Below are 62,321 nucleotides of genomic sequence, written 5' to 3' on the forward strand. Positions count from 1 at the left end.
GAAAGCTCTGGGATGTCCCGGTCATTGTATGGACTGCACTTTTGAAGACAGAGCAGTCCCTTGTCATCTAGCGTGTAAACAGTAAAGCCATAGGGGACATAGTCCTCAATTTCTTTGAAAAAGTCAACCATAGCATCCTGACTCACTGTTTTCAGTTTACTGAGAATTTCATGGTTTTCACTCTTGTAGATATCTTCTGAAAATCCTTTTGGCACAATGTTGGATTCTTCAGCAATAGTTAAAATGTCCATTGGATCACTAATTTCAGTGTCTTCTGTGTTCATTGAGTCATAGATAGCCTTGAAGAATGAAGCAGGAGGACCTCTTACAAATGTCTGATGTCCTGTAGATAGGAAGCCATACTGACTGACGTGGCTCCAGATCATGGTGAGAATAATGTTCAGGTGCTGCATGGAGACCATGGGGCTGGACAGGTATGTCAGCTGCACTCCTTGATCTAGCAGCAGTGAGTCCACTTCATCGATAATGATGCACTGAAAGTTACGATCAGCCCTCACATCCTTCATCTCAAATATTTGGCGAAGGTGATCAGCAGCAAAGGCTTCAATGGTTCCATAGACCACGTCCTTCTGATAGCATTCTTTCTGATCTTTATCCTCATTTTTATTTGTGTTTGTGTCGACTGTAATGCCAAAGTATTTGTAAAATTTGGCCCATTCTTTAGCATCTCTTTGGCATAACACAGAGGAGTTGGACACCACATCCACCTTTTCACCTCTAAGCACACGCAGCACGGCAAACATCGCTATGACACAAGACTTCCCTTCTCCAGTTCCCATCTCCAGGAGCTTCCCAGTGTCAGACAGGGCCAACAGGCACCAGCTTATCATCTGAGTTGCCCTGGGAAACCACTTCCTTTCAGCTTTGTGGAGGTGTACAGCATTGCATAAGACTGCAAGGACTTCCTGAAGGTCCTCAGTTTCTTTGCTTTGACACAGAGACCTAACATGTTCCACATCACATGTGTGCCTTTTAATTTCACCAGTTTTGATTAGGTTTGTTACATGAGTTACTATGTTGTCTGATGTACTCAGTGTTTGTTTATCAATGACTTTCATCTGCTGTATTTCACAGAAAAGGTTTTCAATGTTTCTTTTTTTCTCACCTCTAAGGCTCTTTTCTAGATGCTGGATCAGATTCTTAGTTGTGCATGAATCTATGAGCTCAGTGAGAGATTTGTTGTTTTCATCTTTCCACTTAGAGGAAACCTGATATGTTTCCATCAAATGTAAAATCTTCATGATGGAAATACAGCCGTCATCATGGTGGTTATCAGTTAATGCTCCAAGAAGGTTTAAGACCTCTACTGGTGACCAAAGTCTTTGTTCCCCAAGATTTGAAACCATCTTGAAGACTTCTTTGGTTTCTTTGTCTAAGTCTTGGAATTGTTCCACACAGGCAAATAAATTCTCCAAACACCATTTGCCTGCAGGATCTGTCATGTTTTTAACAGCTTCTGTTTCTCTAGCAAACACTTGCAAGAGATTTTCCAGAAAGGTCAAAATAAAGATCTCATTAGAAAGCAATTCCTTCCCTGTGATTTTCTTTGAGACGGTGATGATTTTTGTGTCAGTGATTGTGTCTTCATTTAGGTTACAATGGAGGACCTGAAAAAGGGCCTTAATAAAGATATGTCTCAGTTCCACATCTTCACTGTGAAATTTACTCATGAGGTTCTGCAGGACCTCCGCAGCAAACACCAGGGAGTCATCGTCTTTGAGTCTTGAAAGTTCCAGAGCATGCAGAACACTGAGACTTTGTTTTTCAATAATAAATCCACGACTAAACGGTGTATGCCCCGTTTCCATTGCCTCTATGCCACGTTGAACATAATCTGACACAAAATCATCCATTGTACCATAAACAATGTCTGCTTCATAGACATCCTGGAATGATGGGTCAGTCTTCTTCACGTTTGTGTTAAGTGAAATGTTAAGGTGCTTGTAGAAGTCAGACCACTCCTTTGTTTGCTCCTCTGAGTGAACATCAGAGCTCAGCACAATGTCCAATTTGTTTCCCATGCAGACTTGCATGGCTGCAAACATGGCTGTAACACATGGGTCTTCTTCCACACCAACCAGTTGTACCACTCCACTTTTCAGAGTCAGCACCAGTCCACACCACCGCACCATCTGCCTCACTGTGGGCCACCAGCCTTTTATATTAAACACTGCTTTGCAGAGCTGACACAGACATTTCTGTATGTTGTCTGCATTCAAAGATTCACATTTAAATGAATCTTTCATAAAAGTTTCTTCTTTTGGTACATTTTCTGTATATTTCAGGACACCAGTGTTAATGTTTTTTATCATATCAATGACAGAGTCATCCAAATTCCACAACATCTTTACTTCTGCTAGAACTGCAGTTACACTGTTCTCATCATTTCCTCTTAGAGTCTTTTGGAAATCCTGACAAAATCGCTCAGGAGCAGCAGATTCAAGGAGCTGGATTAGAGAGTGTCCACAGTCATCTATCCAGTCTGGTGGTATGTCATACACTCGTACCAAGGTAAGGATTTGAGTTATGGAATCATCATCCGCATATTTCTGTGACAGTGCATTAAGCAGAGTGACTGCTTCCATTGGAGTCCATTGGTTTCTTTGCACAAGTTTGAGGAGCATTTCAGTGGATTTTGAGTGGGCTTCTTTTCCATTTAGATCTGTGAGTGTGGATAAGAGAAGCTTTAAACACTGGATTTCCATCTTTAAAGTGAACACAGAGGCTCTTCCAACTGCACTCTGCAGTGATGATGTAAGGGTGCTCAGGAATTCAATTACAAAGAGGTTTTCAGTGGAAATCTCATATTCTGCCCATTGTTTGGCTATGAGGACAGCATCATTATCAGATCTGTCACGGTCATTGAAAACATGCATCAGGTTCAGATACAGGGCTTGAGTCAAGAGGAAACTCTCAAAAACACCACTTGCTGATTGGCTGATGGATCCCAAATGGGACTGCATATGATTGGAGATGGTTTGTAGGGAAACTTCTTCAGATATTTCCAGAGACAGAGCACAGAGCTCTGTGATGAACACCTGAGTGTGCTGCAGAGTGCTGATGGATGGAGGAGCACTGATCCACTCATCAAACAGAAGTTTGTCCAGGACTGAAAGGATCTCACTGAGCTGATCACCTGTGAGCTGAGTCAGACTGAGATTTATAACTGGGAGACTGCATTTCACCGAGAGGAGTTCAAGAAGCTCGTCACTGTCACTGATTGATTCATAGTTGGCTTCAGACTTATGCAGATGCTTTATTAGAACATCTCGCTTGGACTCACATTCCTGTGAAATGTGCCCTCTCACCTGTTTCTCAAACTGCTCTTTAGCTCGTTGGTAGGAACTTTCCAGAGTTTCATTGAATTTTTTTCTTCTTTTGTCCTCTTCTCTCCTTTGCCTCTCCTGTTCTCTTCTCTGTTCTTCCTCTCTCCTTTGCCTCTCCTGTTCTCTTCTCTGTTCTTCCTCTCTCCTCTGTCTCTCCTGCCTCTCCGCTTCGCTTCTCCCCCATTGGTCAAAGCAACTTCTACACTCGTACGCATTATCCTGACCAACTGGTCTGTAATATTGACCTCCGTTGAACACATATACATATCGTCCATAAATAGTATTTTGAGAAAGGTTGTTGAAGCTCATGCACGGAGGCAGGCCATTATAACATTTACAGCATCTCAGGTTGCTGCCCATGTTACTTTCTGATGGTGCATTCCCCATTTTTGATGATTTAGTCAGCAATTAGTCAGTGGCTGTCAAACGTGCCCAGCATTCTTCTGAAAAGCCAATAAATAAATAAAAATTCAATGACTTAATTATATAACAACTTATCCATAATCCATAAAGTTGTGCTGACTATTATTATAGCTCACAAAATAAATAAATAAAGTAGATAATTATAAATATTAAAGTACATAATAATTAATTTTAAAAATTCAGATTTCTTTACCACTAATGTACAACAAGCCATGATGGCACTGAAGAAACAGTTAAACATATAATAAATTAAAAATACAAAAATGTATTCATTTATAATACATAGAACGTAAGTAAACATACATATACATTCCACTTACATGCCTGTTAAGCAAAAAATGCCCAGCAGTTTATATACATATATGTATATGAGGTGCGATGAAGAAGGTGCCTAATAAGTACAGCAAGCTGTCCATACCGGAGGACTTGAAAACTGCCTTGGAAACTCACAGCCTTGTCCAGGTGCTTGAAGAGGTACACCAAAGAGATAAAGGGCAGGAGAATAAACCATCTGTTCTTCACAGAAACATCCAAGATGTACTCTCAGTGGCAGGGGAACAATATGAGAACAACACCACCAAGGCTGGAGGAGGAGCATATAGGAGAAGGATGCAACCCATAACAGCAGTTGGTGGAGCTAAGAGAAGACCACAGCAACCTCCCTGAACAGGACCCAGTAACAATCACAGTGGGAGATATCAAAGAAAGGTTCATATGGTTCACGCCTACTGGCTGAAGAAGCTGACTGCACTCCACAAGTGTCTGGCAGCACTGATGAACCAGCTGCTGGTCAATGAGAGACACCTGGAATGGCTAACCGAAGGCCGGACAGTCCTGATCCTCGAGGACTGCCAGAAGGGACCGGTCCCTTCCAACTACAAGCCAATAACCTGCCTCAGTACCACATGGAAGCTCCTATCAGGCATCATAGCCATTACAAGAAGGCCTATGACCCGATGTCCCACACCTGGATCCTGGAATGCCTATAACTATACAAGAGGATACAGGAACTCAATGGGGATGTGGCGTACAACACTGGAGGCTAACTTCAAGCCAATAGCACAAGTCACCATCAAGTGAGGGACCAAGGAGAGGCTCTGTTCCCACTGCCGTTCTGCATAGACCTGAACCAGTGAGATCATAGACATAGATCATAGTCTCGATAAATGCACGGCGTTTCGGCGGGTACACTGGCTTCCGCGAGTGTGATGCTTATTTGGAGCAATGAAAAAATAATAAAATATAATTTTATTTTTATATTTCAATATCACAATAAACTTCCAATTTAGAAGTACAAGTTTTTTTTTCTTTTTTTCTTTTTTTTTAAAGAACTAACATAAATAAAATACACTTCAGCTAAATACTTCTAATTTATTTTCCCAAACCACGAGGAGCCGCACTATAACGACTAAAGAGCCGCATGCGGCTCCGGAGCCGCAGGTTGCCGACCCCTGGTCTATACCTTACCCTAACACTATACTGTTTATACCGTCTTTATACGCAGGGGTGTCAAACTCCAGGCCTCGAGGGCCGGTGTCCTGCAGGTTTTAGATCTCACCCAGGGTCAACACACCTGAATCAAATGATTAGTTCATTACCAGGCTTCTGGAGAACTTCAAGACATGTTGAGGAGGTCATTTAGCCATTTAAATCAGCTGTCTTGGATCAAGGACACATCTAAAACCTGCAGGACACCAGCCCTCGAGGCCTGGAGTTCGACACCTGTGCCATACAGTATAAGGTGTCTATAAAGTTGGAATGTCAGAAAATTAATCTCTGCTATACTAACACAAAAATTAATTCTCAAACTCCTAACTACATTCACAAAACACACAGTAGTTTCAGATCATGCACACAACCAGTCACAATAACATATCATACTATAAGGACTGTAGTGTATTTTTGTTTCTATCACTGAGGGAACATTGACTGCACACTAAAAAGCACAGTAGCTCAACTATTTTCAGCATCATGTGTCTCTTAAATTCCTCAAAAATATGATAGGAAAAAAGAAATGGACCTCATTCTGTTTGTACTTAAACATTCGTATAATACACATTGTCCTTCTTCTGTTATTGACATAATAAAATAAAATAAAATGTTAATGTTTATGATTGAAAAATGATTATTTACACTGTTAGTGTAATATATTAGTGTCTTAGCAATTCAGAAAAATGTATACAAAATGTAAAACTTTTACATTACCTTGATCTTCAGAGAGGAAGAAACAATCAGCCCCACAACATCTAGAGAAGTGAAACTGACCTTAAGGCTCACAGCTGAAGCTGCCAGTGATATAAGAGTGAAGGACAGGGGCGTGTCTAAAGGGTTGTCTCTGAGTTTACTTGTAATAGAGTATTTTTACACGGTAATATTGCAACGACTGCTTAAGTAAACGGTCCAAATGTTTTACAAGAGTTGATCAATACAAATACAAAACACATGAAAACCATGGCCTCTTTTTTTACTTAGCTAGTTTTTAATGCTCCATTTATTTCTGAATGAATTTTCAGAAATTTTGAAATTTCTGAATTTTCTTGGCATCTCAGTCCTTCTCTCCTGACTGGTTGCTAGTCTTTCAATGCCATCATATTTGAAAAATTCTATAGTTGCCGCTGCATATCCGCATGTCACGAGCATAAATAATGACATTCAAAGGTATTAGAAGTAGGAAGTTTTGCTTCTGAGGCTATATTGCACAAATAATTCATTATAAGAATCAGCACTGCAATGAGCACATTGTCTTCTTGTGGTGTAAAGGTTTCATCCAATATTTCACGATTAGTACCCTGATGTACATGTGGCATAAAAAAACTGAGATAATAACATTTTCCCTAAAGATGGTCTTTCTGCAGTCCAGGGGTCGGCAACCTTTCTGATGATGAGTGCCAAGTCAATGTGCCATTTGATTGCATTAGCAATAAATTTAATAGCACTCTATATTAGCAGTTACACGCTATATAGAACAACTTTATAGAATTATATTTGTTCACAGATGCTGGCAGCTATCAGCGAATAGTTATCAGCTATTTTTTTTTTAAAAAAAGAGGCACTTTTTATCCATAACAAGAACCCTATAACAGCAAACAACAGAAAATCCAAATGGTCTCCAAATGGTCTCCTCACAACAATGATAAGAAAAAATAAACTGAACCAATACGGCATGTTTGTTAATACAGAGATACACATGTTAATGTGATCTCTGGTCTCCCACTCAGAGACACACGTCTCCCAGCATTCAGACGGCTACCTGAGGACACTCTCCGTATGAGAAAAAAATCTGTAGAGCCAAATACTGTAAATAATATCCCTGCAATATTCTGAAGACAGTTAACCTTGTCAGGTAATGATGTCCAGCAGGTGAAAATGCAAGCTCCATGAACACGTACAGCTGTGGATTCCAGCTGCGTTCGTAGTTCTGCAAACTTCGACTGCCAGCTAACAATGTCCGTCTCACCGGTAGGTTAAGTGATTTTTAGCCAATTACAAGATGAATCTGGTAGTTGGGGTTGTTAGCTAAGATACTGTCATTAAGAAGCCAATATGGGACAAATAATGTGTCAACTAATGTGTCTATGGGAGGAAATTTGCGATTTGCACCGCTGGCCCGGCCATCTATTTTTTTAAGATAAGATAAGATAACCTTTATTAGTCCCACAAGTGGGAAATTTGTTTTGTATTGCACCTTCTCAGATTAATTCACTGTGTGTTGTGCCCGGGGCTGGACTGGGACAAAAAATCGGCCCAGGCATTTTGACTAGAGACCGGCCTACCAGGTATTATAGGAAAAGCCATAAAGCCTTTGAATGAAAACAAACGCTGTTGTGACAGTGATGTACACTGTCTTGTTGGTATATGTATGATTTCTATACATTTCACATCAAATAAAAACTTTGGTTATAAGATTCAGATAATTATTTATTAAAAACGAGACATTTTAAATGAGAATAAGAAAGAAAAGTATTTCTTTGTGCCCCCCTTTCCCTGTTAATGCCCTACCTGGCCCCCCTGGCAAAACTTTGCTAGACCTGCAGCATCTGTAGAGAAAAGAGTAGGAAACAAGTATAAAATCTAACAATAAATTGGCTCATATTACTCTTTCAGAGTTTTAGACATTATTTAGACAGAGATATAGACATTACCTATTACCTATGTTATAGCCTTAACACAGAACGAAAAAAACTTCCATCAATTTTTAAGTTACAAACCTTTCTTTGCCTAATTAGCTATGAGTGTGTGATGTCTCCAGTTCCAGTTACACTCCATCTTGTCTTTTTTTTTGGTGCATGTTTGTGCAATCTAAATTCATACGATATAGCCAGGTATTTCACGACATAGAAAGTTGTATGCATCCATGCAGCTGGCCCCCAGGGAGGGGTTACCTGCCCCTCCCTTCCTTCCCTCCCCATCTCCAGCTGCCTCCCTCTTCCCGCTCCTCCACAACCACCCACACATGCAGGGCCTTGGAGTGGGGGTATGTCACCAGGGTGCAGAGGAGGCTACCCCCCCCCCCCGTCCCCTTCTGGCTGCCTCTGCCTCAATTTTATCCCACAACTTAGACATTCACATTATTCACACTCTCATTACACATACATATAGGATCTTGGGGGTGGGCACAATCACGGAGTCCAAATCACCATCAGGGTGTATACCTCACCCCTGACGTCGTTGCCCACCTCTCAATTTTAAATACACTTAGTCATTGAGGGTTAGCAGGAGGGACTATGCGCTTACCTGCTGCTCCTTGGCAGGTAGCTCCATGCCCTCCTGGGTTTTAATTGCACCTTAGAACACATATGCATCAACACTACAATGAGCGGGTGGAGGGAGGTTTGGAGTCTTCTCCCACCCCCATTCTCTGCGGCCTGCTGGAGCGGGAGGGCTAGTAGGAGGAGTTGGCCGTCCGACTGCGGTCTGGGGTGTGGGGCCTCCCTGCTGCTGCGGAGTCGGGGTGGTCTGCCTCTCCCCACCGCAGGGAAAAGGGTAACACCACCTGGGTCTGGGTGCAATTCCCCCCTCCAGGGGCAAGGGTACCTAGACCCGGTTTGTAGAGTACGCTTGGGGAGTGTGATTGTGTGTACAGCGTCTCTTTATGTCTGTCTCCACGTTGGTTGAGTGTGGAGTGAGTGCATATGAGAGCATGAGGGTGGGAATGGATGTTTGTGTCTGTGTGTGCCTGTATGTCTGTGTCTATATGTCAGGTTGGGTGTCAGGCGCCACCTCTCTGGGGACACCTCAGGCCCTCCAAGGTTTGGAGGCCTATCTCCACCCACCACCACTTCCCCTGCCGGTGGCGGACTCCCTCAGGTGTCGGTGTGTTGGTGGTTCTTTGTGTCTGGCTCACTCCTTGGCGGCTGCTTGTCGGGGCCTGGGGCCTGGGGCTCGCTCGGGCCCCTTTGGAGGTGGGGTGCCCCCGGCCTCTCGGCCTAGGGCTCGGTCACTCAGGCGCAGCTGGGGGCCGGCGGAGCTCACGGGCGCGTCACTGCAACTCCCCCTGACTTCTGCTCCGCGGCTGCTGGGCGAGCCCTCATCTGGGACTCTCCTCAGCTCTTACTGGGACAGTGGCGCGGCTGCCCCTCTGTTGGTCTTCCATGGTCTCTTGTGTTCTGGGGGCCTCTGGATGTCTGGAGTTTTGATCTCCTCCATACCCGCTTCACACCCTGGAGGACGGGGCTATGGCCCCCCCACACTCCCTAGCAGATCATTACATGGAGAAACCTTTGGAATGCAAGCATGCTGATCCACACAGGTATGCACACATGGGTATTCACAGACACGGACTAAAGCTTTCTTGGCTGCTGCCTCAAAGCACACTGTGCGCTGTCTATCTTGCGTGCTGCACAATATCGTTTATTATTTAGTAAATATTGATATCTATGACTAGCTAGTTTATTGTGATGGTGCTTTGTTTTCTCTATTATTATGTTGCTCTTTGTTGTTTGCTGTCTCCTCTGTTTGTTTTTTTTGTTTGTTTGTTTTTTTTTTTTTTCTCCATACAGGTGACCCAGGAGTTCTTTTTTTTTTTCTCTCTCTTCCCCCCCCTTCTCACCGTCTCTTCTCCTCTTTGGTTTTCTTTCTTTCTCTCCCCCTCTCTCTCTCATTCATTCCCCCTGTCCTATTTATTAAAAAAAAAAAAAAAAAAAATGACAAAGGATGAACTGAAGCTCTGCCATCACGTAATGTCGCATACTGCTGTTTCTGATGTCATTTAAAAAAAAAAAAAAAAAAAAAAAAAGAAAGTTGTATGCATCCTTCAATTCATTTATTGAATTGACCAGATATACCAGATAAAGTTAGAAATCTACTATGGAGGTTTATTTGGCTTCTTCAAACTTGTAGCCCGAGACTTCCAGTAAGAAACAAAATGATCAAATGGCTTATTCACAACTAGACAGTTTCTAGTGGGTTGATAAAAGAAATTATAAGTGAAGGCAAACATCTAAAGAGAAATAACTCAAATTGCTGAAAAATTAAATCAAGTCACCCATACATACATACATATTCTAATTTTAATTCTGACATGCAGGCATATAGAAACAGAGAAAACAGGGGAAACAACTGTGACGATAGGCCTGAGTATAAGGTTGTCCACAAGGACTAAAACCTGAAGAATTCTTGTAAAAGCCGAGTAGAAGGTGGACAAGGCACCTCAGAAATTATCTCAGTTGATCTTTACAGTGAAGCTGAAGGGAAAACATAGATAGGCTAAGGCCTGAGAGCAAGACCAGCTGGAAACCAGTTAGATCCAAGTGAAGCTGGCAGACATAAGGTCCTTGGTCTGCGAGTCTATGGCAATGACTGTCTAGATTGATGGAGGTTGACTGTAGATGTCAAACAACTCTAGGGGATAGACTTCATTGGCTGACTCAGGATCAGGATGCACATGGCAGAACAGACTCAGGACAGAATGCCTTAGACTCAGACTTGGTATCAGGAAAGACATCTGATAAAATAATGACAGTCTGTTGCTGCTTCAAAGAAACGCCAGATTACCCAGATTCACTAACAGTTTCAGGATACATGGGGGAACAGAAAGATTGTATGATCATTCAGAAAGAGGAAATTGGTTAGCTGATCCATAGATATTTTCAGGAACTGAAAGGTCATCCACATATTTTGACTCAGAAACAGGAAATCAGTTACCTGACCAAGGGATGGTCTCAGGAACAGAAAGATATTCAGACATAGAAACAGGAAACCAGCTAGCTGACTCAGGAACAAACTCAGGAACAGGAGGTATGACAAACTCAAGGTCAGGGGAACTTGCAACCTATTCAGGTGCATTCCTTCAAGAAGGGAGAAGAGTCAACTGACCAAAGACAGTATTTATGCTGACCATCCATAAAAGGAGCTCTATGGGTTTAATGTGCAGAGTCAGGCAATCGTTTTGGTGATCATTATTAGTAAAGCTGTTATGAAATGTACACTGTTTGTGTTTTTTTATTTATTGATTTATTTTACAAATGTTATATTTTAAACCTTATGCACTGAAATCATGTTTAAATAATGTCAATGCCACTGAGGTTATCTTGCCATCAGTAAAATAAAGCAGACACATCAGTAGTAAATGTCAGGCGTAACAACTATTTGAAATTTGCAGCTTTTTCTTAACTTTTTCTTTGACTGAAAATGTCAGTTTAGTCAAATTTATTTGACTTTACCATCATCTTTCCACAATACGTAAAAAATACTACATATTGATCTACTGCTGTATTTAGTATAACATGTGCCGATGCTCTGAGACTGACTTCAAATTCAGTGTGAACTAAATATTGATGTTTGGATACAGCTTTTGTAACACAGAAATACCAGAAATTTACAGTCATGTGAAAAATAATGTTTTTTTACATGACTTTGTGCAGTACTGCGAAAAACTAAGTACACCATTGGTGTCTTCATAGGAATTAAGAGGGTAAATAGCTAGGTGCTGCTGATTAATTAACCATCACCAAGTGTGAGCACTTCCATAATCACAGAAGGTTTTGAGGTTTGTTAAATCACGCCTGAATGCATCACACAAACAAATACTTTCAACACCAAACTGCTGCTTCAGGTTCAGCTGTTTGATCAGTGGTTTTTAAATAAAGTTGCCTTAGCTTGGCTTAATATTATCTTACAGTCTTCCCAAGATTAGATGTCCCAGCAAATTCACAGCCCCATGTTTGACGAAAACAGAACACAGGGTTTCAGAACATGTCAAGCAAAGTGGTAGAGGATTGATGATTTTGGTTTCTGTTTGAAGCCACAGAACTTAGGCATCTTGCAGTCACCGAGTCAACCATCAACTCCTCTGTATATCAAAGTATCTTAAAGTCAAATGTCAGGCCATCTATCCAACAGCTAAAGGCTGGCCAAAATAAAATCATGCAAGAGGATGAAGATCCCAAGCACAACAGTAAAAGAACAAAATGGCTGAATGTGGCAGGGTGTGGTTTGTGGCTCAGCTGTAGGGGAGGGGTGGAGCAGTGGGTTCAGGGTGTGGTTTCAGGCGAGGCAGTTGTTCTCCATCACCTGATCACATCTGCCCTATTTCAGGAGGATACGGGACCTGACGACAGAGCTGAGTGCTGCACAGGAACAAGGCAGCTGGAAAGCTGCACAAGCAAAAGAAAACAACTTTATAAAGTAAATAAAAACATTGACATGATGTAACACTTTGTGCTTCATTTGTACTATGCTGGAAAAAAAAAGAATCAGTGGGTTTTAATGACCCAGTCAAAGTCCAGACTTCAACCTGACTGAAATGCCATGGTGGGACCTGTAGAGAGCTGTGCATAAGTGATAGACTATAAACCTCGATGAACTGAAGCAACATTTGTAAAGGAGAAACGGAAAAGTTTCCTCCACAACAACGTGGGAGACTGTAATATTTCTGGAGAAAACAAAAACCTTTTAAGGAAAAAAGGAAAAAAAAACCCAACAACTTTATTTTTCACAATTCAGCAGATTCACAAAGAGAGAAAGGGCACAATTACAAAGCACAGCCGAACAGAAGCCCCAAGTTACAAAAACTTCAATTAGTAGGTGTGTATTTTATGTATATCTTGATTTTTCTTCCCTGTCATCTTCTTCTTCTTTTTAAGAAATACTGAAGAATAATTTTGCTTCCCTTTCAGTTTGTACACACAGCAGTGAACGTGTTTTTCTGTTTTTGTGTACCTGCAGTTTGTGTGCTGATTTGACCACATGTTTGACTCCTGTTGCTGCATCAGCAACTTTTATAGAAAAATAAGGAAGAAGCAACTTCAAAATGAACCATCACTTTGAGATAACAATGGATTACTGCACACTACTCTCTTATGTTTAATTGCCTCACAGTGGCTTTAAACAATTTCTGAGAAATTAAACCTTTGTAAAAAAAACAAAACAAAGTGTGCAAGTGATTTTCTCCAATGAGTACAGTAAATAGTACATCTTAGTTTAAAATGCAATAATTAAGCATGCCATTTTGAGCCGGTGCCCCATACACCATAAGGTTAGTAAAGATGGCTCTGGCTGTTTATTATCTTCCCTTGGTTATTCTTCATGGTCCTATAACATTAAATGCTAAAAAGCCCCCAAAATGATAGTACAAAGAAATGAGTGGTTCACTTGGACCACTCTAATAGATTCTCCTACTGAATTAATAATCAGAAATGACCCTGAGGTAACATGGAAAAATGATCTATTATACAAACTTTAGTCAGGAATGTCAGGCATTTCTAAACAGGAATCTGTGTTCATTTGACTGGTGCGTTGGGTCTCTTAATGATATTAAAAATTGTATAGGCCTGAATTAAGTTTATTTATCTACTATCATTTTCTTTAACAAATTCTGAGTTATTTAAGTATCTCTGCTGTATTGGCACATCCACAAATATAATATGTATGTATGTTTGACTTCTTTTATCATGTAGCCTGATGATTTTGGTAATAAAAATATCGCCTGTGAGCTCTTCCATTCATTCAGAAATGCAGTGTTATGAAGTGTTTAGAGAAAATGTGAGAGAAAAAGTTCTTGTCCTATCTTGCAAAACTGTACAGCGGACTGGAGCAAAGTAAAACAAAGAGCCGTGGGTCATTGTACAATTCAAACCATCATTGTTTTGTCAGACCACTGCTGATTCCACGGACAGCTGTTCCTACTTACATCTAGAACCTAAAAGGAGAGCCGCTGTTAAAAATACTCAAACATGTGCGACACGTGTGTCTCATAATTCAGAAGGTCTGCCGTGGTTCATGGATGGATGTTTGACATCCTCACAACGGCGACTATAATCTGCAGTTCTCCCGCTGTCCACTAGATGCCCTCAGTTCCCTGCTCTTTATCCATCCATTCCCTTTCCCTCCCAACCCACCAGTTTTAGTTTCTACTTTTAGCTGTTTGTGACTTTATCTTTACAACATGTATCCTAAACTTCTGACTGTTTCTGACCCTCATCACCTGCTTTTTACATTTTTTGTTTGCTGATTCTGCCGCAAGTCCCGTGGAATTTAGACTCATTAAACACTGTTAACAGCACGTGTTACTGAAGCGATTTAAGAATAATATCGTGACAGAGTGTTTGCAAAGCATCAAGATATGACTCCAAGACTATTGTTCATTTACGATTGAACACAGTCAGAACCTAAGGGTTTTATTATAATCCATGTCCTCTTAATAAGTGATATAAACAAGCTTTCATCACTTCCACGTCACCTTGGCAAGTGGAGAAACGCTCGGATAGACCCTAATCAGGATTTATCCTGCTTTTCTCTCAGAAACCAGGCCTTGCTGCGCAGATCAGGCTGGAAACACTTTTTCCCCCTCAATCTTTCATACGAAAAAAACAAAACAAAAAAACGATGAAACAAAAAGACTCACTGGATTATAATAAGCGTTTGGCTTCGTCTTACTGATAATTCTTTCTAGAAGTAAACGGAGTTCAGCTTTAAAGGTGTTTCTCTATTTCAGCCACAGATTCTGGTAAGTTGTTGTTATCAAACTATGACTTTATCACCTTCAGCCTGAATGAAAACTATTAACTTGCATGTTCGCATTTTTGTTTGTGTTCGTATTTTCCGTTAAAATCGGTACTATTTGCTTCACATTCCAGTAAAATACTTGTGATTGTGAGAGTTACGGTTATTTATTAGTTTCACGTCCGCATTCAAGAACAAAAACAAAAGTAAGCTGCAGCTTCAGGTCTGATGGAAAGAAAAGAGATTTCTTCTACAGGAAGTGTCAGTAGCTCTGATTTTTCTTGTTAATGCTGCAAGTTACGTCAGAGTACTAGATTACAAGTTTACACAAAACCCAGTGAAGTATAATTAATTATAAAAATGTATCAAAAGTGAGTAAAAGTACTTTTATTGTAATAAATTAGTCCCTAGGAGTGATATGTGACATGCTGAGAATTAAAAAGAAGCCTGAATGGAAAACATGTTAGCTGGATCTGATTCACTCTCTCCAAAGAGTCTCAGCATGTATTTTAGGAATCATGTCTTAATTAAAGACCCAAGAGAAAAAAATAATGACTCCTTGAACATCAGGCTCAAACATGTTTGATTAACAGTAGTTTAATGTTTGTGTTTTATAATCATACCATGTTTTTAAGAGTAAAATCACATACTTAGAACTCGTAACTATAACTGTAAAGTACTATAAAGTAGTGAAGTACTCCTTCTTTAGTGAATATATTTATTTTTCCTCCCCCAGTTTGCACTAAACCATCCAGCTGTAAACTCAGGTATTCTGGGAACTTTGTCACTGTCAGGTGTTTTTGTTTGTATTTTGTGTCATTGGCCTGACTATTTTTCTCTTTTCCAGATGAAAACAACAAGCTGATTATTCAGTCGGTGAGTTTGAGACAGCTGGTGGGGTGTCAGCCATGGGTCGAAAGCTTGATCTGACAGGACTGACGGACAATGAGGCGGAGCACGTGCTGCAGGTGGTGCAGAGGGACATGAAGCTGCGCAAGACAGAGGAGGAGAGACTCAGGTGAGTTCTGACCTGTAAATGCAGTGGAGCTCCAGGTGTTTTATGTTTAGGAAGTGAACTGTACTGACTTTTCCCCCCATCCTGCTGTTTTTCTATTGCAGCTTGGTTACTCTCACTGCTCATATGAGTGTTTGAAAGTTTTGAACTTCCTTACCTCTGATGAAATCTTATTTCTTTGAGTCTGCTAGTAAATGTGAAACTGCTGAATAATCAGCTTATCACAGCGGTTTATAAAAGTACACTTTTTCTCTTCTTAGTGTTGCAAGAAACATAAACCTAGGATTTATTATTGGAGATATTCTTTTATTTTTGGTTTCAATTTGAGTAGATCTTGGGGTAGACAGAAAGAGGGATTGTGGAAATTAAAATTGTGCAGAGACCACGGAGACGCAGTCCTCCAAAAATTACAAGAATTACAGTCATTTTAATACTTTGCCATTTTCAAAGTCCCAACATTAACTAGACAAACCAACCAAATTTAAACATGAAGTTTATTTTAAATCCTTTGAAATGAATGACTGCTTGATGCCTAGAACTCATGAACATCACAAAATGTTGTTTCCTTCCTTGAGATGCTCTGCTGGGCCTTTACTGCGGCTACCTTTAGATGCCGTTTGTTTGTGGGTTTCTCTGCATCCAGTTTTGTATTTTATTTATTAGTTGAAAAGCCTCCTCTGTTCGATTGAGATCAGGTGACTCACTTGGCCACTGGGAATGGGAACTATATCTCATTTCTTTGCTTTTGCAGTTGCAGCATTTGGCTGAATCTGTGTAGAGAGATCAGCCCTGTACACTTCAGAATTCATATTGCTTCTTGTATCCACAGTCACATCCTCAATAAACACTAATGACCCAGTTCCAACAGTTCCAATGTCATACCATTGCCTCCACTGTGTTTGACAGATATGTTATGTTTCAGATTATAAACTATTTCTACCATGGTGATGAAAATATAAAGTATGGCTATGGAAACAAAATGAAGAACATATAAGTAAGTAAGGCACTGCATAACCAGTATACCTTTAAGGTCTTTCACACCAATTTTCTCAGGCTGCTTTTCTTTAGCACAATTTAATTCGAGGAATTTTTAGACCTTGGTGGAGATTTCCTTTCCCGCCTCTTTGCTCTGAAGTGTGTCCTAAACACAGTAGCCAGGAAGTGAAGCCTTTTTCCGCTGCACTCAGACCAGCTTCCTCCTTCACCCCAACCTCAACACATATAGATACAAAGGCACAATAACGTGGTAAATAGGTGGATTTCATTGCCTGTAGCCTCAGCCTGAGAGTTACACAATAGTGGAAAATGATTTGCCTGTTTAACAAAAAGAGTCCTTGCTGGTCCTGGTGCTTTATTTAGAAAAACACTTACCTCTTACAGCATTACTCCACTGTTTATCAAAATGCTTTCAGTGGACTGAAAACCCATGAGAAGGACCTCACATACAAGATGAACCTAATTGTCAGGATTTCCCTTAGATTTTTATCAGCAAAAGCCCTTTTATTTGGACATCTGGCTTGATTAATTAAGTGTTTATGTGTAGTGTTTGATAATGTAACTTCACAGCTAGATTTTTTTAAAGTATATATTCTTAGGACTATGTCTAGTGTGTGCTTATCAGCCCAGTGTGGTCTATTATAACTTCCCATAAGAACTGTTTATTGTTGTTGCTGTTACCCTCCAGTCTCACTCTGTCCACACACTGAGGACACGAGGTTTCTGCCTGTAGGTCAGACTACGCATATGTTTTGAAAGTATTTCATATTTAATATGAAATGTTTTACTTTATAAGCCACCTACCAGATCAGTTAGCTACATTAGCTACATTCACATAAAAAAAAAGCAGATGGATTTATTTTTCAGTACCACATACTGAAGATGAAACAGGGTCCACAGAATTATCTATGAAACACCATAAAATATCTCTGCATCTCTTCAGACGCAGTCTTTGAGGACCAGCAAACAGATTTTCAACCCGTGGTCTTTTCTTTAAACTTTTAATCTATGTTGTTTCAGATTATTTTCTGGTTACATTTTGGAGGTTGAGGAAACAGAGACACCAAAATATTACTGTAAGAAAAATATGCTTTAAAGAAGTGTACTTTAGTATATTAGACGGGCAGGTGGTTGTTACGTACCATACTTTAACTGAGTTATAGAAATAGTGAAAAACTAAACTATACGACTAAAATTTATGACCCTCAGCTTAGGGCTGCTCAATTAATCGAATTTTAATCACGATTACGATCTGGGCTTTCAACGATCATTAAAAATGACTGAGCGATTATTAGCCCCTCCCTCATGCTTTACTCTCGCGCTGCTCCATGTGGCAAATCAAGCGCACTGCTCTGCATTTCGAACACGCGTCACAACAATTAAGAGGACCCGAGGGAAGCTCGGAAAGCTAAGCAGAAGTTATTTGGAGAGGAGTGGACTGCTGTTGGTTGAAAAGAGAGGTAAAAAAAAAAAACTTAAGTGGTGTGGAAACATTATGGCTTCGCGGAGTCAGACGTGGATCAAGTAGACACAGTGTGTAAACTTTGCTATGGTGTCGTAGCTGCACCACAGAGCAACACTGCAAAGTTCACATTTTTCATTTATTTCTTATATTGCAAACATTTGCACTGTTATCAGTATTTGCACACTATTTTATATTATTTTTTAAAGTCATTATTCAATACATTGTTATTGTTAAACCTTTAAAGCCGGTCAGAGCAGCATGCTCGTTTTGTGTAACTATTTTTAAATCCCTGTAGAACCTGAACGCTAAGCTAGCACAATAAATTTTTTTCCATATGAAACCAGAGGAGTTGTATGTACTTCTTATGCCATCATTTGTCCTCGGTCACGGTTTCCTTCCACATATAGCTTTGCAAAAATTGCATAAAAAGAGCTTGCAGGAACAAAAACATAATATTCCAGAAACACGCTTTGCCGATCCGATCAGCTGTTCTTAACACTTCCCACATTGAAAAAGACGTCAACGTGAACTATCGCAAGTGACGTCATTTTTGCGGAAAATGTAGTTTTTTACTTGTAGGCCTTAGAACTCGAATTGCACTGCTGGAAATAGTTTATTTTGATGCACATGCACATTCTTTGCAAATTTGCATCATAGGATTGTTTTTTTGTTTTTCCTGCAGTATATAAAAATTGCTGTATCTCCAAAAATAAAACTATGAAGACACTCAAAAAAAATTTCCTGTTGTTGTAAACTATTTTTTGCAACTTTTTTGTATTTAAAGTTTTGAGGGATAAACCTCTTAAATTTCTCCAAGTAGAAATATATGTAAAAACAAAAACGATTTTCAATTTTTTTGTAGTTTATTGCACTTTTTTGCAATTAATGTAGTTACTATGGACTTAATGCATACACATTTTTAAAATATGGGCTATAACAGTTGTATTGATGTATAGCAACTTGAAATGCTCCCACAAATGGCACTACAGCATGTAAAAAAAAATAATATAAGCTCTGGCGGACGAAATAAATATCGTCAAATAATCGTGATCTCAATTTCAGTGAAAATAATCGTGATTATCATTTTTGCCATAATCGAGCAGCCCTACCTCAGCTGCATATATATTTTCGGTACATTCACCTTAACTTACTTTCCCACCTCCCAAACTCTAACTCTATCGAAGTCTCTGTGACAGTCTAGTCAGAACATAGAACATACGTCTGTGGCCTGAAAACACTGTAGAACTACAGTATCGATCCAATTTTGTGTCCATATTCAAAAATCTGTGTATTTGCTTCACTGTACCGGCATTAATGTTTAAAAAGGCCCATCATCACTATCTGAGGCCACTGAAATGACAACAGTTTCTCTGCTTGAATCATATGTGTAACTGAAAGGGGTTTTTCTGTTAAATCCCCACATGACATGACGAAAAAAGTGATTAGTTGGTGAGCTTTTTACATTCCTTAACTTCAACAAGTGTTGCTAAGCAAAGCGCTTACCACCAGCTAATCTTGTAATTGTTTAGCCGGCATGATTACACATTGTTGACATTGTCTGAGTTCTTTAAAGACAGACATGCTTTTGCCCAAAAGTTAAGTTATTTCTTAGGTCAAAACAATAATAAAGTCAATCTATACTGCAGTTTTTAACAGCTGATAAATGTGGCCAAAGATCTCCACAGCTAATCCCCTCTTTAGCAGAAGTACTTGATACAAAAGGTCACGTACTGCTTTCAGTCATCACACGTATGAGTTTAATCTGTCATGTCATTTCGATTGTTCACTTTTCTGCTTCCTCACTCCCAAACTTGTTACGTGAGCTCTCACTTCATGCATCTTGCTTTTCAATTTCTGCACCGACATCCCTGAGATGAAACCCAGGAGTGTTCATGCATCTGAAACAGCAATCAGAGGGCAGAGATGAAGTTAGGAAAGGAATAGAGATGAGCGAAGAACAGGAGAACACATCTGGATGCTGTTGACTTTCTTTGTGACCTCTGCTGCATGTTTTTCTTATGAAAGGAGAAACTTCTGTGTTAAGATGTTCAGGACTGATTTGGATAACTGAAGTGTCACACATGTATTTTGTAACTGATCTGAGATGATGCTATGTGTGATAAAAATACTCTTCTGTTTTTCTCAAGAATGTTCAAGCATAACTACTTCATTAGATAATAATAGAAAAGCAAGAAAGACACAAAAAACACAAATAAATACTCCAGATGAGATTTGTTTTTAAAACAGTGTGCTGGGGATTTCTGAAGCTAAATACAGCATCTACTGATTTCACACTTACTTGGGGCTAATACTTAGTTAGACTCCTTTGTGCCCTCAGAACTGCCTCAATTCTTCATGGCATAGAGAGGCAGAAACATTCCTCAGACATTTTGTTCCATATTGACATGACAGCGTCACAGTTGCTGCAGATTTGTAGGTTGCACATCCATAATGCAAATCTCCCATTCTCAATCCAGCAGAGCATCCCAAAGGTGCTCTACTGGATTGACATCTGGTGACTGTGGAGGCAAACTCACTGTTCAAGAAACTAGTTTGACATGATTTGAGTTTTGTGACATCGTGTGCGGTCATAAAGGGATCGAAAAGGGACGAAAATACGAGCACAGAAAAAAATATTAGAAGCATTCCTGGTTGTAATTAGTGGTTATTTGAGTTACTATTACTATTACTATCAGCTGAAAGCATACTGGACATTCTCCTCTGACCTCTGGCATCAATGAGGGATTTTCACCCACAGAATTGCTGCTCACTGTTTTTCAAACCTTTCTCTGTAAACCCTCGAGAATTTCTGAAATACTCCGACCAGCCAACAACCAGGCCACATTCAAGGACACTTAAATCACCTGTCTTCCTCATTCTGATAATCAGTTTGAACTTCAGTAAGTCATTTGTACATGTCAACATCCTAAATGAACTGAATTGTATCCCAGCTATGATCAGAGACAAGTTAAATGCACATTGCAAAAAAGGTGATTTTGCAAAGCTTTTCTGAGACATGGTTCTCATAACTGAAATGACTGATCAGTAGATGAGAAAATCAGCTATAAATGAGTTTTAATGTTGCCGCATAGATGCTAACATGTAAATAAGCTGCTATTTGTCAGATGTTTTCATGCATCAGCCTAGAAGTTGATGATATATGAGAGATTAGCTGTCCTGGAATTGTGAATAGTGAAAACCTCCGTTCACCAGATACAAAAATCCTAAAACTTAAAACACAGCTGTCCCCTGCTGTTCAGAAGCAGCACAGCAGGCACATTCATTTGGTAAGATACACTGTTTACAAAGAACAACATGACCCATCTTTTTATCTTCTTATGACAAAAGATAACTGATCCCCATTCAAATCTTCAAACACAAGAAAAATAAACTAAGCTCCATTCAGACAAATGCCAGCAGACATTAGTTAGCTTATCACCAAGAAGCAGACTTTATGTGAGGATAACTGCAGCTGACACAGCCTGAGCCTCTTCTTGTTTGTTCTCTTTGAATGACCGAAGCTCAAAAGCTTCTTTCGCTGAGGGTGTGTGAGGATAAAGCTGCAGAGTGCTGCGAAACATTACTGTGCATGTCTTATTAGGTCAAAAAAAAGGTCCACAGCTTTTTTTTATGTTGAGTATCATGGGATGCTTTATGTTTCAGGTATGTTTGTACATGTTTCTTCACTTTCTTGATGTTATTACCTCACAGTCTCTGTCTGAGTCTGGCTGATGCTGTTCTGTCTGGGAGGTATTTATATCATCCACTGAGCTTTAGTAATGGATGTGGTGCTGTAGTGAGGGGCATCCGAGGGAGACTGTAAAGTGTTTATGGTTTTAAAGTTACAAGTTTCATTTAAATATTTGTGGTTAAAATTTTTAAAGGACTTCTAAGTCATATAACTCTACAGAGCTGAAGTGATTAGCCAACAGAACCAAAGCTTGCTATCATAATTGTTCTTTTAAAAAAAATAAAATTCATCTTTTTCGTCATCGCTGATGTGACCTTTTACTTGTTACTATTGATTAACAGAGAAACTGACACATTTTTCTACACTAAAAATATTCATTTGTTGTCTGAGTTTTTGCTTTGAGCTTTTGTCACATATAACATCATCATCTTTTCTTTTAAAGAAACCCCTAAGTTTCCATAAATCACATTCTGTAAACGTACTTTAATAAACATTGTCACGTGCAGAATGAGGAATTTATTTTGATGCTTTGCATTTTGAATTTCATGTCATCAGAAACTGAAATGAAACCAACCTGCATACCTGCAGAAGCAGTTCCTGCCTCTCTCCTCATCTTGTCAGACTCCATCAGTTTCGAGCTGTAATAATTTATAAATGATTCAGTTATGGCTGATGCTCCTGCTGTCATGATGTGAAAATAATGGATTTCTTTCTAGTGCCACCTACACAGTTACACTTTCTATTTGCCTCTCCTGCTTTGCCTTCATTTGTTTGACTAATTTTATATTCCATCATGTTGGAGCTCCTGTCAAATCATCTGCTTCTGTCTGTATTTCTTTGCTGGAAAGCTAATGATAAAAGAAATGAATGCTAAATTGTTACACAATTACCCGTGTTTGTTTGCTGTCACATTTACTGAATGTAACAGAAAAAAAAATAGCTGGCAGTTATTCAGCTCCCTGGCAGAAAGCAACCAGTCTAAAACAAATTTATAACAATGTAAATTCAGATAAATGTGATCTAGTAACACCACAAATGAAGAGAGATGTGCATACCAAGTCCAATTAATTTAGATGAGTAAATAAATAAATAAGTAATTAGATTAATGTGTTTCATTTTAATAAAACAAATAATGAATTTGCGTACAGTTTTAATTCTATTACTTTGACCAGTTTGACCAGAACAGATTTGTTCCTCACAAACGCACAGAAACAGAAACACTGTGCCAATGATGTCAAACAGCAACATTAATTTAACTCAACAACAAAAGAAGCAGACTGCTGTCTTTGTATGGCACTGAAACAGATGGTAAAATGGTAAATGGACTGGTCCTTATATATTGATGCACTCAAAGCACTTAATGTAAGTGCTGTTTGCAGGTTGTAAATGCAGGCTGCTGTAAGTCTGTTAGTGCTTTGTGTTTGCGAAAGGATTATAAATGCAATCAAACGTGTAAAGTCGAGACGGCATGTTAAAAAAAGTCATATTGAGGCACACAATTACAAAATTACATTACATTAATTAGCATAAATTATTATTGCATTAATCTCCATGGTTTGAGCTCTTCTCACTTCTTTTGCACTTTCATCCAGATTAACCTAAAAAAAGACATCAGGGGTCTCAAATGAACCCCTTTCAGTCCAATGTTACCTGATTTTACATCTCTCTCTTCAAGCCTCAACAAGTTCTCATATATTCATGCCATCATTAACACCATAACTAGTGAAGATACTTGTTCAGTTATTAACATTAGTTAATTATCAGGACAAGCGACTGAATTCATTTGTCTTAGTGAAGATGCACTGAAGACACTGGGCTCTTTGTGTGTGTTTTAACCATGTATTTGTGGTTTAGTCACCACGGCTGTTATTTATTTAATACAGGCTTTCTGGTTAACAAGCAGCTCGATAAACATATGAAGCAGCTCCATAATTCTCACCGTATCTATTTATTTTCTGTTTACAAAATGATGAAACAACCTGACCGAATTTTTGAAACCACTTTAATTTCTGCTCCATTTTCATTAAAGGGATGCAGAGGATCAGTGTGCGTTCATCTGTGCACTCTGTGTCCTCATTCACATAATCATCCTATTTGACACAGTAAACCCTGGTCTGGTGCTTTATCCATGTGCAGGAACTTCATATGATCCCTGTGGAATACTATACTTCTTATCTTACTCACTGACACATAAGCATCTTTTTCAAACAGATTTTATACATCTCTCTCTCTCTCTCTCTCTCCCTCTCTCTCTCTCGCTCTCTCTCTCTCTCACACACACACACACACACACACACACACACACACACACACACACACATTCCTAGTTTCACTATCTCTCTCCCCCCTCCTCCCCACAGCGAGCTGAAGCAGGAGCTGGACGAGGAGGGCAGTCGCTGCCTCCTGCTGTCACGGCAGAGTTGCTTCAACCAGCGCTGCTGCATCCGCTGCTGCTCGCCTTTCACCTTCCTGCTCAACCCCAAACGCCAGTGTCACGACTGCCACTACAATGTCTGCAAGGCCTGCCGGGTGTACAACAAACGGGACAAGACCTGGCTCTGCTCCGCCTGCCAGAAGAGCAGGTAAGGTCAGCGGTGGTGCCTGGAAGTGCTGTGGTGTTTATCTGTGTGTGTGTGTGTGTGTGTGTGTGTGTGTGTGTGTGTGCGATATACAAGGAGACTAAGTGAGGATGAGAGGCCGAGAGTGACGTCAAAGGTTATTAAGGTCTTACTCCACTGTTGGAGAGATGGATTTAGCACTTATTACACATAACATAGACACTAAGATACAGTGCAGGATAAAGTCTCCTTTGGCCCCAACATTTGCACTAATGCAAGATGACAGAGGTAGGGAGATGTGCAGCAACATAAAATGGATTTTCAAAGACATTTTCCCAAATTTTCCCTTTAGAGGTCTTTTCTCGAACTCAACTTGTTTGTTTAATGTTACAGAAATCCTGAAACGCTCCATTAAGCATGTGAACTTTAAATCCACACGCTCTACTTCACTTTATTTTTGTGTAATTTTATATTTTTTACAGTTTGCTCAGATTGTAAAGCCTAATGGCTAAAATCGAAAGTGTGTCATAATTAAAATTCCCTTTGTTCATGAAACGCTGACATTTCAGGAGTTGACATTTTCTTTTAAAAGGACGAGGCTGAGCTTGTTATATGTTTTTCTCATTGCTGAGGGGTACAAAGCAAAAAACTAGTTTCTATGACAAATTGAATGCTGTCTTGTAAGGCCTGCTGAAAATGCAGCAATCATGAAAAAGGTCGAGACGTGATAATCGTTCAAATGTGTGGAGAACACATTTCTAGACAGGCTCCTAATCAGAAGTGATTGCATGTAGAAGAAAAAAAATGGAGCCACTATTCTCACCTCTAAACATGCAGGTCTGACCCTCAGACTGTTGGTGTTTGAAAGTTACAGACTGTCAGATTTATGGGGTTTTAGTGGGAATGTATTTCTGCAGCCTCTAGTCAAACTCTGAAGTGACCATGTCCGGTCACGTCTGCTGCACAGAGTCCAAATTAAAAGCCTGTGATTTCTGCTAAATGATTACATTATATACTTCACAATGGCACCTTTTTAAAAGCCTTAATATACTCCAGAAACTTCAAAGACACTGTAGATGTAAATTTTAAATGTGTAAAGCAGTTGCTGGTTTAAATGCCACTCTGTATGCAGTGGATCAGGGTTGTGCTGCTGTCTGACCCAGACATTCAAAATCAATTAAGTAGATAATATGAGAATAGAGAGCCATGACATGCGCTGGTGTCAGGAATCACTGTGATAAGCTTACCTACCTGCCACCTGCCTCCAGATCATTCAATATAGCATCAGCCGTGGGGTCAACGGGGACTGCAGATATCCAGTCATGCATTAAACGATGTATTTAGGTGCTACGTTAACTTTAGTATTTGTCAGAGAACCTAAAGGTAGAACATCCAAATAGACTTAAAATAAAGAAAAAACTGCAGTGTAATAAAAATGTAATAGTGCTTTGTAGATGTACTTCTTTCTTTCCAGTGAGGCATCGTGGCCAGTAGCTGGTAGTTAAAACCTGGCTGCTTAGTCTGCACCAGGAGGCACCTTACAAAGCCTGTAGAAGTGCAGTAATGATGTGTGACATTTTATGTTTTGCATCTGCTTCCTGTCAAAGCACTCGCTGTGTACACACACTTACAACCACTCAGAAATCGGAGGGTACCTCATTAAACATAAACGTGTCATTATACAGTTAATTTAAAAGCAGCAGTGATAGGAATTTCAATCTTAAATGTACTTGAAGATAATGCAGCACGTAACTGAGCTAGACTAACAATATCATGCACACATTGGATCATATACTGGGTCTGTTTACAGCCATGTTTCATATGTTACATACAACAATTTTAGTTATAGTATGCAAGGCTATAAACAGACACTTTTCATAGAGTCAGTCACTATTTGTAAATGTTGTAGTTGAGATACATTTTCTGCACACTTACTCAGATTCTGCAGAGTAACATGTTACTTTCACATTAGTCTAATTCATGTGACCTCACTAACTGATAGGTCTACAGAAATCTTCAAATTCTTCACATTGACTTATTTAAGTAAAACACTGCTGAAATACTGTTCACAGCAGCAGTGTTCTGGGTTTGGGTACATAAACGCCCTTCTGTCTGGGGTTTGCATGACCTTACATGATTGTGTGGGTTTTCTCCAGTTAATATGATACAGTAGGTAAAACAAAGAAAACAGCACAGTGTATCTACGAGATGTGTAACATTAACAGGTTTTGTTTTGGACTGTGGGAGGAAGTCGGAGTAAACCCACGCAGACATGGGCAGAACATTCAAACTCCACACAGAAAGATCCCGGCTAGATTTGAACCCAGGACCTTTTTGCTGTGACGGTGCTAATTACTGCACCACCGGACTGCTCCCAACCGTCTTCACATTTAGATTTATTGGTGGTTCAGACTTTTCACAGTTAACCAAACAGTGATTTCATATCTACAGATTGTTTCTTAACTTTACGTCAGCAAGACTCTGCTAAGTTTGTGTGAAGTGTTTCTGTAATGCTGCCTTCTTGCTGCAGATCAGATAGTGTCACTGTGATTTGTTGGCTGTGACTTCTTACCCGTCACAAATGATAACAGCTGCTGTGTTTTTCCAACTCACTTCCAGCTTTAAAAACACTTATTTTTTAGGTAGAGTGTAAGATGAAATCAGTGCGACAATCCTGCTATTTAATCAGCGTTGTCACTGTATTACCCCCCATGACGACCCAACTTCAGTGTAAACCGGCCCGTGTGATTTCATGCTGTCTTGCAAACATCAAAGTGAGACGCTTATGTGTCTCCTGTCTACCTTTTACTAATGATTAAACATCTCCTGCTGAGTCTCTCTCAGCCTCCTGATTTATGAAGTAACTCCAGAGAAGTTTTGGCTATTGATGTGAGAGACATAGTGGAAATGAATCCGCACAGCTGCCAGCAGCTGGTTGTGTTCATCTGTGAGTCAGATGTAGATTGGCACCAGGACTGACTGATGGTTTTGCTTTTTTGTGTTTGACCTGGTTACTGAAATTCTGGTTGAATGTTGCTTGACCAAAACGTGGATAATAACAAATCTGTGGATAATAACAAATGTGAAGAAAACTACATTTCCTTCACATTTGGTAGGGTGATTAGCATAATCTATATTAATCTGTTGTATGTTTGTGTGTTTCTTTCTCAGGTTGTTGAAGACACAGTCACTGGAGTGGTTTTACACTAATGTGAAGAAACGCTTCAAGAGGTTTGGCAGCGCCAAAGTGCTGAAGACTCTTTACAGGAAGCACCTGGCAGAACACAGTGCGCTTTCAGAGCTAACAGGTAAACTACTTCTGCTGCGTTAGATGCTTAAGATTCTCAGTTAGGAAACCGTTCCCAGCTCTTACTTCACTAAAACCTCACATATGATTGGCTCGTTTCATAACAGCTTGCTGTAGGGAGAATCTACTCTGATGAGAAATTAGTGTGCTCGCTCAAAGTTGTCTTGATTTTTGCTGTTTCATATCTCAAAGCAGTGGAGAACATGAACTTGGGAAGAGGGTGAAAGAGGATTAAGCTCTTGGCTTTCATCCCACATTACTCTGGCAAATCACTCAGGCTGTTGCTACACATCAAGTCTATTAATGTTTGTTTGCTTCTTTCATATCTTCACTCAGCAGGGACTCAGTGCTGCTGTATGTGTGCAGGTTTTATGATCCACTGTTCAAAAGTGTTTACAGACGTAGATGTGAACATGACGGTGCAGTTACAAGCACAGTTTAAGTTAACTCGAATCAGTGGATCACTTTTTAATTTGTTTTCCTCTGTTTTTGGCCTCAGAATTTGTGTAATTTAAAGCTGCAGTGATCAACGTTTTTATATTTATAATCTCTGGTCTTTAATTATTGTTATTAATAGGTGTAATGTGTATTGCCGACAGTAGATGTTCTTTAATTGATGTTAGCGCAGGGCCAGTTATGGTTCTTGTCAGTTTTTTCTTTGTAATGTGTGATCCTGAAGCTTGTGTGAGATTTGTGCAGCAATGAAACATTTCCTCTAAAAACCTTTCAGCACATCTCACTGATTCGACAGCTTTGTGGTGGGCTTGAATTTCTGAGGGATGAAAGTCATGCTAGACAGAATCTTTGCACTGCATCAGCAAATCATCTGTGAACAGTGCACCTCGCACTCCCTGATGACTAATATCAGTGTTGGGTCCAGCTGTTTTGAGACGGCAGCTCTTTAGCCCTTTACTTTTTTAGGGATGGACCTGGTTCTAGATTAGAGGAGTTTGTTCTCAGAGGAATTTGATTCGAAAGATTTTCTTTGAAAAGTTCATTATGAACTTCAAACATTGCAATATCTTTTCCTAAAAGTTTTGTTTTTACACGAGATCTTTCAGTTTTAACCTGTTTCTACTTCAGTGACAGTAAGAAAAAAAGGCTTTGAGCTTTTCTTTAATGAAAGCAAAGTCAGTGTAGAAGAAGCTTTTTGTGTCTTCACAGCTAAATGAGAAGCTGTCACACTGAAAATGTTTTGGTTCAGACACAGAGAGCTTTGAATAAATGTGTTCCTAGTGACATATGCTCAGGCATCTAGGTCTAGTCAGTGACAAAGCACCAGAGCATCTGTGAACCACTGGTTCAGAGTATGATCTGATTGAACCGAAAACTAAACTCTCCATCCAGTTGCAAAATGCGATCGACTCAGCGTGACTCATGATGTTACTTTGCATATGAATAATGCGTATGACATGAATAGCATCAGAACTAGCGGAGCTGACATTTGAGAACTAAATGCTGTGTGATCCTGAACCTTGTGTGAGATTTGTGCAGCAATGAAACATTTCCCCTCAAGACCTTTCAACACAGTCCACTGATTCAACAAAGCCTGGAGACATTCTCCTCTGAACAGAGACGCAAAGGAACAAAGTGGCCCTGAGGAGCAGAGGAAGTGAGGCGAACTCATATATATGATTTACTCAAGGCTTTGTATAGTACAGACATACAGGCGTTTTATTATCATCTAAACTAGTGATTACTGTTGTGATTCATCATTTGAGAATTCTGAAACTAGTTTTTTCCACGAACAGTCAAATCCTGATGATAACTATGATTATAAAATAAATACATCTACAAATCTTTACAACTGTTGTTGTAATTTTGGTGTGACATCACTTTTTTTTTTAATTGTTCAGTTTTTTAGTTTGCTGCTGTAAACATGGAGAACAAATGGCATCCTCAGTGTTAAAGATTACTTATATAAGCATACTAACAAGTCAAAAAACATTGTGGGCATAATGATGATTATTAGGATTCTGCTAGCTTTAGCATTTAGCTCTAAGTCCTGCTAGCACGTTAAAGATATCTAAGACTGTAAAATAATAGGTTAGCTTTAGTACTGATTTAATTTTCATTTTAATTCAATTTCAATTAACTTTTATTTACATAGCTCCAAATCAGCCCCAGCAAACAGATGACTACCTATGGCCAAGCACTTAGCAACAGTGGGAAGGAAAAACTCCCTTTAAACAGGAAGAAACCTGGCAGAACTGGGCTAAATCTTCCGCTAGCGGTTGAAAGTGATTAGACGAACACAGGACAAAACACACCATGGAAGAGAAATTAACAATAACTCTTTGATCAGTTATCTGTTTAACAAATACTCTTTCAAGAAAATGATAAAAGGATGGTTTGAGATTGGCCTATAATTAGGCCAGTTGACAGCCGGGTCGAGTGATGGCTTTTTAAATGATGGTTTAATATATAATGTGTAGATTAATCATACGATTGAAAAATTAATAATGGTAGGACTTCTCTGAGCAGTTTTGCAGGAATAGGGTCTAAAAGACACGTTGATGGTTTGGAGGAAGTGTATATTGAAGTTACGTAAATATTAGTAGTACTGAAAGTAGCTGTATATAATAATGAGTCTGTAAGGTGGTTAGAAATGTTTTCTCTCTAATGGTTTCAGTTTTACTTTTGAAGGAATTCATAAATTCATTGGAAGTTGTGGTTAAAGGAATTTATTGGATTTCTGTAAGATCTAAAGGTAGAATAGATGTAGGTTAATGTTATTCAAATCAATGGAATATACTCTGCCATTCATGATACACGGGAGAAGTACTTTCTGCTGCAGAGTTCATATTCTCATGCATGCCTCTGTCAGCTCGCCTTCCCGAGAGATTCATGGCGCCTTCAGGGTTACAGTGACCTCCAGCTGCTGTTCTGGTCATACTTCTAATCGCATGCATCTGTTATGACACAGATGTCTGCAGACATACACGAGGCGTCACTAGAACAAAATCCCTTTTCCTGCAAATAAAATACAAAAAAAATCCTCAGGTTGTCTCTATTTCAGGATATTTCACATCAAGCTTGTCTCTGGAGTTTTAACCAGTGGAGTAAAGTGCTTGCTTCATTTAAAAAATCTGAACAGTTCATATTACTTAAGTGCTCTTTGGCCTTTTAAATGAATTGAAGTGACCCCGTGTACTCAGCTGTACCCTTGAACCGGGCCCTGCTGTGCACAGATCGGCTGGTAATGCCATGCATGAGGAAACTAATGCACTTATATAACCACAAATGGATGCATTGTTGCATGAATATTTAAATGATGTGAAAAGAGCTCAGAGCTTAAGAGCTGCAAGGGGAAACTATGTAGAGAGTGACTGAGTGCTCTCTACTGAGCAGTTACCGACATTAAAATCAGATTATGTATTTCAAATATCGGTCAGAGATACTGTTGATAAGTTTGTGTAGTTATATCTGTTTACACCACAGATGTATTACCAGCAAATGTAGTGAGGAAACAAGTAATCAAACCAAGCGAAAAACATGGTAGAGTGTCATTTTTATCAAAACTTACACTTAATAAATCAAAAATTAAGCTCTCATACAGGAAAGAACATCTCACTGGAGACAGCACAGCTGAGGTTTAGGTATTTGCAATGAAAACTGTTCTTGTCATAATAAAATATCAAAATTAATTCTCATAATTGCACAAATGTAGTTTCCATAACGCAATTTAAAAAATGACAGTGACCAAAAAGATGCTCCTTCATCTCTTTAATGCTTCATCTTATTTAAAGGTTATTCCCGTGATCAGGTTCCAGGATAAAAAGGTTAATCCCACGTGGAAGTCTTTTCACGTTCATGTAAACATGTGTGTGTCTGCAGAGGGCAGCGCCTATGAGGAGAGCATCTGCAATGAGGACAGCGTCTGCGGGAGCGACTCAACGTTTTACAGACAAACTGAAGGTGCAGACACATTTAATTATGACTTCACTGATGCTTGATTGTACTGTACACCTGCTGTTGTAATTACACATGCATACACTTGGACTTTCACATATCAAAAGTATGACACTTTGTGGTGGCATAAATGCTTTATTTAATGTACAAAAGTTACAGATTTTCCCCAGTTCAGCTTTCTCCCAGTAACTAGCTAAGATAAACGTTAAACTAATTAGTTTCAGTTTTTGTTTGTTAGCAATGAAGTAAAAAAAAAAGACCTGCCATTCAAGTTTTGCTTACAGTTCTAAATGTAATTGGTTTTAGTTGTATTTCTGGTATTTGTAAAATACTGAAGTGCCAAAGTAACTTTAAGTACAGGGGTCAGTTAACTCATCAGTGAGCCCTTTGGAGCTGTGCGCCTTTAAGTCCCAGCGTAGCTCTGTTTTCCTCAATTTTTGAGGTTGGGCAAGTGCAAATTTAACAATCTGCACCACAATATTATAACATCAACTTTTATATTGAAGATAATAAAGCTGAATTTGGGTTTGCAGGGAAATATTTGCTTTCTTGCGAAGAGTATTAAGATGCACAAAGGTGGATTTTGTTAACTTAACACAGTTCAGATGATTATCTTGTGTTACTCTGCAAGAAACCAATATGTATTGTATTGCAATGTTGGCTTATTTTTTTAGCCCTTCCTGGAGCATCAGTTTTAGGCCTATTAATTTTATGTTTCTTGATTTAATCTCTTATGGAGTGAATTTAATAGCTTAAACAGAGGTGTTATGGTGCTACATGTTTTATTCATTTAGCTCCATGATAATAATGAAGTTCCAGCCAGGCCAGAAATCCAGAAATTTAATGGAAAAACGGCGCTTGGCAACTTTGTGTTTATATACTATAAGAATACAACTCGTTGGCAAACAGATTGAGTCCTGTATTGCAAAGACACCCATTGCAACTGGGTTGGTCTCATTGGTGCAGACAGACCCAGACAGCAAATATTTGCAAACCTTCACCAATATGAGAGTATTTGCAGTCGAATGTGAGAGCTTTTCCATCTTTTACCCAAATCAGTCAGTGAAATGCTCACCATTTATTTGCCATACATCAGATTTGGCTACTCGAACATTTGGCCTTTTTCTCCTGATTGGTCATCCATTTCCTGTTAAAGTGAATTTCAACAAGAAAAAGATATTTCCCAATATCCAGGTCAAACATAATCCTCTCATGATTCCACATGAATCCATATTTGTTCCCATGCTGACTTTCATGTAATGCTTTATAGCAGAAGAATTGAGTAGTTTTATGATCTTAGCTGTAATCTTTTGGCGCAGGTTCCTATTGCATCTCAAACAACCATGTCAGTCTGTTCTCTTCTGTGTCCTGCCTTGCTCTCATCTGTCATCACGCGCATAGTTCACTGCGCTAACAGGATGAGTGACGGCAAACATGAATGAAAAGCTGCTTTGGGCTGGTGGTCATGTCTCAGTCTGCAGAAACTGGGACTGAATGCAGACAGATGCATGTCTTTAAAAGTGAACTGAACTGAAAACTGCTCCTTCTTTATAAAATTTTGCAGAGTAAACAATGTAAACAATTGTTTGATCCAAAAGTCCTTCAAATAACAACAAAACACGTGATTGTTATTTTCGCATTTAGAGCACAGCATGGCGGAGACGCTCACTGTGGCCAGGCGGGTGGCAGAGGAGGCCATAGACGAGGCCATTTCCAAGGCTGAATTTGACACTTCCAATCAGGTTATTCATGTTTTTCCTCTCATACAAATAGTTGCTTATTGTTCGAACCTTTATCGACCCATACAGTCTTCTACTGGAAATGCTACATTATGTTGGAGATTATCCTCAATCTGCACTTTGATAAATAGCCTCTAGAGACCTTACATGAAGTTTCTTTTTAATCTGACTATTCAGTTTTTTTATTTTCTTTCAGTCAGATTAAGTTAAACCATCAGGATTATGCTTCAGTCCAAAACTCAGATGGTTTAATACTACAGTATAAGACAATGGCAGGGCGATTGCTATCTTTGTGTAACACTTCCAGCTCTTCAAAAATCACAGACGCTCAGAAAGATTGGCTTTTCACGATTTATTCCTGCAGAAGACATAAAACACACTCAACAGGTGTCTTCTGATGGTACCAGCAATTGTAGCTCCCTCACAGTGCAAACGCGCGCTGTCTTAACAGACTTACAATTAACCTTTTAATAAAGAAAAGGTGGAAAATAATAACTTCTCTCATTTTACACTCTGTCATACTGAGCTTGTATACAAAAGAAATCTTATGACTAATAAAATACATTTCACAATCGTATAAAACAGAATAACAGGATAACATAAGTATCACCAACTAAACATTTCCCTCTAGTGGTCAAATTAACAATAGCGCATTACATCTTCACTTGCTTGTGCTTTACAGACAAAATGGCTGTTAACAAGCTCACGTACCTGCAGAAGACATAAAACACACTCAACAGGTGTCTTCTGATGGTACCAGCAATTGTAGCTCCTACAATGTAAAACAACATCACAAAAAGCACAGAAAAACGGTAAATCCAAACACATTTCCTGCTATGCGCAGCAACCACTAGGGGGCTGACAAAGACTAACTGCCAAAGAGCATAAATACGGCAGAAACACTATTTAACAGCAACCCGCCTTTGTTTCAGTTACACAGAAACTTTCTAACATCAATATGAACCTATATACATCGACATGTACAACTTATGTAACAACATTCACACCAGAAACCATAAAAATGCCAGAGCCTTTCATTACAGGACTTACCCTCACAGTGCAAACGCGCGCTGTGAGGAGCGGAAGCCTTAGCAGCTTCTAAACGTTAGAGTGAGATCCGGTTTCTGGGTTTTCAAAATAAAATACAATAAAAAAAATGATAAAATTCACACTTAAAATGATAATTAAGAACAGGTAAGTGCATGTTTTTCATATGTATTTAGAGGAGGCCATAGACGAGGCCATTTCCAAGGCTGAATTTGACACTTCCAATCAGGTTATTCATGTTTTTCCTCTCATACAAATAGTTGCTTATTGTTCGAACCTCTATCGACCCATACAGTCTTCTACTGGAAATGCTACATTATGTTGGAGATTATCCTCAATCTGCACTTTGATAAATAGCCTCTAGAGACCTTACATGAAGTTTCTTTTTAATCTGACTATTCAGTTTTTTTATTTTCTTTCAGTCAGATTAAGTTAAACCATCAGGATTATGCTTCAGTCCAAAACTCAGATGGTTTAATACTACAGTATAAGACAATGGCAGGGCGATTGCTATCTTTGCTCATAGCTGTATGTAAAATGTGGCCACTCCATGAAATAACCCGAGGAGGTCATGATGTGAATCCTCGATCTGAATGCTTTTGCTGATGTGTTTTGGCTGAGTGACCCTTGTATGGTTATAACTTGTCAATCACAAGGAGGGACTGCCATGAAACCGCATTCTTTTCTTTTCTAACTTGAATCATAATTTAAAAAATTGTATTCAGTAAGCCTTGAACCCAGTATGTACGACCATAAAGCCATGAGGTTGGGTCGTTAAAGAGGTCATAGCTGAAAGGACATTTTTCCTAAATTTCTTTGTTTCAACCATAGTCAGCACCCCCTGTTGGTCTTTTGAAAGAATGCAGGTTGAAAGTATTTTCTTAAACAAAGTTCATCTAATATCTGCATACCTTTTTAACTCAACTGAAAACGATTTGCTCATTCACATGAAACCCCAGTAACATGCTAGCCTTTAAAATGTTATACTTTTTCATATAGGGGGAATTATTTTGGTTTAATTCATCACTTGACCTTTCTAACTTAGATTTCTGATGCTGCATCTTTAAAAACACAGTTATGTTAGAAAAGATTTACTTCTTACTAATCTCTCAAAGTATGCTAAAGCTTTTGGATGTAGCACAGCAAACATGTATATGTAGTGTATATTCAGAGGAGTAATCAGCTTAGAGTGTTTGTTTGCGGCGATGAATAGCTTTTTTATTTGTGTTTACAACAGGAGAAGCAGAATGAAGCACGCTATCTGCGGGAGCACAGAGGAGAGCTCATTGAGGAACTGGCCAAAACCATTGTGCAAAAAGTAAAAAACATAAGAACAATAATTTAGCATGTGAAGGCCTCTTCAAACCTTCCAGTATTAGAAAGGAGTTAATTATTTAATTTTATTTATTTTTTCATCTGCAGAGTACTGAGCTGTTTGCAGCACTAATCCTAGTCTCTGTTTATGTAAGATCATTAGTAGGAGAAAGACTTTGGCTGAGATGAGAGCAGAATATGATCAAGACTTGGCCCTTGAACGCAACACTGACCTTCATCATCAACATCAGTCCCCCTCTGATCAAGCGTCCAGCTCACAGAAACATCAACCAAGCCTCTGGGTAAAAATAAATAAATCAGAAACACGTTTTGTGATCCAATAACTTTACCTTTGTGAATAATTGGTGGGAAATAACTCAAGTAATGTATTTGTATTTATTCTTAATGAGTAAACCAGTTTGCTTAGAAGACGTTAAAGCTCCAGGAGCACATGTAGTATGAAGAACAAGTTACATTTAAAAATCTCTTTTGTTGGTACCACCCAGGCTGTGTTTTTAAAAAAAAGAATATTTGGTACTTAGAGTCTGTTCTGTGATGATCCTGATGAAGGCCATGGGCCAAAATGAGTTGGTCAAGTAAAAAGGTTGTTCTTCATATGATAAATGTTGCTGGACCTTTAGGTTCTTCTTCACACGCACATCAGAAGCAGCTGAACAGTAAGTCATCAGTTCTTCTTTCACTGAAACAAAGGATGACATGATCATTTCTGTTTCCACATGCTGACCTCTGCTGGTTGAACTATTCAACAAGGAACCTTTATATTATCATCAGTTTATAGAAATAAAAGATCAATTCAAATATCACCAAATTATTTTTTTCTAATTTTGCAATGACTTTTATCTTTTTCCCCAGAGGTCACAATCTGCTTTCTCACTGTTGGACAATGACCTTCCGGGCCTTATAGAAGACTCCCCGCAGACATTACAGAAGGAAGGAGCTGGGTCGGCTTGGAAGAGTGTAGACCGGCTGGATAACGCTGGTAAGAGCCTCAAAAACTCAACAAGTATGTTAAACTCACAGTTGTAAATTGGATTATTTTATGTATATTTTTCTCCTCACACTGTTTATGATTGAATGTATTACCATAAAAAGTTGGAACAGGTTCATTACATATGATATACACAACATGCGTGCTCCTGTAACTGGAACAACATGATTTAAGTGACAGGTAAACAATGCTACAGTCTCCCAATTTTAAGGAAAACGGTCCACATTTGCATCAGCATTTAATGCTTTTTTTCATACTTTATCTCTTTTCAAAGTTTTCATACAAACTGGCTTCATATCCAAATTTTCTCTGCCTTGTTGGGGAACTGCTAGCTGTAATGTCACGCTCTCAGTTCTAGTTAAAGGTGTGGTAGGTAATACTTGTGTGGGTGTTTTTGTTGCATCGTTATATGCCTCGTTTGGCACACTGCTCCCTGTTTCTCTGCGTGATATCTGCGTCCTTGTGTGTGTATGTGCATGTCTGTGTAAATGCGTCTATGCGTCGGTGTGTCCGCAGTGCTGAAGAGCCCTGATGGGAACTGGATTGCCCTGCAGAGCGCCCAGCTGTCTCGTCCCAGCCTACTCACTAAAAGGAAGAGCCTGGTCTACAGCGCTTTGGAGAGGGAGTCCGGAGTGGTGTCAGCCTACGAAGGTCTGGGCTCAGACAACGAAAGCAGACCAGAGCCTGACAGCTCCTGGGGTGCCGTCCTCAAGGAGATCCACAGGAAGATGACGGACTCTAACTTTCACCTGCCTGACGCCGGCGACAGCATCCCATCGCCACTAACGGGCGAGCGAGGCAGCCAAGATGGTCTGTTTTCAGACTCTGAGGGGAACTGGAAGCCTAAAAAACCTCTCATGGCTCTCTTAAAGCGGAAGGTGCCGGCAGAGATCATCAGACCTTCGTCATCCCACAGGACAAACATCATCGATGTGAACTTTAACCTGGAGGGAGCAGGAGGGAATCAGGGAGAGACGAAGGTGACAAAAATGAGGAAGTCACGGAAGAGGAGAAAGAGTAAAAAAGAAACGGTGGCTTCTTCTCCTGTGTCGGTAAGAAAGAAATACAGATGAAAGGACACTGGACTATCCAGCTGAGTCATTCAAGGACCTTTAAACATGCAAAGCTGCCAGCTTTTGCTCTGAAACTTGTCTAATTTCTGCAGTTGTTTGCATGGAGCTATGACGATAAAGAAATGAGATGATTACTCAGTTAACTGATAAATCAATCAGTCAAGTCTCTGTTTTTCAAGACAACAAACCCACTTCACAAATAATAGCAATGGTAAATATAATAAATTTATATTTTCTAAGTCAAACACTCTTTCTGTTTGCAGGATTTAAATCAAAATGACAACGTCCCACCACATCCTTCTGATGATGTGACCTCTGACACTCTGACGTCTGAAGCCACCACCCCTGAACCGTTTGACTCTGAGGGTAACATCACTGTAAATAAATCCAATCCAGTGGACGAGGAGCTTCAGTTAAGTCTGCAGCAGCAAGCGGCACGAGTTTCTGACTCGACCACAAGAAATGAAAAGCTTGATGAAGACGGAGATGATGGACAGACGAAGAAAAGGACTCAAGAAAGTACGGATGTAGAGGAGGAAGATGAGAGGCTGTGGAAAATGGAGATCGATTTGGATGAAAGGAGAATGGAGGATGAGGAAGAGAAAGAAATGGATGAAGAGATGAAATACAGATTTTACAGGCTTGTTGCACAGTCCAGACTCTCATACTTTTCGTCTACTAAAGATAACCTCGACAGAAGTGAAGGAGAGTGGGAAAGAGAGAACGATGAAGATATGGAGGAGGAAGATAAAGAGCAAGATGAGAAAAAGCCAAAAGGACTGACTTACAAAATATGTCAGTTGGAAAAACAAGTCAGAGCTTCACAGTTCTCATCCACAGAGGACGAGCTGGACAAAGTTGGCATAGAAGAAAAGGAAAAGGGAGAGGAAGAGGACGAGGACGAGGAGGAGCTGGTGGTGAAAGTGTGTAGATTAGTTAATCAAGTCAGTGCCTCCGAGTTTTCATCTACAGAGGACAAGTTGGACAGAGTGAGCAGAGAAGGAGACGAGACGATGGACGAAGAGTCTCTGTGGAAACTGCCAGCAGAGGAAGCAGCACAGCTACGCGATTTGGTCAGTTTAGTGAGGGCTTCTCAGTTTTCTTCCACTGAGGATGAGCTGGATAGAATTGGAGAGAATGAGGGAGAAATGGAGGAGGAGATGAAACAAGGAGAAACTGAGAACAGCATTGAGATGGAAGAGCTTTGGGAGAGAGCAGATAGGGAGAGGACAGAGTCCATTGGAGACCTGGACGTGAACATGTTTGAGTTAATGGCTGATACTGAGAAAACAATGAGAGAGGGCAGGGATGGAAAAGTAATACATGAGGATGCTTTTTACAATCAGATACAAGTCGAGGCTGTCCAGCATGAGGAAAATGAGAGAGCGGAAAATAAAGATTGCACGGTGGAGAGGGTAACAGTGGATGAAACAATAGCCAAGGGGCACTTAGGCGCTGAAAAAGTAGAAGTTTTCAAAGGAAATGAGAGTGAAAACGACTCAGAGAAAAGACAAGAGATTAACTTAAAAACAGGGGTGGAAGCACAGGGAAGCGACTTACAGCAAAAGAATTGGCTTGAGGCAAAGTGGCCCGACCAAGACAGAGAAGACAAGTTTCAGAAAGAAAGCAAAGAAAGCGAGAAAAAGAGGCAATCTTTAGAGGACAGCGATGAAGAATTCGACAGAATAATCAGCAGCATGTTGTTAATGACTTTGGGCGACATGGACGTAGAACCAATAATGGATAATGTCGGAGGAAGAAACAAAGAGCTAAAGGATGAAGATGAAAGCAGTGATCAAGGAGGAGAGAAAGGAGAAAAGGTTGGACAAAGCACAGACGCTTCAGAGGAGACGGGACATCTTTCAAAGGAGTCTCAAAGTCAAAGAGGCCACCAGAGGTCTGAGTCAGAGGTGAGAAAACATCCCGAGGAAAATAGAAGTGAGGAAACTGAAGGAGATATTTCTGCAAAACGGGAGAACACAGACAAGGCAGGCAGAGATGTAAATGAGCAGAAAGAAAGTGAAAAAAGTTTGGTTAAAGAAAAACCTGCAGCTTTGACATTTACCAAGACATTTGAGACAAGTGAAGCTACCCTGATGTGTGAAAGAACAGAAGAGGACACGGAGGAAAAAGAGGATGGAAGAGAAAGTCTGGCAGCAGAGCGGCAAGCACTGGAGACATGGGGAGATACTGCAGACATGGAGAAGACAGACATGAAGGAAGTCAATGACAAAAGTGCAGACATCATGGAAGAAAGCAGCACTTTGTCTCTGCCCGAGGGTTTACTGTCAGCAGAGGAGATTCAGAATGTAAGCACTCAAGCTGTGAGACCATTTCAGAAGCTTTTTTCTGACACTTATTTCCTACTAACGCGCTGCTGGGTAAAGTGAGCCTATGCACCTTAGAACAAAACAAACACACACGTGCACATTTCACCAGTTACAAATGAAAAGGTCAGTTCATAAGAAATAAAACACAGGATTCATTATTTCTATCAGTGCTACAAGATTACACATAATCCTGCATCAGACATAGTCTGTCCCAATAACCAGATTTATTAAAGACCCTCCAAAGAATGTATAATCGTGCTAATGAGTCTGCATGGTGTGTTTTATTTGCCAGAGGGTCCCTGATTAATTCCTGGCTGGCCAAACCTTTATTCTATTTTCTGTCTGCCGTAAAGAAAACAAACGTTTGTGTAAACCTGCTTTACATAACTTCCTGCTTCATCGCTGTTTTCCTCTCACTTCCTAAAAGTTTTCCGTTCATTTGAGCTCAAGTGTTTATATTCAGTCCAACAGGCCTGTGCTAAAATTTCATTTACAAACTTTGCCCCCTTTAAGAGTTTGATTACAGAAGAAGTCTTGATTTGTGTTATTACAGCTTATAGTGCTTCCTGCTGTATTGGACTAGATTATAATAACATAATAAAACAATACTGACGATGCGAAATGCAGAGTTTATGATAGAGCTGTAAGAGCCGACACCCCAGTAGAGCTCTCTACGAGTTTAGGTTCTCCTGTGTCTCCTTTACTTGCAATATATCACTTTAAAGTCCAGTGCAAACTCCCTAAAAATCATTTGTTTTGAACGCAACTAACTTCTGTCTGATGCTTCTTTCTCCTCTGTGTGCTTCGTTTCCTCCTGCGCTGTGTGAGCTGTAGGGTAGAGACATGGAGCTTTACAAAACAATAGAGTTTATGTCGACTCTGTTGGAGCAGGTGAGAATGAACTTTGTTTTGGTTGAAGACGGGTACTCAGATTAGTTTTTGTTTTTTAATATTTTTCCATGTTTGTCATGCATAACTTATTTTTCAACATGTCATCAATGTTACCCCCCCCCAAAAAAGAAAATCCATAATATTAATGATTTACTAGCTTTTATAGCTGATTACCATCCACTGTGACTGAAGTCCCTCCTCCTGAAATGCATTTGAATTCATTCATGCATCTGGATGTTTTTATTTTGAACTTTATTTAGAGCAGTAAGTGGAGTGGCACTGCATTTCATTAATCTGAGTCCAGGCTAACATAAGAGCGTTAATATCCCAGTATGACCTAAAAAAAACATCAGGATGTGGAGGAAATTCAAACTGCAAGCTTTAAAATCCTTCACACTGAATTCCTATATTTTGGTCACCTGGGTATGAACAGTTGTTCTATTGCACTCTTACTTGTTTTTCTAATTTAAATGAAAATAAAGGTATCCTTAATCACACTGCCAGGAGATGTCAGTATTTAGAGTAACACCCGTCTCTGTTTGTGTGCTGTAGAGATACTCAGCCGTGTCCCTGCGCAGCATCACTACTGAGATGCTGAAGGTGCTGAACGCCACTGAAGACCTGCTGCAGGGTGTGGAGGGAGGAGAAAACACCCCACCCCCATCCACCTCCCTGCCCCCCAACACTGACCCCAAAAAACTGGACCAGCAGTTCTCCAGACTGGAGGAAAACGTGAGTTCAGTTTAAAGATATTCTACATCACATGTAGCACGGTTAGCTCTTGTTTTGAAGATGCAGCATTTTAATTTAGGCTTTAAAAGGATCCGCTAAGTATAATTAAATATTACCATAAATCTTTCAACAAACATTAAAAAGAAACAAAGCCAACTGAATAATAAGTTACTTTGGCTGCTTCCTTTTTCCCTTACATTTACCCTGCTTCAATTTCTCTCTCAATAACTCAGTGACGTGACAGCTTGTTTTAATAGTTTCACTTTATTCACTAGATTTTCAATTGCTGTTGAGATAATTTATTAAAATCATTATTTTTAATAATTTTCAGTTGAGTCCATCAAATAATTAACACATAAAAATTGTGGTTAATGTAGCTGTTATTCCATCATGCATTGTTTTTGTTTTATTTTGTTTCACACATGGTACAGCAGTAATTCATTTCCTATACACAACCTTTCTTTCAATTAAAGTAACATGAAAAGGAGCAGGAAGAAGAATAAATTCTGATTGACACTTGCCCCCTATCTGTGATAATACAAGTAGGCACTTACAGCCAAAAATACACTCTGACACTATTCTGCACACAACACAACACAACACAACAAAACAAACAGAACAATATACTCAACAATGAGCAATACCACTAAATATCAAACTAAAAGGATCATTCTTTCTACAATTTCTGTTATTTTCAGCTTCTTCATATCGGTTTATCATTTTATTCTTATAGCAGATTTTAAATTGAGAAACATTTGTACAACCCTTAAAATGATCATGGAGAGAATTCCAGTTTCTTATGCCTATGACTGTTGGACACATTTGGCTTTGTGTGGTTCAAGCAAACCGGTGCTTAAAATAAAACTTCCTTCTGCTGTCCCCATTTTCTGAACACAATACAAATAAACTTTGTAACTTAAGAGGTAGTGTTTTATTTTTTGCCCTAAACATAATAATTAATGTCTGTAATTTCACTATATCGTCTAGTTTTAATAATTTAGATTTTATAAACAAATTATTAGTGTGTTCTCTATATTTAACATTATGCATAATTCAAAGTGCTCTCTTCTGTAATAAGTATAATGGTTTCATATTAGTCACATATGTATTCCCCCATACTTCAACACAATAACTCAGATAGGGTAGAAATAATGAAAAATATAATATTCGCATTGCCTTGTAATCTAATATATACCTAACATTACCCAGGATATAAATACTTTTAGCCAACTTTTTATTTTTAACATGTTGTTTAATTTTTTTTTAACATCCTGTTAAAGTTTATAACCAAAAACCTTTATGATTATCTAACTGTTCAATAATATAATAATGTGGAACTAGTGAAACTTGTTTTTCATTATTACAGTTATAATTATAGTTATAAATGAGCACATAAATGAGCAAATATGGCCTAATGACATTATTGTGAAGATGAGTATTAAACAAAATCGTCTGCAAAAATGTGTTAAAATGCAGCAAAATCTCCAAAATAAGTGCTTATTTCACTTATCCTTGTTCCATCACTGCAAGCTGCTATTTCCTGTTTTGTGCAATTTTAGTAGTTTTAGAGAAATAAAGTTCAAACGAACGCAGGTTTCAAAAACACTTAAACTAGATTTTTTTTAAATGTGCTGCAGGTGTACGTGGCAGCAGGATCAGTGTACAGTCTGGAGGCTGAGCTGAGTGACCTGGAGGAGTGTGCCCGGGGAATCTGCAGCTCCACGTCTGACATGGAGTTGTCCTTCCTGGAGGAGCAGGTGGCAGCAGCAGCTGCCAAGGTACAACAATCTGAACTGCAGGTAGGTCGTGGTTGGATTTCTAGTAAAATATGTAAATAGAAGGAGAGATTTTGATTGACAGATATTTGGACGGTATTTCCTTTAAAAAAAGACATAAAAACATAAAAATTACACCAACAGATTAAAATGAAAAACAATTCAAATATTGAACAGTGCTGTTTTGTTTGTTAAAAACACAAAATCATTTTAATCCTTTCTCTGCGTCTGCTGTAGATCTGTGACATCTCAGCAAGGATCGCTGCTCTGAAGAATGCCGGTCTCAATGTGGACACACAGTCGCGCTTGATCAAGAGCAGGACTATTCCAGTTATGGTACAGTATCTGTTTACACTAACACACTGCAGTGAGTCCATCAGAACAGGAAGTCAAACTTTGCACGTGCACACAAAACTATTTCTCACATGCATCTCCCTGCAGCCCGTCACCCTCGACTCCTCGAGACAGATGAGAAGGCGATTACCTGCACCCCCCGTGAAAGGTGGAGAAACACTGTCCTTCTTCAAACAGTAGAGTTTGAAATACTTTATTTCACTTCATATGGTTTATGTAAAAACAAACAAAGACATGAAGTGTTTTAGTTATTCATAATGAACTTATATTTATGATGTAATATGTGACTTGTTAGTTTTTATTGACCCAATATCAGCTAAATGCAAAATTACAGCATTTACGTAGAGTATTTTCTAGGAGTACTGCAGTGATATCCCTTTATTTTGTAACTTTTCATCTTCCCTGTTTTCCAAATCATATTCTTTTTATTTCACTGCATCATGCAGCTGCTTTTAGACAATATTCAAATTTATGTCCAGTACAGGACATATTTTTTCTTCATGAATTTGATATTTGACCCTCCCCCAGGAGCATAGCTGTGCAGATGGTTTCTTGCTTGGATACTGCAAAATGTTAGTGGTTGTAGCAGGATTTCCACTTGTTTTGGGGCATCATGGACTTTACATTCATTGCATACTAAATAATATGTATTAATTATACATTATATAAGTTTTGCAATTCATTACGTGTCGTGCCAGGAAAAGCATAGGTGAAGCAATAATTGCTACTCAGTTTGTGTCAGTGACACTGAATCAAATGGGGAGGGGGGTTAGGGATTAGGGGTCCGGGTTAGGTACACCTGAAGGTCTTTTTATGTGTATTTTTCTATTCAAAATATTTTTGTAAAACAGGCCAATTTATGTATGCAGTTGCTCTTTTATAGCAGTACCTGGGTTACAAATTAATGTGTCTTTCTCCTCATTTTCTTTCATTCTGCTTTAGAGTACAAAGACAAATAAGTCACCGGTCTGTAGTACCTCCAACACATCAGTGCCTTGACCTTGCTACACTGCAGCCTACAGGCCAGTCTTAAACAATCCATCTAGACACCATTTGCCTTAATTTAATTTTAAACTACTCACGCCTCAAATCATATACCATAAGACTTTAGTACTGTATGTGTAATATGAGATGTACAAATAATGCAGGAAATAGTTGATTTGCATCATTCTATCAGATGCATCCAGCAGATTTCTATCAGCACTGATCACTGTTAAAAAAATCAATCATTCACTTTTTAATTCCCCAAACAATGAAACAGCAATCTGAAATGATTAAACATCAGGTGTAAAAAAGTCTTAATGTTTTATTTAGAAAATGTTTCAGTCTTCATTTCACTGCTGTTACTGGATAAAACCTGCGATTTACACTGTACATTATATAGAAAATACAGTGATTACATTTACACAGGAGCAGTTATAGCATGTTAGAGAAATGTTGTGATACTGCTTTATGTCTACAGTTAATATAAATTTAAACAACTTACAATGTATACCTGTATTTTATTTAAGTGTGTATGTTGAAGTGTACATATCTGCAAAGCAATCAGTAAATGTTGTTTTCTGCCTTTTAAGTATAGAAAATAAAGAGAAATAAGCCAAAGTTGCTGCAGTGTGCAAATGTTACACAGGGCTGAAAACACTGTGCATCCTGTTTTCCACCTCAGGTGGATGTGGGTGTAACGGTGAGGAATTTAGTCTGTAATTTTGAGATGAGGAAATGACACTCAAATATGACATTCCTCTTTGTGAAGGTGTGGGAAGGACAGCTGTGGAAAATAAAGGCCGTCTTTGAGAGGTGGTTTAAACCATTCAGCAGCATCATCTCGCGCTCTCTGTGGAGCTGTGGTAAAAATGAGCGGATGACCTGAGCAGCGTAAACTCATTATTTTGTCCTTTATGCTTCATAAAAGTGCTGTGGCTGGCCAAATGGATACAAACAGGAGGTAAAACTGGTGCATAAACATAATCGTAACACTTTCCTCATAGAGGTTTGGTGTTTTTGTGTTTCTGTGTACTCAGCTGTTGTCCTTAAAGTGCAACAGCTAAATACAAATAAACTGTAGCATCTGAAAAAGGAAGAAGACGTCCATCGAGAACCAGATCTTTCCCAAAGGATGGTGGGATTTGTAGTTTTGGTCAGGAGCTCTCTGAACTTAGGAAGCGCTCCCTCTGATCAGGAATGACGAATCCTTCTTTCTGTTCGCTCTCTCGTCTGTCGGAAATCACAAAACACTTTTTGGGATCGATGACCACGATGCTGTCTCGGTCCTGACCAGGAGCTTCCACCTCGGCGTAGGAAGGACGACCCGAGCCTCGCCTGAACTTTAGGATTGGCCAGTGGGTTGGGCGTCGCTGTGGGGTTGGTGGAGGGGGGGCACAATTAGCAGACAGTTCAAGGAAAAAAAACTATTAAAAATAGTGCCCATTCTATTATCCCCCCATTTCCTGCAGTCATTACAGTCCAACAACAAGCACTCATGAAGATCACATAAACATTCATCACATTTCACCTAAAGCAAACATAATGCTCCACTTTAGAAGTGTTCATTTCTGCCCATTTTTATCAGACTGACTTCTATTTAGATGTATTTAATGTATGTAAAGTCCATGTGTAGTCCATATTTCACTGAATATTATAACAACTGATGGAAGAATTTTTGGCTGAGCTCTCACAACAAATGTCGAGTAAAATAAGAGCCAAACAATAAAAAGTTAAAGTTCACTTCAAGTATTTTTCTCAATGGGAAATATTTCCACGTTGCTAAAACAGTTCATTTCAATTCAGTTCAATTTTGTTGAGCAATGTCTGGACATTAATTTAAAATCATGTTTTAAAGGGAAGTTTGAGTAACTAGTTTCATAGTAAATGTGAGTAGTTTCCTCCAAATTAAATCTAACCAAATGTTTACTGTGTTAGGTTTGCTTCTGATAATTTATTAAAATTCACTGTATTTCCAGTTTAATTTTAAAGAGGGGGGAATTAAAAGGATCTAGGAACTCGTGATTTTGCATAAATATAATGTTGGCAAGTGTAGGTTCAAATAAATTAAGCCGTACTACTAGTGCCCTTGGCTGATTTTAGGTTGACGCACCTCCATGAAGAAGAGGCTGGCGCTGGACGTGGGGTGGTTATACACGTAGATGTATGTAAAGATGGCTGCTGCCAGCAGGACCATCACTACGAGGACTCCCACCAGCAGACGCATCGGCGATGCCTCATAGGTGTCTGTGTTCTCCCCCTCTCCTGCTGTACACAGAGAGTGGTCAGATTCAGCTCATAGACTTAAATGTAAATGCTTCTGCAGTCATGTTAACTTTTCATTTTTCTCGACATAAAAAATTTACCAACTTTGAACAATATCAGGTTCATTAAGTTGCGACATTGTGTGAATTGGTGCTTTTTCACACGAAACCCAACAGGAGGCCTGCCTCAGACACAGTCTCACTATGGGGAAACACTGTGTTTGACTAAGGCGGAGGTACTGCTTGGGTAGAGCGCAGAGGAAGCAAGACTCAACACACACTCGCTGGATGTGAATTTGTTAAGGAAATTACATGCACTATTCTCACACGGGTGCAGTTTAACATCACACACTTTGGACTAAGGAGCTGGAAAGCAGAGACCGTTTCAGGTCCAATAGAACTGCACGAGGCACTTTCATTCGACTGTGAGTGACTTACGTGCATCACTGATGTGAAAAGCAGTCTCTGCACCATCTAGAAAAGAAAAAACAAAGACTTTTAAATGCACACAGTACATGACATGCTGTGACATGACTTTAAAAAATATTTTGGTTAAATTTCACAAGTGGCGGTTTCTGAGCAATCTGTAAACTTCATTTTCTCTTCCTAAGCTTTCACTTCAGTGGACTTGACTTAAAACGTAGTCTGCAGAAGAAAGAAAAAAGTGATAATCAACAAATTTTTTTGGGTTGAGTCGGATATTGAGTCTTTCTCACTCTGCTAGAGTGATGAACGTATATCACGCCATCCTTCAGCACACTGAGGACATCATGCAGTATTTAACATGGCGCTGTATATGCTCAGCTATGAGCTAACAGGGGGCTGGGAAATAGCTGGCCACTTGACCCCCACCCTGTCAGATGTTCCACAACACACCAAGCATGGATACTGTGCAACAACAACAAACATTCATTCATGGGGTCGTAATGATGGCTGCGCTGCAGAGGTGCACAAAGAGCGACAGAGTGATCTCAGATGATTCAGCATTCAAGATGATTTATTTTAATGTTAACAATCAAAAGGATTCCATTAAAGGCATCCACGCTCCTCTATGTTAGTAGAAACTGACATTTGTTTATAAGGCAAACAAAATAAAAGTGTAATCAAGGCAAAGAAATTATTTCAATTAGATTTCAAAACCGTTTTTTTTATTCTTATTGATTCTCTGATTAGAGTCAAGTGAAAACATGTGCATGAGGAGTGTGATCAGACAAGCAGTCACAACAAACTATGAGTACTATTAAAGCAGATAAAAAAGCTTTGTGAGTTTACCACCTGCAGATTTGTTGGTGGGACGCTGCGGATGTGATTTTGTTTCTCTGCTGATGCTGCTGTGTGTTGAGGGAATGGTGAAAGTGGGAGTCTCGGGGGTGGAGGTCATGCCAGATGTCCTCTGCTGCCCTGCAGACACAGTAACTGGAGGGGTTCGGTGTCTCCCGTGATGTGATGTGGCATTTGTGACTTCATTCATCCGGGGACATCGCAGATTCTGCCTCTGGGAAACAAAAGTGTGTTCAGACTGACGCTAATGGTGCTAAGCTCTAATGTGGTCAATCTTTATGGAGAAAAGCAGAAGAACCTCCTCTGGACAGCCGAGGTCAACCCAGTCCTGCCGTTTACGATCAAAACCACTGGAACATCTGAGAAAGAATGAAATGACTGCTGTTACATTTTCACTCTGTGAGAGCACAACCCGCTTTATTCATGGAGATGAATGTTTCCAAAACCAGATTTAAGTTATCCACCTTAATGCTGGCAGCTGATGATTTATTTTTAAATTAAAATTAAAATGATTTATTGGAGATGTGGATAATAATCACAAAATATTTAAACCACCATGAGTGATGCTTAAAAACCTTTTTCATTGTCACAAATCACTAAATGTATTACAATTATTTATTTAAAAGATAAGTTTATTAGACTCTTCAGTGCTTGACAGGAGATTCGGCTGCATATTCCTGCTAACTGCAGTGAACTTTGTATATTCATCTCTTAAGGTCGCTAGGCCAGATTCGGGTAGTTGGGGTTGCTGACTATCCCGCAGGCTTCCTGTTGACTGTACTGTATGTGAATGACATGCGAATGACTCTGCGAGCCTGCTCTGTTTACTCACAGTGACAGGATATGAGACAGTCTCAGGAAGCACCGCCTATGAATCAAGTTTACTGAGTGTGAGTGAGTGAGCGTATCCCTGCACGCGCAACCGCAACTGACTGAGAGCTGAACTGAACAAACTTTGGGCAACAACAAAAAACTCTCATGGATAAACTGTGAGGTTGAATAGGCTGCATGTACAAAATACTTCAAATTCATTATTATTAAAATGAGAGATAATGCAGTTATTATATTTTCATATTTATCCAAAGTGAGAAATGCCTCAGTTTCACACTGGAAAAAAAAACTTACTGTAACTGCCTTCAACTAAAAATATTCTCTAATTTTAATGGATCCACATTAGACCATGAAACATTTTCTATTCCTAAAATAGTGGCAAAGTCACTGGTCTCTTTGATCTCTTTGACTGCTTTTCCACGTTACCTTCGTAGCTTACTGCACCAGCTGCAGTTAAAGCCAATCTGAGAAGTGACACATGGGCCACAGCTGGAGAACTGCAGACACGCTGAGAAGACAGACAAAGAGAGTGAGGAGGAAGAAACTGCTTTGCCTTCTGCAGATAAAACAGCATAATAGTAGAATATCCTGTAGCACAAAGATTATACATTCTTTGAATACTGACTGGTTCAAATGGTATTAAAAATAGGAATAACCTACTAGGGAGAGGAAGCATCTCCACCGCTATTAAACGGGAGATTTTGGACACTGGAATGTCGACTTTGTGATACTCATAGATGGTTCTCCGACGAACATCTGACGCATGTCGGATAGAAAATAAAGATGTCACATATAAGCTGCTAATAATTAAAGAAAGTATTTTGATGAAATTTTAACAGGACAAATTTTCAACTTACTGGGAATCTGCTCTAGCTCACGAAGCACCATAAACGCATCGGACAAGCCCACTTTGACAGGATGATTCTCAGAGCTGATGTCGCTGATGCTAATAGGAATCTATGAGGTAAAAACTGCATGAATAAATTTACTTTGTTTTAAAAGATGGACACAAAAGAGAGAAGAAAAGCCACCTCTTTGTAGGCAAAGACAATCCGCCCGTCACTGTGCAGAATGGCCTGGAAGGTGAAAGCTCCCACGCTGATGTTGTCCTGGAGGTGAAGGTGGTTCCACTGAACCACCAATGCTGTGCCTAATGGATGGACATGGGCACACACAATACTGTAATGTTTTGTACGCATGTTTGCACGTTCCCTGCCAACCTTATGCAGCACATGTTAGGGCGTCTATTCAGTAAAAATATTTAGTCTAGTAAATAAATAAGATCAACAGTTCCCACCGTTATCGAAGTAAAACACAGATGAGTTTTTCGACAGGCTCGGGTCGAAATTTGCCATCAGAGGAGCGACGTACTGAGTGGCTGTGAGCATCCGATGGATTATGTCTCCAGTGTAAATAAAACCTGGTAGGAAAAGATGTGCAGCTGTTAGCATCAGTAACTTATTATACATTATAATCAGTTGACGCTGACAGCTGTCATGTAAATTGCTTGTAGACACAGTCATTAATTTAACTTACGGTATGTACTTTGTTCCTGTCAATGCAACGGTCAGATCTTTGACTCACTAAAGCTCAGGCATTGATACTGCCCCAATAAAACTTCAAAATATGCAAGTAACAATTATTTATTACCATTTAATAAACTAATATATTTATTAAGTAGGTGGAATTCCAACTAACAAAAGTGTGTTTATTCTTAGATTTGAAGAAGGTGATGGGATTTCCTGACACGTGCAGCTTTGGGCTCACAACCTCCACAGAAACAACACTGAGTGTAGTTAAAGACTCACCTCCAGTTGCAACTGTGATTTCTTTGAGTAAATGGCCGTAAAAAGGAAAGTCAAAGGAAAGATTCACTCTCTGGAAGCACAGAAACATAAAGCAGGAAATTAGGTAAAAGAAAGTTGTTGTTTTTTTGTCTTTATTTAGGAAGAAGATGAAACTATAAAACTAATATGAAAGGTGTACAAGACAGTCTGGACATCATACCTGGAAAATAAACCACTTCACCCCCCACAAATTTGAAATGTTCCTATTTTAGTTATTTCTTCACAGACTGATCTCTTACCTCAGCTTGTCGGTGAGTTCTGGGCAGGAAGCCACGGACCTTTTGCTGATCCGCCTCCATTTTACTGATGTTGACCCACAGCTCTTTACCAGCTGCATCTCCAGGAGCATAGATTTTAGATGTGTAGTAGACATTATTCATATCCTACAACAGCAGATATTTATTATATATGTTATTATATGTTCTTATCACATCTTTGCATGTACCCTTTTTTAAACACTAAATCAGTAGTACAGTAATATTTATATTACATTAACTCTATCTGCTGTTGAATGTCTTTGCAGCAGAATAACCTTACTACGATCTGTGTAGAATTACTGGGCTCATCCTCCATCATTACATTTGGATCTGACTCCTCTGACTGGTGTTGGTTTCTGTAGTGGCCTCGTTTATCTGCAGTCCTGTCAGGGGCCTCGGACCTGGGCCTAGATGCCCACCTCCGTTCTCTGGGCTGGTGGTTCACAGAGATTATATGTAACCTCTGCTCTGGAGGAGACGGCTCCTGCATGTTGGCAGGGTAGACTCCTAAGAAGTAACAGAGGAGAGCAAAGAAAATAGGTTGGTTAGATTAGAATTTTTAATGAGACAACAACAATGTAGCCAAATAAAAAAATTATGCATTTGTTGTATGAAGCATTTTATAGGGCTTTATATGTATCTTATCATAAATCAATTTATTATAAACCAGTGCTTTTAGTTCTGTCTTTTTGTTGTTTTTGTTGTTGTTTTGCTTTGTTTGGGGTTTTTTTTGCAATTTTCTCTTTTATTCTGATATAAAAAAAAAACTTTTAAAAATCTATACTTATAAAAGACAAAGGGGTTATAATCAAACATCATAACAAATCTAATTAAACATCTATTGACTGAAGAGTCCAGTGAACAGATTTAGTGGATTTAGCAGATGTAGTAGATAAAGCAAAATCTGACAATATAATATTCAGCAGATCACTAACTTACTGTAACTTGAGCGCTTACAAAAATACCAAACTGACAAAGTTTTAAATAAAATCGAAAATATTAAATGTACCTCTCAAATATGATCTCTTGAGGCTTTTCATTTACTTCTCTCCATTTTAAGGTACTGATTTGTTTTCCAAATCAGTAAACAAACAAACACATAATTTAAAATGAAAAATTTTGTTTTCTAATTACAATTTCGCTTTTCTAATTAACTCTGTAAAGTCTGATCTGATTGAACCTTCAAACAAATTTAAAAAAAGAAATGAAATGAGTATTAATTTGTATAACTTCTCTACATCCGTCATTTTTTCCAAATGTATTCCTAAAAAATGTGTTTGTGCAACGTATTAATTGTTTTCAATAACAACAAAAATTGACTGACAATGCTGAAAAACTCACAAAAACCTGTGTATCACAGTAGCCATTAAATAATTAAGAACATCAATTGTATTTTAACACGACGTGCTGTCATAAACTTTACATCCACAAAGTTTATAATATCAGTTTCTTATATGAACCCTTTCAGAAAGTTCTGGCTTTTCTTACGTCACTTCAGAGGGTGTGGTTTGTGTGCTAAATTGCATTATGTCGTATTGAGCACATTTCCAAGAACAAAATATGACTATTTTATTTAAGCATTTTTAACAGTAGCACAAACCAAATCCTGTAAAACAACACCTTGCCAAAAACAGTCTGTATGCTGTGAGGCTGCTGTATTAGAGTGCATCAGCTTTACTGAAACACCGCAAACTAAAAAGCTTAAACAGATTAAAAGATTATTTTAACAGCATTAAAATAATCTTTGATTATTAGATATTAAAGAGATTAGATATGGACAATACGATGTCTAAAACGTAAAGCAAACTCGCTCTTTTACATGTCCGGCTGGATGTAAACAGTTCCTCAGTGGGTGCCATGTGGCAAACATGTGGTCACTCTTCCCTTCCAGTGACAACAGTGTCCTAACTTTTCCTTTCACAGCGGACAGTGGAGGCATGCTTCACATTCTTCACACCAGGAGCTCCAGGACCTGGCGTGTGAGGCCAGACATCAGTGGGTGATGTGTCCATGAATCTGTCACACGGTAACTGTCGGGGCTCAAAACACGCCACAGCAAATGCCAATAGGTGCTTCCACGCAAGATGTGTTAGATTTTCTTACAGACGTGAACTCTATTACACAAAGCAGCAGCAACAAAACAGCGTGGTTAAACATTTCATTAGTTTGCCGTCTTAAAATAATAAATAAATAAATCACTGCTTTCAAAGCAGGAGGTTAAATTTGTGATTTGGCACTAAAATAACTGAAAGGCCATCGGGCTGTCAGTACTATGGTAAGAAATATGGACACTGTAAGCATATTCAGAAAAGGTTACACTTCATGACAGCCAACCCATTATTAGCCTAATGACAACAAATAAATGTTAAAAAGGAAAAAGTGATTTAAAAATTGTCTAAATAAAATTAATAATATAATTAACACTTAATTCACGATGTGGGTCTGTGCTTTTTGTAGCTGGTGTCAATTACATTTTTATGACTCACCGTAGGCAGATTTTAGCCTCATGAAGCTGATTTCAAGCTGGAGAACAAAGACCAGACATCTGACGAGATAAACCGTCTTTGTCGTCGCCATCCTTCCTGTAGCTCCAGTTTCTGAGCGCAGAGAAACTCATTAATTATCCCGAACAGATTCTTCACTCTTTCACTGATGGCAGTTATCTATTTAAAAAGACAAATGCAGTCCAGTGTTTTGAAGAGAAAAGAAAGGAGAAAAAAAAAGCAGACGAAGCAAAGTTAGATATTTATGTATCCTCATGTGATGTTGATGTCCAACTCCATCGGTGTTCATCATCAGCAAGCCTTCTCTGCATCAGTTCAGTCTGCAACAAAGTCAAACGCTGCAGGAAACGTTGCATTCAGGCACTGTCGTATTGATCAGCATCTTCAACGTCATTTCATTGATTTAATTTAATTTCTTTTTTATTTGTCTGAATTTTATTTGAATAAATCAAAATGTTTTTGAAAAAGAATCTGTGCATCTCAACCAGTATACTGCATTGGCCTAAGGTACTGACAGAAAACTTGGGCTTAGGCTACTAACTATATCATTCCTGTGACTGTTTTAACCTGTGATGTGCACAGTGCACAATTCTGCAATTACAATGTTTGACAAATACATAAAAATCCATGCATGCATGAGTATTATAAGGTAACCAAAAGCACCAAAATTAAGACTAAAGTGTCCCACATCATAATCGTCTTGCAGATATAAAGAGCAAAAGAAATCACACACACTGCCAGGATGTATCTTAACTCAATCATACACTCAAATTTCTAACTGTTAGAAGACGTTATGAGAGTTTGCTCTTTTTTCACCTGCACCTACATTCACATTAATAACAACCTGAGTATCCTCTGTCTATCTCACTCTTCTATCCAAAGAATGTTGAATGCAAAAACCTGCACCTACAAATGGAGAGATGCCAAACTGTGTTTCTGGTAACAGTGACATTACAGATCTATCTTATCTTAATCTGCATTGAAGTTTCACGATTACGGGGAACAAGTGAATGCACCAGGTCATCCACGCAGCTCCAACCTTTCCCGTTGGATGGCGCACGATTGTGCAACTGAGAAAAGGACAAAGCAACCCACTCGTGGGACTAGTATGAGTTATGCATTTATTTGAGTATGCTGATTCATTACCGCTTATTTCACTAATAATATGCCACATATTAGAACAAACAAAATGCCTAAATTTCTGTGATATTACAGGTTGAATATTTAGATAAAATCAGAATGTAATGACATACAAATCTCATAAGTCCATATCTTTTCAGAAACCTAAAGAAGATATAAAATATATTGAATGTTTGATTTTCCACATCCGTGGAAGTGATTTGAACTTGTGGAAATGTGGAATTGATTTGAATACCTGAAAACAATGATTTTGATGTGTGAGACAATACTTTTTTCAATATTTTGCAACGGTCTATGAACACAGTTCATCGCACCATCCATAAATGCAGGTTATCATGTTTTAGTTTTAGAGTAACATGCTCACAATGACTATGTTAAAATGTGTATTGCATCTATTACAGCACACAATGAGTCCTACTGAACTGGCCTGCATGCTTGCAGTCCAAACTTGGGACTGTCCAAAGTGGAAACATTGAATGAAATGAAAAATACAACACAGAAGACCCAGGACTGTTGAACAAGTAGCAGGAGGAGGAGTCAGCGGCCTGGTCAGGGTCTGGGATGCTGGGCCTCCCTGCTGCTGTAGGACCAGGGGCGGTCTGCTTGTCTTCACCACAGGGCCAAGGGCAACATCTCCTGGGTCTGGGGGTGGATTGCCCCTCTGGGGGTGATGGTACCTGGACCTGGGGGTATAGAGTATGTTTGGGGAGTGTGAGTGTGTCTACAGTGTTCATTTCTGTTTGTCTCCACATTGGGCGAATGCTGACTATTTGTATATGTGTGCATGAGGGTGGGAATGCATGTTTGTGTCTGCGTGCACATAGGTGTATACACGGTGCTCACAGACTTACGTGCTGCTCAGTAACATTCAATATTGATTATTTACTGTTACTTATACTTATCTAGGTTGTTGCTGTGGTCTCCCTACTCTGTTGTTCTGTTTTTGCTTGTTTTCCTTCCCCCCGTTCCAGTAGATGATCCAGCAGATTTTTAGTGTCTTTTCTCACCGTCCCTCTCACCTCTGTTTTTCTTTCCTTCTTGTTTTCTTGAACTTCTCTTGTCTATGTCTTTCCCTTTCCTATCCCCCAGTCATGTCTGTTCCATTTGTAGTAACTCTAAAGTTTAAATAAATAAATAAATAACAATAATAAAGATAAATCAAGTGGACCAGTATGACAAAGCCATAACAATCCACTTGGAAAAATAAATCCATTGGGCTTTTTTGTTGGTCTTCAGAAAATAATTCTGATTGCTACAGTGCCGAACAGGACAGGCAACAAGAAAGCCTACAGTTGATTTTTGGCCTGTCTTGACTATCTTCCTATAATCAGCTAAGTCTTATCTTGTTCCCTCCCTGGATCTATAGTGGTTGTGAGGGTAGTCAACTAAAAAAATTGCACTCTTTACATTCTCCAGTTTTCAACCTTCATTTCTCAACACATGGTAGTTGGGAGTTATTTTAGTTCAACATTAAATTAATTTTGAAAGGAACATTAAGCTTAACAGTTCATTATTTTCTTCATTTCTTTTATATATTCATAAATGTCATGGGAAAAACACTTAAATATGCAACAACAAAAAAAAAGAGAGAGAAAATTCTTACTAAACTGCATAGCAACTGAAAAGAAAACTTCTTTATTTAGAACAGACAAAAAGAACTGACTTTCATAGAACACAGCGTAACATTTCAAAAGCACACAGATTAAATTTAGAGTGTAATAGTCTCACCCGATGACATTGTAAAACATGGAAATGCATGTCTGACGGTGTTCCAGTAGAGGCAGCATTACTGTGGTATTTAAATTCATCACCGAGAAATGTGCTGGCTTCCTCAAAATGCATTGCTTACCTCACGCCACATAGCCACTAATTCAACATACAGTAAAGCTACAATGTTTGTTGTTTGTGTTCATAATGGTTTCATTTTAGGAAAAACAGGCCATTGCTATTATTTTTTGTCATCAAGGTTGGTTCTGTTTAAATAAAGAAAATGACCCTGCATGATAAGTTCAGAGATAGGGTATCAGATGAAACAGTCCTGGTAGGCATAATGTCTAGGGAGAATTTAGCTTCACTTCATATTGACATTGTGGCACTGAATGTTTTCTCTGTCTAAACTTCTAGAGGTTGGTAATGTAGGAATATTGTAATATTTTACTTATTTACATGGTTTTCTTTGCTAAACTGTGCTAGACCAGAAATGGAAAAAAATCTGCTACTCTTTTTTTAAATGAGGAAAAACAACACCGCAACAACTCGGCTCAGCACTGAACTTTGAGTAAAGGGTATGAACACCCCCCTAAAATGTGGTAACCTGTGCTGGATACATAACCTAGTTGGGAATAGTTTATTTTATAAGTTTCTAAGTATTGATTTAAAAATGGCTGTAGGTGCCACGTGATTACAGATTTTTTTGTTGTTGTTGTGTATAGCTTCTCTAACTTAGGAATAAAGCATACCTATACTCTCTGAATGAAGCCCAGCTGTAACATTAAATATTATATACTGATACTGATTTAATGAAGCAGAAAATGTGTAAATGTTCTTATGTTTCTAATCTGCTGCTATATAATATTAATGTATTGCCCACAAACGAAAGTGATTTTGATGTTTCCTTTATAGATTTAAACTTTAATGCTTAAATGTATTCAGAGTTTCAGAGCACAGATTGTCTGACAAATAGAAAGCAGCACAGATAGCACAAATAGTGTTGAAAGTATTAGCTTGAATTGTTTATTTTAGTCTTATTTGCAGCCAAGTTGCATTTTGCTGTCATATTTTTTTTTAATGATGATGATGATGTCTCCAGTTTGGAATAGGTAGCGCTCATGAGGATAATTTTGTGCAGAAGAAGAGTCACATGATCCACAAAGTGCCCCTTTTTGTGAGTGAGTGTAACCGGTGTGTTTCTGGGTTGTGTGTGATCCTGACGATAAAAGGTAAAAGAAAGAAAGACCTCCAAATAAATAGCTTGCCCACTCCAGCTCCTATAACCAAATACAAACAGCGGGGAAGAGGGTTAGCTCAACCCACCACAACTTCCAAGCTAGCAAGAATTATCTATTCATGCTAGCATTCACGTTTCCTAGAACACATATGTGGCACACACATACTACACATTTATAGCATCTAACAAAAAACAGGCATAATGATGACAATAATTGAACTAAAATTGCAATCAGAAACATCTGGGTGGCTAAATTATAGCCACCCAGATGGCTAAATTATATGTGTGTTTTACAGTTTTGGAAAGAAATGACACCCACCTCTCCCACAGGGGAATTATAGAAAAGGGGAGAGGCAAAAGGGGTACATTTAGGGTTGCCAACCGTCCCTTAAAATACGGAATCGTCCCGTATTTAGAAACAAAAGTACACGTCCCGTATTGAGCTAATAAGGGACGCACTTTGTCCCATAATACAGTGAGAATCAAAAGTAGTCTATAAATGTTAATGGAATTAACGCTTTGTTTGAAAACATAATTCCCAGCCCCTCTCCTGCTTTGTGACCAATGAGCTGACAGCACACTTATGACAATTCGAGTATGACAATTCAGATTACCGCTCATCTCATTGGTCGAGGAAAGGTCGCTTACAGAGAAAATACCGGAAGACAACAGATGACCACAACAAGAAGCATGGCCAACAGGGAAACAAACGCCGACACTGCGGTGCAAGTCTCGGATGACAGTACACCTAATGCTGGGCAGACACTGTGCGATTTTTTCAGTCGCGATATTCAGCTCCTGCTCAAACTGCACGATTGACTCACAGGGGTTAGAAGTTGGTAGGTCACGTGCAGGGTCTCACACTATTCCGCCCGATGCTCTGATGCCTGACCTGAGTGCTCACACTGTGTCTCCATAACATGAAGGTTATAACAGAAAATCTGTCGCTCGCTCTCTCTGTCTTTCACTCACACAGACACACCACCACCATCAACTTTTCTAAATTGCTAATGAAAAACATTGATCAGGCAGCTGTGATTGAGCAGCAGTGTAAATCCAACTGTTTTCACGGTTGTTGTGGTCGTGATAATTTTTGTGATGCCACATCGAAAAGGCTCGGATGAGCTTTCCAAAGTTCTACAAGTTGTGCCTCCATCACTTGTGTCCAGATCACACGCTGCACAGCCGTGCTGCTCCGTCTTTTTCACCGACGTTTACGTGTTTGCGCGCGAGCAGTGTGAGCGCCTGTGGTGACACCCTCACGAGCGATTGATAATCGGGAGCTGGTCGTGAGGTGTTAATCGCTTCTCGTCACCCCACGTATACTACACGATGCACGATGAAGGCCAAAATCGGTCCGATCACTCAAAAATCGGCTCAAAATGGGCCTAAAACCGCACAGTGTGAGCCCAGCGTTTGAGCAGCAATGTTTGTTCCCCTCAGAGAAAGGGAAGAATGGGAAAAGGAAAACACCTGGCTGGAAAAAGTTAATATGGGCATGTGCAGTGAATATCAGCGCTATGTGGCCAGAAGTGTGATAATATAACTTATTTTGTGTAATAAACAACTGCAAGGATAGATGATTACAACAAATTGATGACTAATACATAAAAGTAATACATAGATGAATAATGATGATGAGTTATGATGCGTAATCATGGGAACAAGCGGGTTTACAAACAGGAGCAGCTGATTAGCATTAGAAAAGCTGAAATAATACCTCAACTGAAGCCAATTGTACTAAATGCACTAAATGTGCACTGTTACAAGAATATTTTTCTTTCTATTGTTTTCTATTATTTTAACTTAAGCAGGACAAAGTTCTTTTAAAGAAAGATTTACTTATATTCTCAAAAGTTAAGCATGACAGGCTTCTGTTTAAGAAAGAGACCTGTTTTATTGTGTTAATGTTGTCATTTTGAGCTAAAAATAAATGGCTAAATGATCATTTGTTTCACATGTGTTCATATCACAAAGAATAGAATATGCATCTACTTAAATCAACTTCAAGTCAAATGGTTAAAAAAATAATTTCACACACAAAAAAAGAGCTAGAAAATTCACCACACTGGGAAGGGTGAAGACAACTGGGTCGCCCGGCCCTGGCCACGAGGTGTCCCTTATTTATTTTTCAGGGAGTTGGCAACCCTAGGTACACTGTATTTATAGGGTTGCACCAAAGAAGAAGAACAATGAGGAGGGGCCCTAACTGATAATGAACATAACTACAGGCTTGGAGGTCCTAACAGTCAGGTATTAATAACACGTTTTGTGTAATTATAACAAGATGTGATTTATGACCCTGTTACATTTGCACAGAATCACAAGTAGAAAGTCTAACAGAAAAGGCTGATATGCATCCATACCTGTTATCTCTGACGGGTATCTGTTCATCTCTCTTTTAGGTTTTGTTAAGGCAGCTAACTAAAAGAAAGGCTGGCTTTGTTGAACTTTCTTCGTGTTGCCCCTCAAGTGTTTTTTTGACTTTGTTATTCTTAAGCGCCATTAAGCTACAATAAAGGTCAACATTTGCTTATCTCAAGTTTGACTGTGCAGACTTCCTTTGGATTCAAATGCATTTGTTTTTGCTGACTCAATAACCCCCAATGACTTGCTTTATGTGTTATTCGTAGGTCTAATAGATTAACATCAGAACAAAGTGTCATACAATTGTGCTTAAACACATTTCATTTGAAATGGTCCATTTTGAGAGTCAGGTCAACACTGTCTGACTTTCATTCCTTTTACTTAAATTTACATTATATTTTTCTTGACTAATGTTGAAGGCATAACACATAAATAAGATATCCTGATATCCTGGAGAAATATTTAAAGATCTTAAAATATGAAATGTTTGTGCACTGAAGTTTAATACTGGCTACGCATGGTTTGCCTTACAAATAGTACAACACAACAACATTAAAAAAAATGAAACAAAAAGCAAAATACAAACTGGAGCTTTCAAAATGATAACCTTTAAAGTTTCAACACAGCTCTTGTCAGATTTTATAGGTTATATTATTTTCTGATGTCTGGTACGACTGATGCAGGATGCTTGTAGACAGTTATTTGTCAGTAAAAAGTATGACAAACAATGTTAAAAAAAATGTGTGCTTTCCTTTAAGGCAGTGCTCTGACTAACTTAAAAAGAGGAACTATAAGTTTACTTAAGAACATCAAAACCTTTCCAGCACAGGAAATTGATGGCTGATGCTTGGGGTAAGTTGATCAGTATTTGCTGTGCCTCTTCTCCTAATTTGGTGCTTTATTACTCTGTGTTTTACAGATCATACAAAAACTAAAATATAAAAAAAGAAATTCCCATAAAGAAAATTGCTTAGTTAATGTGTTTAATTACATTTTAAAAATCTAGTTTTGTGTTTGTGTTTTATAGAAACTTGACAATGGAAAGCAACTACACAACTGAAGAAGAACATTATCTATGTGAGGTTAACTTTCCAACCTTTACTGGCACTTTGTTCATATTGATCTTCATCATCAGTGTCATAGGCAACGGTCTCCTCTTATGTGTCCTTTTCATCTACGAGAACCTGAAAAGTATCACAAATATTTTCATCCTGAACCTGGTCTGCTCTGATTTGATCTTCACCATCACACTTCCATTCTGGGCTGTTGATTATCTACACCACTGGGTCTTTGGAGACCTTTCCTGCAAATTCATAACTGCTGCATTCTTTGTTGGTCTGTACAGCAGTGTCATTCTGCTGACTGCGATGACAGTGGATCGTTTCATTACTGTGGTGCTGCACAACCAGCTGAACAAACTAGATAGAAAGAAGTACGCAATTGGTGCTTGTGTAGCTGCCTGGGTCATCAGCATCTCTGCATCCCTGAGGGAAGCTGTGATCACAAAGGTGGGAAACTGGGAGAATTATACCTATTGAGAGACATCTGAAGACAACCTCGGGCAACACCTCCAAGTGTCGCTGCTATTCTTCCTCCCATTTGCCATTGTTATTTTCTGCTATTCTGCCATCCTCAAGAAGGTTTTACAAGCTTTAAACAGAAAGAAGCACAGGACTGTAGCTGTGCTGTTGTGTATTGTTGCAGCATTTTTCATTTGCTGGGGGCCATACCATATTATGTTTTTAATCAATTCTCTCTATACACCCAAAGGTTGTAAAACACAGGAACGGTTGGCTATCACGTCTCGTATTTGTGAAATGCTTGCCTATTCTCATTGCTGCATGAACCCTCTGCTGTATATGATCTCACAGAAGTTGCGAAAGCATCTGTTGAATCTTTTGCACTGTGAAAATGTGTGCAGGAAGAACAGGGAGAGAGACACTGGCCGGAACACAACTATTAGCCAGAAAGTTGTTTTCACAG

The 62,321-nt window shown here is 39.0% G+C and overlaps 3 protein-coding genes and 1 pseudogene across 5 annotated transcripts in view; 2 read left to right on the forward strand and 2 right to left on the reverse strand.

Annotated features, from left to right (window-relative positions):
* LOC146613214 (uncharacterized) overlaps nucleotides 1-3,734 on the reverse strand; it is a 12,352-nt gene extending 8,618 nt beyond the window's left edge. Inside the window, exon 1 of the mRNA XM_085377748.1 lies at nucleotides 1-3,734. This exon is cut by the window's left edge and continues 3,621 nt beyond it. Within this exon, the coding sequence (XP_085233874.1) occupies nucleotides 1-3,734 (3,734 nt within the window).
* An 11,858-nt stretch (nucleotides 3,735-15,592) lies between these two features.
* On the forward strand, nucleotides 15,593-44,099 carry myripa (myosin VIIA and Rab interacting protein a). The gene is made up of 15 exons (XM_085377274.1): nucleotides 15,593-15,729; nucleotides 24,239-24,460; nucleotides 27,608-27,744; nucleotides 31,581-31,661; nucleotides 33,300-33,397; nucleotides 35,679-35,759; nucleotides 35,911-36,057; nucleotides 36,629-36,755; nucleotides 37,281-37,816; nucleotides 38,101-40,146; nucleotides 41,002-41,058; nucleotides 41,611-41,790; nucleotides 43,428-43,589; nucleotides 43,803-43,901; nucleotides 44,007-44,099. Exons 1-15 carry the CDS (start codon nucleotides 15,620-15,622, stop codon nucleotides 44,097-44,099), a joined length of 4,176 nt encoding a protein of 1,391 aa, XP_085233400.1. The 5' UTR covers nucleotides 15,593-15,619.
* Nucleotides 44,100-46,057: 1,958 nt separating this feature from the next.
* Nucleotides 46,058-53,957, reverse strand: plxdc2a (plexin domain containing 2a). 3 transcript variants are annotated; one of them, XM_085377278.1, is made up of 15 exons: nucleotides 53,867-53,957; nucleotides 53,188-53,192; nucleotides 51,661-51,864; nucleotides 51,363-51,506; nucleotides 51,085-51,154; nucleotides 50,574-50,696; nucleotides 50,308-50,426; nucleotides 50,134-50,233; nucleotides 49,937-50,032; nucleotides 49,703-49,784; nucleotides 48,744-48,804; nucleotides 48,440-48,659; nucleotides 47,603-47,638; nucleotides 47,014-47,168; nucleotides 46,058-46,273 (listed from the first exon to the last, which is right to left on the reverse strand). In XM_085377278.1, exons 1-15 carry the CDS (start codon nucleotides 53,955-53,957, stop codon nucleotides 46,058-46,060), a joined length of 1,722 nt encoding a protein of 573 aa, XP_085233404.1. The 3 variants fall into 3 exon arrangements, with proteins under 3 accessions (XP_085233404.1, XP_085233402.1, XP_085233401.1); XM_085377276.1 differs by lacking the exon at nucleotides 53,188-53,192 and having other exon boundaries at nucleotides 51,661-51,887; XM_085377275.1 differs by lacking the exon at nucleotides 53,188-53,192 and having other exon boundaries at nucleotides 48,437-48,659; nucleotides 51,661-51,887.
* Nucleotides 53,958-61,375: 7,418 nt separating this feature from the next.
* The window catches only part of LOC146613217 (chemokine XC receptor 1-like), a 1,005-nt pseudogene continuing 59 nt past the window's right edge, over nucleotides 61,376-62,321 (forward strand).

This window comes from Diplotaxodon limnothrissa, linkage group LG18 (genome assembly GCF_057381915.1).
Source record: "Diplotaxodon limnothrissa isolate DT_005_m linkage group LG18, D_limnothrissa_male_GT1.1, whole genome shotgun sequence".
Lineage (NCBI taxonomy): Eukaryota > Metazoa > Chordata > Actinopteri > Cichliformes > Cichlidae > Diplotaxodon > Diplotaxodon limnothrissa.

What these genes read in the sequence shown, in the direction of transcription:
- myripa (XM_085377274.1), top strand. Translation starts at nt 15,620, where the DNA reads ATGGGTCGAAAGCTTGATCTGACAGGACTGACGGACAATGAGGCGGAG. An exon ending in TGCGCTTTCAGAGCTAACAG is followed by an intron (nt 27,745 to 31,580) that starts GTAAACTACTTC and finishes GTGTGTCTGCAG; the next exon opens with AGGGCAGCGCCTATGAGGAG. An exon ending in GTTTTACAGACAAACTGAAG is followed by an intron (nt 31,662 to 33,299) that starts GTGCAGACACAT and finishes TTTCGCATTTAG; the next exon opens with AGCACAGCATGGCGGAGACG.
- plxdc2a (XM_085377275.1), bottom strand. Translation starts at nt 53,957, where the DNA reads ATGGCGACGACAAAGACGGTTTATCTCGTCAGATGTCTGGTCTTTGTT. An exon ending in TTGTCTTTGCCTACAAAGAG is followed by an intron (nt 50,234 to 50,307) that starts GTGGCTTTTCTT and finishes TTTACCTCATAG; the next exon opens with ATTCCTATTAGCATCAGCGA. An exon ending in GGAGATGCTTCCTCTCCCTA is followed by an intron (nt 49,785 to 49,936) that starts GTAGGTTATTCC and finishes CTGTCTTCTCAG; the next exon opens with CGTGTCTGCAGTTCTCCAGC.